The sequence below is a fragment of the Salmo salar genome, chromosome 20 (assembly GCF_965601325.2).
Source record: "Salmo salar chromosome 20, fSalSal1, whole genome shotgun sequence".
Taxonomy (NCBI): Eukaryota; Metazoa; Chordata; class Actinopteri; order Salmoniformes; family Salmonidae; genus Salmo; species Salmo salar.
In genome coordinates this window covers 81,653,401-81,725,489 of record NC_138310.1, presented here as the reverse complement: position 1 = coordinate 81,725,489, position 72,089 = coordinate 81,653,401, and the positions used below count along the sequence as shown (strand labels likewise).

At 44.7% G+C, this 72,089-nt stretch overlaps 2 protein-coding genes across 5 annotated transcripts in view; both read right to left on the bottom strand.

The window, feature by feature from the left end:
* The window catches only part of LOC106581405 (arf-GAP with Rho-GAP domain, ANK repeat and PH domain-containing protein 1), a 122,871-nt gene extending 110,908 nt beyond the window's left edge, over nt 1-11,963 (bottom strand). For 2 of the 4 annotated variants that reach the window (XM_082966762.1, XM_082966764.1), the window contains exon 1: nt 11,792-11,963. The gene's annotated coding sequence lies outside the window, so the exon portion shown is untranslated. The remainder of the gene's footprint in view (nt 1-11,791) is intronic. The other 2 variants (XM_082966763.1, XM_082966766.1) reach the window with 2 other exon arrangements.
* A 4,610-nt stretch (nt 11,964-16,573) lies between these two features.
* LOC106581404 (START domain-containing protein 10) lies at nt 16,574-42,623 on the bottom strand. Its single transcript, XM_082966761.1, has 6 exons — nt 41,885-42,623; nt 27,830-27,977; nt 27,582-27,685; nt 21,506-21,623; nt 20,709-20,761; nt 16,574-17,003 (listed from the first exon to the last, which is right to left on the bottom strand). The coding sequence occupies exons 1-6, from the start codon at nt 42,047-42,049 to the stop codon at nt 16,791-16,793; spliced, it is 801 nt and encodes a 266-aa protein (XP_082822887.1). The 5' UTR covers nt 42,050-42,623; the 3' UTR covers nt 16,574-16,790.
* Nucleotides 42,624-72,089: the final 29,466 nt, after the last annotated feature.

The window sequence follows — 72,089 nt, the reverse complement described above, 5'->3', positions numbered from 1 at the left end:
AATACAGATTAGAGGCGCCAGGGGGAATCATATGGACAAGATAGAGCCAGAGTTGTGATTTTAGACACCGATTAAGAGAGTTACCTGACATCTTTGACATGCTTTAAGGGAAGTAAGAGATTGTGTGTGGGTGTCAAGCTTCACATCCCCTTTCAGGTACACGTAAAAATACACGATGCCAGAGTTAAACTCAGTTCTTTATAAGCTGCCCTCTCAGATAGGACTATGACGTCACAAGGTGACATTTACATCACCTCAATATGAGCTACTGTTGAGTCTCCCCGCCTCGCCTCAATATGAGCTACTGTTGAGTCTCCCCGCCTCGTCTCAATATGAGCTACTGTTGAGTCTCCCCGCCTCGTCTCAATATGAGCTACTGTTGAGTCTCCCCGCCTCGTCTCAATATGAGCTACTGTTGAGTCTCCCCGCCTCGTCTCAATATGAGCTACTGTTGAGTCTCCCCGCCTCGTCTCAATATGAGCTACTGCTTTATCCTCAACTACCTTCTCTTTCACTCATACTGTCTCTTTCTCTGCATTTTAACACCTCTGTTTCACACCACAGGTTGCCCGTTTAGCAGACTAAATAAAAGAAACGTCTGACTCTTCACACACATCTCCAGTCACTCATCTCGGGGATTCACAGACAGACAGAGGTGTAAACATGCTGACTCAGCCAACGACCTCAAAGAGCCACTGAGATCACACAAACAATATCTAGGCTCTTTCTATCTCCCCTTCACTCTCCTCCATCCTCTCTGTCTCATGAAGAGATAAACATACAAAAATGGTACTACAGATATAGGGTCATCATCCAAAAGGTCCCCATCCCAATATGGTAAAATCAGACAAGCTAAATGTATCTCTGACCCATTGTGATTACTGAGTATGGCGGGGTACTTTGTTAGTCAGCAGCCACTAGCTGTGACTCCACTGCCAGTGAGCAAAAAAAGTTTTGATTTACACAAAAACACACACACACACACACACGCTCAGTGCTGGGATTAAAAGACTGTGTAAGGAAAGTACACGACACAGTCTGGACAGAGCTTTTAGAAGTCCAGAGAGGGATGGGGAGCAGCCAGGTTACTCGAGAAACAAGGTGATATTCAATAATGAAAAAAATTATCAATAGTTACATATATCGTATGGTTTTGACAATATCGCAATATTATTTTTCCACTAGTTGGCTGTACCTGCATCAAAATTCCAGTATTTTTCCCTCATATCTTGTTCTCCATCTTTTTAAATATGGAGACAATTTGTTTTCAGCACTTTTATTTCCATGACTGGCTCTCAAGGCTCTCTCTTGTCCCTCTGCTGCAGACATATGGTGAACAATATGTTGGAACATCGAATCGCAAAAAAAAAAAAATCACAGTATCTGTACTTATTATGGATCCCCATTAGCTGCTGCCAAGGCACCTGACCAAGGCACCTGACCACACAACTGAACAGTAGTCCAGGTGCGACAAACCTAGGGCCTGTAGGACCTGCCTTGTTGATAGTGCTGTTAAGAAGGTAGAGCAATGCTTTATTATGGACAGACTTCTCCCCATCTTAGCTACTGTTGTATCAATATGTTTTAACCATGACAGTTTACAATCCAGGGTTACTCCAAGCAGTTTAGTCAGGTCAACTTGCTCAATTTACACATTATTCATTGCAAGATTTAGTTGAGGTTTAGGGTTTAGTGAATGATTTGTCCCAAATACAATGCTTTTAGTTTTTGCAGTTATTTTAGTCACTGTAGTAGCTGACGTGTATAGTGTTGAGTCAGCCACATACATAGACACACTGGCTTTACTTAAAGCCAATGGCATGTCGTTAGTAAAGATTGAAAAAAGTAAGAGGCCTAGACAGCTGCCCTGGGGATTTCCTGATTGTACCTGGATTAGACAGGTAATTCTTTATCCACAATATAGCAACGGGGTGTAAAGCCATAACACATACGTTTTTCCAGCAGCAGACCATGATCGATAATGTCAAAAGCCGCACTGAAGTCTAACAGCCCCCCCCCCAATCTTTTTATAATCAATGTCTCAGCCAATCATCAGTCATTTGAGGAAGTGTTGTGCTTGTTGAATGTCCTTCCCTATAAGTGTGCTAAAAGTCTGTTGTCAATTTATTTACTGTAAATTAGATTTTTTTTATTTTATTTAACTAGTCAAGTCAGTTAAAAACAAATTCTTATTTACAATGACGGTCTACCAAAAGGCCTCCTGCAGGGATGGGGGCTGGGATTAAAAAATGCATTAAATAAAAATATAGGACAAAACACACATCACGACGAAACAACACTACATAAAGAGAGACCTAAGACAACAACACAAGACAACACATCATGGTAGCAACACCACATGACAACAACATGGTAGCAACATAACATGGAAGCAGCACAAAACATGGTACAAACATTATTGGGCATAGACAACAGCACAAAGGTAAGAAGGTAAAGGCAACAATAGATTAGGCAAAGCAGCCACCACTGTCAGTGAGTGTGTCCATGATTGAGTCTTTGAATGTAGAGATGGAGATAAAACTGTCCAGTTTGAGTGTTTGTTGCAGCTCGTTCCAGTTGCTAGCTGCAGTGAACTGAAAAGAGGAGCGACCCAGAGATGTGTGTGCTTTGGGGACCTTTTACAGAATGTGACTGGCAGAACGGGTGTTGTATGTGGAGGATGAGGGCTGCAGTAGATATCTCAGATAGGGGGGAGTGAGGCCTAAGAGGGTTTTATAAATAAGCATCAACCAGTGGGTCTTGCAACGGGTATACAGAGATGACCAGTTTACAGAGGAGTATAGAGTGCAGTGATGTGTCTTATAAGGATGGCAAATCTGATGGCCGATCGGTAAAGAACATCTAGCCGCTTGAGAGCACCCTTACCTGCCGATCTATAAATTATGTCTCCGTAATCTAGCATGGGTAGGATGGTCATCTGAATCAGGGTTAGTTTGGCAGCTGGGGTGAATGAGGAGCGATTACGATAGAGGAAACCAAGTCTAGATTTAACCTTAGCCTGCAGCTTTGATATGTGCTGAGAGAAAGACAGTGTACCGTCTAGCCATATTCCTGAGTACTTGTATGAGGCGACTACCTCAAGCTCTAAACCCTCAGAGGTAGTAATCACACCGGTGGGGAGAGGGGCATTCTTCTTACCAAACCACATGACCTTTGTTTTGGAGGTGTTCAGAACAAGGCTAAGGACAGAGAAAGCTTGTTGGACACTAAGAAAGCTTTGTTGTAGAGTATTTAACACAACATCCAGGGAGGGGCCAGCTGAGTATAAGACTGTATCATTTGCATATAAATGGCTGAGAGAGCATCCTACTGCCTGAGCTATGTTGTCAGTGTAAATTGAGAAGAGTGTGGGGCCTAGGATCAAGCCTTGGGGTATTTCCTTGGTGACAGGCAGTGGCTGAGTCAGCAGATGTTCTGACTTTATACACTGCACTCTTTGAGAGAGGTAGTTAGCAAACCAGGCCAAAGACCCCTCAGAGACACCAATAGTCCTTAGCCGGCCCACAAGAATGGAATGGTCTAGTCTCAAAAGCTTTGGCCAAGTCAATAAAAATAGCTTAGAATCAAAGGCAATGGTGACATCATTGAGGACCTTTAAGGTTGCAGTGACACATCTATAGCCTGAGCGGAAATCAGATTGCATACCAGAGAGAATATTATAGACGTCAAGAAAGCCAGTAAGTTGATTATTGACAGAGAGAGAACTGCTCCTTAAAGTTTTTCCAACACTTTTGATAAACAGGTAAAAATAGAAATTGTTAGGATCAGCTTGATCTCCTTAGAAATAAAGGACACACTGTGGCTGCCTTCCAACCAATGGGAACCTCCCCAGAGAGGAGACACAGGTTAAAAAGGTCAGAGATAGGCTTGGCGATGATAGGGGGTGCAACCTTCTGGATCTAAACCATCTGACCCAGATGTTTTTTTGGGGTCAAGTTTAAGGACCTCCTTTAGCACCTCAGACTCAGTGACCGCCTGCAAGGAGAAACTTTGTAGCGTGGCAGTGGAAAAAGAGGGAGGAGCATCGGGGCTAGTCGCATTAGAAGGGGTGGGAGTAGAGGAAATGTTGGATGGGCAATGAAGCATGGCTGAGTCAAATAGGAATCCTGACATAATGAAGTGGTGATTAAAGAGCTCAGCCACGTGCTTCTTGTCAGTAACAACCACATCAACTTTAAGGGACATGGGCAGCTGTGAGAAGGGTTTATCCTCGAGGTCTTTAACCGTTTCCCAGAACTTCTTGGGGTTAGACCCACAGAGAGAGAACTGCTCCTTAAAGTAACTAACATTGGCCTTCTGGATAGCCTGAGTGCACTTATTTCTCATTTGCCTGAACGAGAGCCAGTCAGCCTGAGTATGTGTGTGCCGAGCCTTTCGCCAAATGGTATTATTGAGGTGGGGTAACTCTGCCAGATCCCAGTCGAACCAGGGACTGAACCCGTTTTTAATTCTCATTTTCTTTGAGGTGTTTGTTTACAATACCACTGAAGATATAAAAATGAGGGGATCAAGCTGATTCTATACCAATTTCCAGAGGCCAGGTCAGGAATGAAGACTTGCTCATTCAAGTTTTTTAGCAAGCGTCTATGACAAATCAGGACAGGTTGTTTCACTGAGAAGCCAGTGCGAACACAGGCTGTCAAAGTGATCACTAAGGTCATTACAGAAAACACCTGACTGATACCCATCAAGATTATTTGTGAGGATAACATCAAGGAGAGTAGCCTTTTTTTGAGTGTTTGGAGTCATATTTTGTGGGATTGGTAATAACCTGAGAAAAATGTAGGCAGTCCCATTGCTTTAGGACTTGGTCAGGTGGTTTAAGCATGTCCCAGTTTAAGGCACCTAGCAGGACGAATTCAAACTTAATGTAAGGTGCCAGGAGAGAGCTTAGGGAAGGTAGGGTACAGGCCGGTGCTGATGGTGGAATTGTATCTGGTCAAACACAATTTTTTTCAAAAGTTTACTAAGGGTTGGTAACAGGCTGATTGGTCAGCTATTTGAGCCAGTATAGGGAGCTTTACTATTCTTAAGTAGGGGAATGACTTTCGCTTCCCTCCAGGCCGGAGGGTACACACTTTCTAGTAGGCTTAAATTGAAGATGTAGCAAATAGGAGTAGCAATATCGGCTGCTATTATCCTCAGTCATTTTCCATCCAAGTTGTCAGACCCCGCTGGCTTATCATTGTTGATAGACAAAACTTTTTACACCTCTTCCACACTCACTCTACGGAATTCAAAATTGCAATGCCTGTCTTTCATAATTTCTTCAGATATACTTGGATGTGTAGTGTCAGCGTTTGTTGCTGAAAAATTATGCCTAAATTTGCTAATCTCGGCAATTAAAAAATAATTCAAGTTGTGATGAATGAGCCATCTGATTCAGTGAATGATAGCGCGGAGTTTGGTTTTTTGCCCAAAATGTAATTTAAGGTGCTCCATTCTTTAAGGTACTATCATTCTTTATGTCATTTATCTTTGTTTCATAATGTAGTTTCTTGTTTTTATTCAGTTTATTCACATGATTTCATGTCAACTAGCATGTCAACTAGCATGGCCATCAGCTAGCATGTCAACTAGCATGGCCATCAGCTAGCATGTCAACTAGCATGGCCATCAGCTAGCATGTCAACTAGCATGGCCATCAGCTAGCATGTCAACTAGCATGGCCATCAGCTAGCATGTCCAACTAGCATGGCCAACAGCTAGCATGTCCAACTAGCATGGCCAACAGCTAGCATGTCCAACTAGCATGGCCAACAGCTAGCATGGCCAACTAGCATGGCCAACAGCTAGCATGTCAACTAGCATGGCCAACAGCTAGCATGTCAACTAGCATGGCCAACAGCTAGCATGTCAACCAGCATGGCCAACAGCTAGCATGTCAACCAGCATGGCCAACAGCTAGCATGGCCAACAGCTAGCATGGCCAACAGCTAGCATGGCCGCATGGCCAACAGCTAGCATGGCCGCATGGCCAACAGCTAGCATGGCCGCATGGCCAACAGCTAGCATGGCCGCATGGCCAACAGCTAGCATGGCCGCATGGCCAACAGCTAGCATGGCCGCATGGCCAACAGCTAGCATGTCAACCAGCATGGCCAACAGCTAGCATGTCAACCAGCATGGTCAACAGCTAGCATGTCAACCAGCATGGCCAACAGCTAGCATGTCAACCAGCATGGCCAACAGCTAGCATGTCAACCAGCATGGCCAACAGCTAGCATGTCAACCAGCATGGCCAACAGCTAGCATGTCAACCAGCATGGCCAACAGCTAGCATGTCAACCAGCATGGCTAACAGCTAGCATGTCAACCAGCATGGCCAACAGCTAGCATGTCAACCAGCATGGCCAACAGCTAGCATGTCAACCAGCATGGCCAACAGCTAGCATGTCAACCAGCATGGCCAACAGCTAGCATGTCAACCAGCATGGCCAACAGCTAGCATGTCAACCAGCATGGCCAACAGCTAGCATGTCAACCAGCATGGCCAACAGCTAGCATGTCAACCAGCATGGCCAACAGCTAGCATGTCAACCAGCATGGCCAACAGCTAGCATGTCAACCAGCATGGCCAACAGCTAGCATGTCAACCAGCATGGCCAACAGCTAGCATGTCAACCAGCATGGCCAACAGCTAGCATGTCAACCAGCATGGCCAACAGCTAGCATGTCAACCAGCATGGCCAACAGCTAGCATGTCAACCAGCATGGTCATCAGCAGTTGTAGAAAAAGTACCCAGCATGTCATACTTGAGTAAAAGTAAAGATAACTTAATAGAAAATTACTCAAGTAAAAGTCTCCCAGTAAAATACTACTTTAGTAAAAGTATTTGGTTTTAAATATACATAAGTATTAAAAGTATAAATCATTTCAAATTCCTTACATTAAGCAAACCAGGTGGAGCCATATTATTATAATACTTTTTTTAATTACGGAGAGCCAGGGGCACACTTCGACACTAAGACATTTGTGTATAGTGAGTCTGCCAGATCAGAGGCAATAGGATGAGGGATGTTTTCTTGTTAAGTGCATGGCCATTTTACAATTTTCCTGTCCTGCTACACATTCAAAATGTAACGAGTGCTTTTGGGTGTCAGGGAAAATGTATGAAGTAAAACGTACATCCTTTTGTAGTTAAGTAAAAGTACTGATACCCCCAAAACTACTTAAATAGTACAATAAAGTATTTTTACTTAAGGATCAACGTGTTGTTGCCTACTCTTACCACCTGGGGGCGGCCCGTCAGGAAGTCCATGATCCAGTTGCAGAGATAGGTGTTTCGTCCCAGAGTCTTAGCGTAGTGATGAGCTTCGTGGGCACTATGGTGTTGAATGCTGCGCTGTAGTCGATGAATAGCATTCTCACATAGGTGTTCCTTTTGTCAAGGTGAGGAAGGGCGGTGTGGAGTGCGATTGAGATTGCGTCATCTGTGGATCTGTTGGGGCGGTATGCAAATTGGAGTGGCTCTAGGGTTTCCTGGAGGATGCTGTTGATGTGAGCCATGACCAGCCTTTCAAAGCACTTCATTGCTACTGACGTGAGTGCCATGGGGCGGTAATCATCTGCGATTGATTTAAATTTCAGTCATGGGATTTGTTTTTGCTTTGACCCCAGTATGCTAGTTGTTGGCCATGCTTGCTGATGGCCAGTGGTGTTAAGTACTTTTAACACTGGGGCCCCTCAAGGGTGAGTACCATGTCCCCTCCTGTATTCCCTGTTCACCCACGACTGCGTAGCCAAGCACGACTCCAACACCATCATTAAGTTTGCTGACAACACAACAGTGGTAGGCCTGATCACAGACAACGATGAGACTCCCTATAGGGAGGTGGTCAGAGAACTGGCAGTGAGAAATACAAAGGAGATGATCGTGGACTACAGGAAAATGCGGGCAGAACAGGCCCCCATTAACATCGACAGGGTTTCAAGTTCCTTGGTGTCCACATCACCAACAAACTATCATGGTCCAACCATACCAAGACAGTCATGAAGAGGGCACAACAAAACCTTCTCCCCCTCAGGAGCCTGGAAAGATTTGGCATGGGCCCCCAGATCCTCAAAAGGTTCTACAGCTGCACCATCGAGAGCATCCTGACTATTTTCATCACCGCCTGGTAAGGCAACTGCTTGGCATCTGACCTTAAGGCGCTACAGAGGGTAGTGCGAACGGCCCAGTACGCAACTGGGGCCAAGCATCCTGCCATCCAGGACATACAGTTGAAGTCGGAAGTTTACATACACTTATGTTAGAGTCATTAAAACTAGTTTTTCAACCACTCCACAAATTTCTTGTTAACAAACAACAGTTTTGGCAAGTCAGTTAGGACATCTACTTTGTGCATGACACAATATTTTTTTTCAATAATTGTTTACAGACAGATTATTTCACTTATAGCTCACTGTTTCACAATTCCAGTGAGTCCAGTTGACTGTGCCTTTAAACAGCTTAGAAATGTCCAGAAAATGATGTCATGGCTTTAGAAGCTTCTGATAGGCTAATTGACATCATTTGAGTCAATTGGAGGTGTACCTGGGGATGTATTTCAAAGCCTACCTTCAAACTCAGTGCCACTTTGCTTGACATCATGGGAAAATCAAAAGAAATCAGCCAAGACCTCAGAAAAAAAATTGTAGCCCTCCACAAATCTGGTTCATCATTTGGGGAAAATTTCCAAACGCCTGAAGGTAACACGTTCATCTGTACAAACAATAGTACGCAAGTATAAACACCATGGGACCACGCCGCTGTCATACCGCTCAGGAAGGAGACGCGTTCTGTCTCCTAGAGATGAACTTACTTTGGTGCGAAAATTGCAAATCAACCCAGCACAACAGCAAAGGACCTTGTGAAGATGCTGGAGGAAACAGGTACAAAAGTATCTATATCCACAGTAAAACGAGTCCTATATCGACATAACCTCAAACGCCGCTCAGCAAGGAAGAAGCCACTGCTCCAAAACCGCCATAAAAAAGCCAGACTACGGTTTGCAAATGCAAATGGGGACAAAGATGGTACTTTTTGGACAAAATGTCCTCTGGTCTGATGAAACAAAAATATAACTATTTGGTCATAATTACCATCGTTATGTATAGAGGAAAAAGGGAGAGGCTTGCAAGCCGAAGAACACTATCCCAACCGTGAAGCACGGGGTGTGGCAGCATTATGTTGTGGGGGTGCTTTGCTGCAGGAGGTACTGGTGAACTTCACAAAATAGCTTGGCATCATAAGGGTGGAAAATGATGTGGATATATTGAAGCATCTCAAGACATCAGTCATGAAGTTAAAGCTTGGTCGCAAATGGGTCTTCCAAATGGACAATGACCCCAAGCCAAAATTCACCCAACTTATTGTGGGAAGCTTATGGACGGCTACCTGAAACGTTTGACCTGAGTTAAACAATTTAAAGGCAATGCTACCAAATACTAATTGAGTGTATGTAAACTTCTGACCCACTGGGAATGTGATGAAACAAATAAAAACTGAAATAAATCATTCTCACATTCTTAAAATAAAGTGGTGATCCTAACTGACCTAAAACAGGGAATTTTTACTAGGATTAGATGTCAGCAATTGTGAAAAACTGAGTTTAAATGTATTTGGCTAAGGAGTATGTAAACTTCTGACTTACAGGAGGTAGCTAAGAGAAAACATTCGATGTAGCCAAAGTCTATAGGGTCCCCTAGGAAACACTTATCAACAATTTGGTTACTAACCTGTCACAAAAACTCCTCCCTGGCATTTTAATTCGTTGTTATGTCAAAAAACACTGTTCAAAGTGCCCACTATTACATTCTAACAAAAAAAATTGAATAATTATATTTCCAACAGTTCACGCAAGTGTTTTGCGCTAAATCGCTAGTCAAATCGCATTTGCAACATTTGGTTATAAATAAGGCCTAGATTGTTTTCACATATCGTGCAGACCCTCATGGCAGTGTGGAAATGATCTCAAATGAGTGCAGGAAATGCAGAAATTGATGAAAATGCTGAAAATAATTTTGGGTTGAAGTTTAATTGATCAGAATGGAGAAAGACCCATTGAAATCACTTGTGTTTTGCCACCCTGGGTCACTCACTACTCATAAAGCAAATGTAGACTTGTATTATTCAAAAACATAAAATACCGACACATTGTTTTTTTATACTGTGATATATTTTGGCCATATCACCTAGCCCAACCACGACTTAGTTCTTAGCTTCTGATTCAGGATCTTCCTCTTAGATCTCAGGTCTGCTTTTGACACCGTAGGCCACAACATCCTCCTGCAGCGTCTCAGAGAGCACACTGCTATCTCTCTAACAGCTCTGAATTGATTCTCCTCCTAACTCTCCAATAGGAAGCAATACATCACTATTGGAGAGACCAGATCAGAGGATTCTACAGTCACATGCGGTGTCACTCATGGGTCACTGCTTGGGCCTATCCTGTTTTTAAATTACATTTCTATTTATTAGGGATCTTCCTGGGGTCCAATAACATTCAGGCACTAACATTACATATAAAACAAAAGATGAAACAGTACATCATATGACATTACTACACCACTACATATCTAAATGCAAAAGTTATAATACCACATACAACAATATTACAATGTACGTGTGTGTAGAGTGCGTGTGCAAGCGCTTGTGTGCGTATGTGTATGTCTGTACCTTTGTGTGTGTCTCTTCACAGTCCCTGCTGTTTCATAAGGTGTATTTTTGAGCCCAACCTACATCAGCAACCTCATCTCAATCAGCGAGCCACCTAGCAGTCCCCGCTCCAGCCACTCCCTACTGCTTCAAGTCCCCAAGACACGTCTCCGAACTACGGGGGACCAAGCCTTCCGCTGCCTTGCCCCTCGCCTATGGAATGCTTAAAGCCCTCTTTTATAGTCCTAGTCGCAATCTATAATGATTTTGGCACCTAGCCCACTACTGCCCTTTTACCTGCCTTGATTTTAAATGTATAGATTTTTTTTTCTCAGTAGAGCTTTGAGAACTGTAATGAAAAGCACTATACAAATTAAATGTATTATGATTTTTTGTATTATAATAATAATAATAATAATAATAATAATAACAGTGAGAGAATTTGTAATATTGTTCTAATTCTAGACATACAGTTACATAGTATTGTTTAAATATTCCCCATGTTAAATGGGGCGCTAAATACATGGATCTGCCAAGCACCTGTCAAATCTGCACCTGTAGTTTGGACGACGGCGGAACACCGACAGAGGTGCACATTAACTCAGTCTATTCCAGTAACACAACTCCCATTTCACGCACGGAAATAACTTGTTAATATTGTAAATCATTGATTTATTATCCTGTAAAATGAGCGGACGTGAGCCCTGAGATCCGATAAGAAAACAGAATCCCTCTGGGATAAACAACCGTGTCAGCGTTTTACAATAACGGAGACGGGGTCCTCGCTTCTCGGTCGTTTAAACTATAGCCTAAATCTACCACAAAAGAAAGAAAACGCTTCTAGGCGTTTATCATTTTATTTTATCCACGATGAAACGCTACAGGCGGTCATTTTAATACATGAACTAACAGTAACTGCCCGTTTACAATCCTACAGGTTGCTCTAAAAACGTAGCTAGACTGTTGACAATAACATCCGAGTCTAGGCTGTTATGCCTTCGCAACTATACTAGAAAGTGCAGAGGAATTCTTTACAAATTCACCTCATTACAAAATCTGTTTTGGTCCTTTCTTTCCTGACGTTTTTCAATTGTAAACTCTCCAGAAAATTAAAAATATATATGATTTACCTTCTCTGTGTTTTGAACAGTTTCCCTGCTGACTGGAGTTGAGGTTTTGTGGTATTTGGGGATATTTCAGGGCGAGTTCGCCAATATCCTTTTCTCACGCTTCGAAAGCAGCAAAGACACAAATCCACCGAAAACTTCCGCCGCGGTCACGTGACCGATTACAATTCAGAAGGAGCACAGTCCGGTTTTCAACCTTTGAAGAACACACAGACAGGGAACCAGTTCCACACAAATGTACGTTTTGGAGACGAATCGCAGGCTAACAAGTTATTTCTGGACATGCTAATCCTGGACATTAGTAGCAACATGGGGACAATTCGGTCAGGTGCTTTGCAACAATAGCCATTCTGTCTAAAATGATCGTTCCATTCTGCGTGGAAACATAAAATAACAACACTGGACATTGTATTCACATACATATTTCTGAGTGATTCTAGGACGTGTCGTGTCGTGTTCAACCACAGGAAGGCGACAAGTGACTGCTGTAGTGTTGAGGCTACAGTAACGAACTTCATGGGATGAGAGTTTCTTACACTGGCGCTGAAAAGTAGGCCTATGCCTGCAGTCAGAGTCGATCTGTCCTAACAACTCTCCCGGAGACCAATATATATAGGCCTACGTTATTTCTGTGAATACATATGGATTTCCTCATCTGCAGGCATCTTCTACTCAGACTAGTTCAGTAGGCCTAGATATCACATAAATCCAATCCCTTAGGACCAAGGCTATTGTGGTTTATGGGATTGTATTGCCCTGAACGTGGCATAGGTCTATTCGATTTTTTCCCACCAATTTTTTTTTGGCATGAGATGATTAGGCTACACAATAAAGACGTTGGATGCAGATTATAAATTAACTTTATTGTCCTAGGGGAAACATGGTCTATGTAAGACACAGTGCTGCAGAATAAAGACTACATTATAAACCTATGTCCCTCCTTTTCCATTGGCTTGCAGCTGTGTGGAGGAATAGGCATAGCCTGTAGAGGAGAGGAGGAGGGGAGAAGGAGAGGAAATGGGGAAGACAGGAAAGACAGTGACTCACCCCTGGTCTAGCATCCATGGTGGGGTCAATCCGTGGGTGGCAGGGAGACAGGCCTTCATGCGCATTGTGTAGCCTTCGAAACTGAGACAGTGGTACAGATACACATTTGGGTTCCAGGTCGTAGTTGCCTGATGACTCACCCTGAATTGAATTCCACTGCTCTATCAATCGCTACATACATTCAGTCTGAATCTGCCATCCTAGAAGACATTTCTGAGACTTCATTTCAAAAGGAGGGGCGTTGTATAAATCAAATGATTCAGCGATTGGATCGTCTCTAACAAATATACGTTGGTTATGTCATGGAGGCCGACTCTGGCCCAACCCATTGGTTTATGGGACCAATCAGAACAGTCAGAATGTTTATGCGTTCTATAAATTATAGGGGAGGGAGGCAAATCCAGACTCATCGTGGAGAAGAAACATCAGTTTGGTGATGTGGACAGGTAGCCAGGCAACTGGTCACAGTTTGCCTTATTTACAGTGCAGGACAAAACAAAACAAAAATTGACAAACTTAAAAAAATATGAGGCTTAAACTGGGTTTTAGACTAGGCCCATTTGTCATGGGCACTGAAAGGTTACATGCTGCCACATGAAAATGCTGTTATCTAGGTAATTTCCTTATTAGGTGACACCAGAGGACAGCATGTGGGAGCTCAGGATGACAGAGGAGTTTCCCACTAATAATTACCAGTTGGAGGGCCGTTTTAGTGGATTGTTCCCAGTCGTATGTGGTAATTTCCCACTTGGTTACGAATGCAGCATTCATGTATAGCCAAGACAGACAACAAACCCAATCAAAAAACTAAATATGTAAAATCACAATTAACATTCACCAAAACATAATGTAGCCTAACATTACAGAACGTAGTACTGCATGTTAATGAAAATAATTTTCAAATAGTAAAAAATAATACATTCCAAAATGTTCTGGTTATCAAATAGTGTACTTTACCAAACTTGTCTTGGCATGCACATAAAATTGTGCGAACGCCATAATACCATAGAAGAAGATAACAGGATTTGCAAACAAAAACACGTCCAACAGTGCCTTCTGAAAGTATTCAGACCCCTTGAATTTTTCCACATTACAGCCTTGTTCTAAAATGTATAAAATAAAAAAATGTACACACATTAGTCCATAATGACAAAGCGAATACAGGTTTTTAGATTTTTTTGCAAATGTGTAAAGAAATGACAGAAATACCTTATTTACATAAGTATTCAGACCCTTTGCTATGAGACTCGAAATTGAGCTCAGGTGCATCCTGTTTCCATTGATCATCCTTGAGATGTTCCTACAACTTGATTGGAGTCCACCTGTGGTCAATTCAATTGATTGGACATGATTTGGAAAGGCAAACGCCTGTCTGTATAAGGTCCTACAGTTGACAGTGCATGTCAGAGCAAAAACCAAGCCATGGGTTGGAAGGAATTGTCCGTTGAGCTCAGAGACAGGATTGTGTCGAGGCACAGATCTGGGGAAGGGTACCAAATCATTTCTGCAGCATTGAAGGTCCCCAAGAACAGTGGCCTCCATCATTCTTAAATGGAAGAAGTTTGGAACCAACAAGACTCTTCCTAGAGCTGGCCGCCCGGCTAAACTGAGCAATCGGGCGAGAAGGGCCTTGGTCAGGGGGGTGACCAAGAACCCGATGGTCACTCTGACAGAGCTCCAGAGGTCCTCTGTGGAGATGGGAGAACCTTCCGGAAGACAACCATCTCTGCTCCACCAATCAGGCCTTTATGGTAGAGTGGCCAGACGGAAGCCACTCCTCAGTAAAAGGCACGTAACATCCAGCTTGGAGTTTACCAAAAGACAGCTAAAGACTCTCAGACCATGAGAAACAAGATTCTTTGGTCTGATGAAACCAAGATTAACCTGAATGCCAAGGGTCACATCTGGAGGACATCTGGGACCATCCCTACGGGGAAGCACTGTGGTGGCAGCATCATGCTGTGGGGAAGTTTTTCAGCGGCAGGGACTGGGTGACCTGTCAGGATTGAGGAAAAGATGAACAGAGCAAAGTACAGAGAGATTACTGATGAAAACCTGCTCCAGAGCACTCAGGACCTCAGACTGGGACGAAGGTTCACCTTCCAACAGGACAACAACCCTAAGCACACAGCCAAGACAACACAGGACTGACTGGCTTCGGGACAAGTCTCATTGTCCTTGAGTGACCCAGCCAGAGCCCAGACTTCAAACTGATCGAACATCTCTGGAGAGACCTGAAAATAGCTGTGCAGCGACACTCCCCATCCAACCTGACAGAGCTTGAGAGGATCTGCAGAGGAGAATGGGAAAAACTCCCCAAATACAGGTCTGCCAAGCTTGTAGCATCATACCGAAGAAAATTTGAGGCTGTAATCGCTGCCAAAGGTGCTTCAACAAAGTACTGAGTAAAGTGTCAGAATAGTTCTGTAAATGTCACGTTTTTGCAAAACATGCAAAACATATAAAAACCTGTTTTTGCTATGTCATTATGGGGTATTGTGTGTAGATGAGGGTGGAAAAACTATTTAATTCAATTCTAGAGTAAGGCTGCAATGTAACAAAAAGTGGAAAAAGTCAAGGGGTCTGAATACTTTCTGAATGCACTGTAGGATAAGTTATGTACTAGGACGTGCTGACAGAAGGAATACGACCTGGTGGTCTTTTCCAGACTGCAAACTAATGTTACAGAAATCACCCTGGGTGGACACGTGAGCAGCGCTACAATACACTTGAGCAAGTTTATTTGATGTAACTGAGTTTACTGTATATGAATGAGAATTGTGTGTGTGTGTGTGTGTGTGTGTGTGTAGGTGCTTCACTAAGCCTACTTGTCTCTTACTAGAGGGCAGGATTTAGCCCTGTGACAGTTCAAAGAACAATCATGTCCCTTCAGAGTCGCCTGTCCCAGAAGTCCCATGGTAACCAAACGTAATTACATTGTAAACTACCAAACCATGTCTGTGTTTTGAGAAATAGGGCCTAAAAACAGAGGGAGTACTGCAATGATTTGGCCTGTTACCATTTCAGGCCCCAACTCCTCCTCAAACACTTCCCTTAGCAATAGCCCTACAGACTATCTGCAAAGACTGGATTGATGTGTGTGTGAGAGAGAGACAGTTTTAGTTACAATTAATGCTCTCAGATACTACCCCCCCCCCCCAATGAAGGGGAGGTCAACATCTGAGCTCTCACTTCCTCCACATCTCCACTCCCCCCCCCCCCCCCCCCCACTCTCTACTCTTCCCTCCCTCCCCCCATCTCCACTCTTCCCTCCCCCCACTCTCTTCCCTCCCCCCCACTCTCTTCCCTCCCCCCCACTCTCTTCCCTCCCCCCCACTCTCTTCCCTCCCCCCATCTCCACTCTTCCCTCCAACATCCCAGTCTTTCCCTGGTGTTAAGTTGAGTGGGGAGTTGCCATGCCAACCCAGAGTGGGGATCCCTGTTCCAAACTAGGCCACACAGCAGTAGTGACATTAAACAGTGTGTACGTGTGTGTGTGTGTGTGAGAGAGATGGATTCAGACCAGAACAATCTGTTAAATCAGGTCAATCATTCGTCAGACCTCATTTAGCGCACACACACACACACACACACACACACACACCACACACACACACACACACACACACACACACACACACACACACACACACACACACACACCACACACACACACACACACACACACACACCCCCCCCCCCCCCCCCCCCCCCTTTAAGAAAGACTCGGATCACAAATGAAATATGAAAACCTTTGTAGGAATCTGTTTTTAAGATTGAACTCTACATACATTCATACATCTGTAGTGTTGAGGAACAGAGAGCGGACTGGTGTGTGTTCAGGATCCTTTACAGGAGACAGCCAATGTGATCCAGAGACATGTTATAATGGACAATAGGGGCAGTGATTCAGGACACAAACTGACTGGAGAGGAAAAACAAAGTGTGTGTGATGTTAGTCGCTGTCTCTCTCCTCCCGCGTCTGCATCTCGCTGAGTGTACTCTCGTCAATGTTCTCCAGGCTGTCTGCGTGCTGGATGCTAAGCTCGGACACAGGGATTGTGGGAAGTGTAGTCTGCTCAGGGTAGAGCCAGGGCTTAAAGCCTGGGTTGTGTCTCTGCTTCCACTCTCCGTACTTTAGACACGCCTTACTGATCTTCTTCATCGCCTGCACACACACACAGAGAGATCTGCATTTAGCCAGGGATAAAAAGGAACACAAGCAGCAGAGAGCAGTTGTGTTGTCTGCTGTACCATGTAGTAACCTAGTAATGGAGAGAGAGATGTCTGCTGTACCATGTAGTAACCTAGTAATGGAGAGAGAGATGTCTGCTGTACCATGTAGTAACCTAGTGATGGAGAGAGAGAGAGAGATGTCTGCTGTACCATGTAGTAACCTAGTGATGGAGAGAGAGAGAGAGAGATGTCTGCTGTACCATGTAGTAACCTAGTGATGGAGAGAGAGAGAGAGAGATGTCTGCTGTACCATGTAGTAACCTAGTGATAGAGAGAGAGAGATGTCTGCTGTACCATGTAGTAACCTAGTGATGGAGAGAGAGAGAGAGAGAGATGTCTGCTGTACCATGTAGTAACCTAGTGATGGAGAGAGAGAGAGAGAGAGAGATGTCTGCTGTACCATGTAGTAACCTAGTGATGGAGAGAGAGAGATGTCTGCTGTACCATGTAGTAACCTAGTGATGGAGAGAGAGAGAGAGATGTCTGCTGTACCATGTAGTAACCTAGTGATGGAGAGAGAGAGAGAGAGAGTGTCTGCTGTACCATGTAGTAACCTAGTGATGGAGAGAGAGATGTCTGCTGTACCATGTAGTAACCTAGTGATGGAGAGAGAGAGAGAGGTCTGCTGTACCATGTAGTAACCTAGTGATGGAGAGAGAGATATCTGCTGTACCATGTAGTAACCTAGTGATGGAGAGAGAGAGAGAGAGAGATGTCTGCTGTACCATGTAGTAACCTAGTGATGGAGAGAGAGAGAGAGGTCTGCTGTACCATGTAGTAACCTAGTGATGGAGAGAGAGATATCTGCTGTACCATGTAGTAACCTAGTGATGGAGAGAGAGAGAGAGAGAGAGATGTCTGCTGTACCATGTAGTAACCTAGTGATGGAGAGAGAGAGATGTCTGCTGTACCATGTAGTAAGCTAGTGATGGAGAGAGAGAGAGAGATGTCTGCTGTACCATGTAGTAACCTAGTGATGGAGAGAGAGAGAGAGAGAGATGTCTGCTGTACCATGTAGTAACCTAGTGATGGAGAGAGAGAGAGAGAGATGTCTGCTGTACCATGTAGTAACCTAGTGATGGAGAGAGAGAGAGAGAGAGAGAGATGTCTGCTGTACCATGTAGTAACCTAGTGATGGAGAGAGAGAGAGAGATGTCTGCTGTACCATGTAGTAACCTAGTGATGGAGAGAGAGAGAGAGAGAGAGAGAGATGTCTGCTGTACCATGTAGTAACCTAGTGATGGAGAGAGAGAGAGAGATGTCTGCTGTACCATGTAGTAACCTAGTGATGGAGAGAGAGAGAGATGTCTGCTGTACCATGTAGTAACCTAGTGATGGAGAGAGAGAGAGAGATGTCTGCTGTACCATGTAGTAACCTAGTGATGGAGAGAGAGAGAGAGATGTCTGCTGTACCATGTAGTAACCTAGTGATGGAGAGAGAGAGAGAGAGAGAGAGAGAGTGTCTGCTGTACCATGTAGTAACCTAGTGATGGAGAGATGTCTGCTGTACCATGTAGTAACCTAGTGATGGAGAGAGAGAGAGAGAGATGTCTGCTGTACCATGTAGTAACCTAGTGATGGAGAGAGAGAGAGATGTCTGCTGTACCATGTAGTAACCTAGTGATGGAGAGAGAGAGAGAGAGATGTCTGCTGTACCATGTAGTAACCTAGTGATGGAGAGAGAGAGAGAGATGTCTGCTGTACCATGTAGTAACCTAGTGATGGAGAGAGAGAGAGATGTCTGCTGTACCATGTAGTAACCTAGTGATGGAGAGAGAGAGAGAGAGAGAGAGAGAGAGAGGTCTGCTGTACCATGTAGTAACCTAGTGATGGAGAGAGAGAGAGAGAGAGAGATGTCTGCTGTACCATGTAGTAACCTAGTGATGGAGAGAGAGAGAGAGAGAGATGTCTGCTGTACCATGTAGTAACCTAGTGATGGAGAGAGAGAGATGTCTGCTGTACCATGTAGTAACCTAGTGATGGAGAGAGAGAGAGAGAGATGTCTGCTGTACCATGTAGTAACCTAGTGATGGAGAGAGAGAGAGAGAGAGAGATGTCTGCTGTACCATGTAGTAACCTAGTGATGGAGAGAGAGAGAGAGATGTCTGCTGTACCATGTAGTAACCTAGTGATGGAGAGAGAGAGAGAGAGAGATGTCTGCTGTACCATGTAGTAACCTAGTGATGGAGAGAGAGAGAGAGAGAGAGAGATGTCTGCTGTACCATGTAGTAACCTAGTGATGGAGAGAGAGAGAGATGTCTGCTGTACCATGTAGTAACCTAGTGATGGAGAGAGAGAGAGATGTCTGCTGTACCATGTAGTAACCTAGTGATGGAGAGAGAGATGTCTGCTGTACCATGTAGTAACCTAGTGATGGAGAGAGAGAGAGAGAGAGAGATGTCTGCTGTACCATGTAGTAACCTAGTGATGGAGAGAGAGAGAGAGAGAGAGATGTCTGCTGTACCATGTAGTAACCTAGTGATGGAGAGAGAGAGAGAGAGAGATGTCTGCTGTACCATGTAGTAACCTAGTGATGGAGAGAGAGAGAGATGTCTGCTGTACCATGTAGTAACCTAGTGATGGAGAGAGAGAGAGATGTCTGCTGTACCATGTAGTAACCTAGTGATGGAGAGAGAGAGAGAGAGAGATGTCTGCTGTACCATGTAGTAACCTAGTGATGTAGAGAGAGAGAGAGAGATGTCTGCTGTACCATGTAGTAACCTAGTGATGGAGAGAGAGAGAGAGATGTCTGCTGTACCATGTAGTAACCTAGTGATGGAGAGAGAGAGAGAGAGAGAGAGATGTCTGCTGTACCATGTAGTAACCTAGTGATGGAGAGAGAGAGAGAGAGAGAGAGATGTCTGCTGTACCATGTAGTAACCTAGTGATGGAGAGAGAGAGAGAGAGAGAGAGAGAGAGAGAGATGTCTGCTGTACCATGTAGTAACCTAGTGATGGAGAGAGAGAGAGAGAGAGATGTCTGCTGTACCATGTAGTAACCTAGTGATGGAGAGAGAGAGAGATGTCTGCTGTACCATGTAGTAACCTAGTGATGGAGAGAGAGAGAGATGTCTGCTGTACCATGTAGTAACCTAGTGAGAGGTTTGCTGTACCATGTAGTAACCTCTGAGATCTATATATTTGTATTTAATTTATCAAGGCAAGTCAGTAAAGAACAAATCCTATTTACAATGACGGCCTACCCTGGCCAAACACTAACCCGGGTGGGACTCCCAATCACAGCCGGTTGTGATACAGCCTGGAATCGAACCAGGGCCTGTAGTGACGCCTCTAGCACTGAGATGCAGTGCCTTAGACTGGGGCTCTCCCCCATTTTTCCTCATTCCCTTGAGATCCCATGGCCTATTTCAGCACACACACGTTTCTAGCCCAGGGAAGAGCAGGAAGAATCATACATTATACACAGGTGTTCTCCCGTGTGCACCGGGTCCAGACAACCAGACTCTACTGAGAGAGAAGGTAACACATGCCTGCTTCCCATCTCCCCCCAACTCCCCCCAACTCCCCCCAACTCTCTCCTCGCTTCAGCATTATAATGTGGTGATGGGAGTGGGAGTGTGTACAGTGGGAGTGGAATGATGGGCAGTGTAGGCATAAGGAGTCTGGAATGTACTTACTTTGGGAGCCAGAAACTGGGAAGACTTGTTAACAACCCACTTGGGTAGTGAACCTGGGAGGGACAGAGATTGATGTTACACCATGTCGTGTCACCCACGGTCAAATCACCCACTGTTAACAGATGTCACACACACACTCATACCAGAACAGGTGATTTAGAGAGAATTAGATGGAGATATAATCAAGAGCTTTACCATCTTAAAAGAGAGGGAATAACAGAGAAAGAACAATACAAAGAGAGATGGAGAGATAGAGAGAGAGAGAGAGAGAGAGAAAGAGAGAGAGAGGGAGAAAGAGAGAGAGAGGGAGAAAGAGAGAGAGAGGGAGAAAGAGAGAGAGAGGGAGAAAGAGAGAGAGAGGGAGAAAGAGAGAGAGAGAGAGAGAGAGAGAGAGAGAGAGAGAGAGAGAAAGAGAGGTGGAGAAAGACAAAAAGAGGAGGAGAAGGAGAGAGAGAGGGAGGAAGAAAGAGACAAAAAGAGTATGAGAAGGAGAGAGAAATGAGAGGGACAGACCCTGTCCTCCAGATCCATAGTTACTATGGCGATAGCTGTAGAAAGAAGGTCCTGAGTATGAATCATTCAGTCTCTTCATTAAGTCTCCATTAACCACCTGGTGGCTGCTGAGGGGAGGACAGCTCATAATACATCCTGGAATGGAGTCAACGGAATGGTATCAAACATGTGGTTTCCATGGTTTCCATGTGGTTGATGCCATTCCATTGACTCCATTCCAGCCATTACTATGAGCTGTCCTCCCCTCAGCAGCCTCCACTGCTGTATGTGTGTGTGTGTATTACCTTTTGGATCCACATGTGCCAGGTAGGTAAGAGTGCAGTGGTTCGGTCCATGGCTCTGGATCAGGTAGCCAGTCTGGATGGACACTGCTCGTACCATGTCCTTCTTAGGGGGGTATTTCTACAGGAAAACACAGTGGAACAGCCCTAGTTAGCACAGAACCCTCCATCTGAGGAAATGGTCTCAACACTGACAGTTCAACTGCTTTACAGTTAAATCCAGTTATTTGGGTTTGTTCTGCATGAGTGCCAGAACATTCAACCAAAATGTATTTAAATAAAATGATACACTGCCCTGCACTTAAACAGAGTTTAAATTGAAAACACGACATTCACTGATCAGGAGTTTACTGCTGAAAGTAATATTGTGGAGGGGTAAAGTGACAGTACGGATTCTCACTCACAGTTACATCCTAGTTCTGTATCTCTGTCAGTTCCTGATGCTGGCCCGGCCTTGCCCAATAGCAGTCAACTCTTACACACTCCTCTCACTAAACTCAATGTGAGCAAAGTAGCTGTGTTTGTCTGGATCTAGGTTTGTGTCTTGCAGGTTTGTCTGAGTGTTTGCGTGTGGAAAGCAGAAGCTTACAGCAGCAGTAGTCACATGAGAGGTCAACTTAACATTGATCACTCAGAGAGAGAGAGAGGTCTGATTCCAAACCAAACCCTTATCTCCTTCCTTCCTGTCGTAGGTGACTAGCCTTGTAAGGTCTCATTGAACAGGAGAAGGCAGAGCAGTATTACAAAGGCTCCTCCAATAAGCTAAAGTCGAGGTTCTTCTCCACTTCTCAAAGATCCTCAAGGACGAATGGTGAAGGGCAGAGCCACTGTACTGTCTGAGTGTTGAGTGATCTAACCCTGAGCTACCACTGTCCTATCCAACACACAGGCTTTACTTTACTGTACTGTCTGAGTGTTGAGTGATCTAACCCTGAGCTACCACTGTCCTATCCAACACACAGGCTTTACTGTACTGTCTGAGTGTTGAGTGATCTAACCCTGAGCTACCACTGTCCTATCCAACACACAGGCTTTACTTTACTGTACTGTCTGAGTGTTGAGTGATCTAACCCTGAGCTACCACTGTCCTATCCAACACACAGGCTTTACTGTACTGTACTGTCTGAGTGTTAACCCTGAGCTACCACTGTCCTATCCAACACACAGGCTTTACTTTACTGTACTGTCTGAGTGTTGAGTGATCTAACCCTGAGCTACCACTGTCCTATCCAACACACAGGCTTTACTGTACTGTCTGAGTGTTGAGTGATCTAACCCTGAGCTACCACTGTCCTATCCAACACACAGGCTTTACTGTACTGTCTGAGTGTTGAGTGACCTAACCCTGAGCTACCACTGTCCTATCCAACACACAGGCTTTACTGTACTGTCTGAGTGTTGAGTGATCTAACCCTGAGCTACCACTGTCCTATCCAACACACAGGCTTTACTGTACTGTCTGAGTGTTGAGTGATCTAACCCTGAGCTACCACTGTCCTATCCAACACACAGGCTTTACTGTACTGTACTGTCTGAGTGTTAACCCTGAGCTACCACTGTCCTATCCAACACACAGGCTTTACTGTACTGTACTGTCTGAGTGTTAACCCTGAGCTACCACTGTCCTATCCAACACACAGGCTTTACTTTACTGTACTGTCTGAGTGTTGAGTGATCTAACCCTGAGCTACCACTGTCCTATCCAACACACAGGCTTTACTGTACTGTACTGTCTGAGTGTTAACCCTGAGCTACCACTGTCCTATCCAACACACAGGCTTTACTGTACTGTCTGAGTGTTAACCCTGAGCTACCACTGTCCTATCCAACACACAGGCTTTACTGTACTGTACTGTCTGAGTGTTGAGTGATCTAACCCTGAGCTACCACTGTCCTATCCAACACACAGGCTTTACTGTACTGTACTGTCTGAGTGTTAACCCTGAGCTACCACTGTCCTATCCAACACACAGGCTTTACTTTACTGTACTGTCTGAGTGTTGAGTGATCTAACCCTGAGCTACCACTGTCCTATCCAACACACAGGCTTTACTGTACTGTCTGAGTGTTGAGTGATCTAACCCTGAGCTACCACTGTCCTATCCAACACAGGCTTTACTGTACTGTCTGAGTGTTGAGTGATCTAACCCTGAGCTACCACTGTCCTATCCAACACACAGGCTTTACTTTACTGTACTGTCTGAGTGTTGAGTGACCTAACCCTGAGCTACCACTGTCCTATCCAACACACAGGCTTTACTGTACTGTACTGTCTGAGTGTTGAGTGACCTAACCCTGAGCTACCACTGTCCTATCCAACACAGGCTTTATCCAACGTTAGCAGTGGCACGGACCGATAAAGCTTTATTGAAATGCCAGGGGATTAAGTCAACTAATACACCCACAGTCTTACTGAAGTGAGCAAATACTCCACTTACTGTAAACACACGACCCACCTTTATCAAACTGTACTTATGTACACACACACACACACACACACACACACACACACACACACACACACACACACACACACATACAGTAAAGATACCCCAAGACATGTCCATCCACAGCATGTTCATTTAAATAGAGTGGACAGTCCTACCGTAGCATTTTTCCCCACTGAGGTCAAGGGAAACTATTCTGCAGGTCTGTTCTCTCTCTTCGGTTTCTACCTGCAGAGCGTTGTACAACCAGTTGGTTATCCCCTGAGCCCATCCCCTGAGCCCATCCCCTGAGCCTATCCCCTGAGCCCATCCCCTGAGCCCATCCCCTGAGCCCATCCCCTGAGCCCATCCCCTGAGCCCATCCCCTGAGCCCATCCCAGACTCCAACCTGGTTCCTGGAGACGTCGTCTAGGGCAACAGATTGTAATAATTAGCTGCTTGATAAGCTGAATCCGGTTGGTTGTAACTGGGGTTGAAGCGAGAACCCATAGAGGGGTAGTTCTCCAGGAACAGAGTTGGAGCGAGAACCCATAGAGGGGTAGTTCTCCAGGAACAGAGTTGGAGCGAGAACCCATAGAGGGGTAGTTCTCCAGGAACAGAGTTGGAGCGAGAACCCATAGAGGGGTAGTTCTCCAGGAACAGAGTTGGAGCGAGAACCCATAGAGGGGTAGTTCTCCAGGAACAGAGTTGGAGCGAGAACCCATAGAGGGGTAGTTCTCCAGGAACAGAGTTAGCGCGAGAACCCATAGAGGGGTAGTTCTCCAGGAACAGAGTTGAAGCGAGAACCCATAGAGGGGTAGTTCTCCAGGAACAGAGTTGGAGCGAGAACCCATAGAGGGGTAGTTCTCCAGGAACAGAGTTGGAGCGAGAACCCATAGAGGGGTAGTTCTCCAGGAACAGAGTTGGAGCGAGAACCCATAGAGGGGTAGTTCTCCAGGAACAGAGTTGGAGCGAGAACCCATAGAGGGGTAGTTCTCCAGGAACAGAGTTGGAGCGAGAACCCATAGAGGGGTAGTTCTCCAGGAACAGAGTTGGAGCGAGAACCCATAGAGGGGTAGTTCTCCAGGAACAGAGTTGGAGCGAGAACCCATAGAGGGGTAGTTCTCCAGGAACAGAGTTGGCGCGAGAACCCATAGAGGGGTAGTTCTCCAGGAACAGAGTTGGAGCGAGAACCCATAGAGGGGTAGTTCTCCAGGAACAGAGTTGGAGCGAGAACCCATAGAGGGGTAGTTCTCCAGGAACAGAGTTGGAGAGCCATGGGCCAGGGGGTATAGTACAGGGTTGGTGAGCCATGGGCCAGGGGGTATAGTACAGGGTTGGTGAGCCATGGGCCAGGGGGTATAGTACAGGGTTAGAGAGCCATGGGCCAGGGGGTATAGTACAGGGTTGGTGAGCCATGGGCCAGGGGGTATAGTACAGGGTTGGAGAGCCATGGGCCAGGGGGTATAGTACAGGGTTGGTGAGCCATGGGCCAGGGGGTATAGTACAGGGTTGGAGAGCCATGGGCCAGGGGGTATAGTACAGGGTTGGTGAGCCATGGGCCAGGGGGTATAGTACAGGGTTGGAGAGCCATGGGCCAGGGGGTATAGTACAGGGTTGGTGAGCCATGGGCCAGGGGGTATAGTACAGGGTTGGAGAGCCATGGGCCAGGGGGTATAGTACAGGGTTAGAGAGCCATGGGCCAGGGGGTATAGTACAGGGTTGGTGAGCCATGGGCCAGGGGGTATAGTACAGAGTTGGAGAGCCATGGGCCAGGGGGTATAGTACAGGGTTGGTGAGCCATGGGCCAGGGGGTATAGTACAGGGTTGGAGAGCCATGGGCCAGGGGGTATAGTACAGGGTTGGAGAGCCATGGGCCAGGGGGTATAGTACAGGGTTAGAGAGCCATGGGCCAGGGGGTATAGTACAGGGTTGGTGAGCCATGGGCCAGGGGGTATAGTACAGGGTTGGAGAGCCATGGGCCAGGGGGTATAGTACAGGGTTGGTGAGCCATGGGCCAGGGGGTATAGTACAGGGTTGGTGAGCCATGGGCCAGGGGGTATAGTACAGGGTTGGAGAGCCATGGGCCAGGGGGTATAGTACAGGGTTAGAGAGCCATGGGCCAGGGGGTATAGTACAGGGTTGGAGAGCCATGGGCCAGGGGGTATAGTACAGGGTTGGAGAGCCATGGGCCAGGGGGTATAGTACAGGGTTGGTGAGCCATGGGCCAGGGGGTATAGTACAGGGTTGGAGAGCCATGGGCCAGGGGGTATAGTACAGGGTTGGAGAGCCATGGGCCAGGGGGTATAGTACAGGGTTGGAGAGCCATGGGCCAGGGGGTATAGTACAGGGTTGGTGAGCCATGGGCCAGGGGGTATAGTACAGGGTTAGAGAGCCATGGGCCAGGGGGTATAGTACAGGGTTGGTGAGCCATGGGCCAGGGGGTATAGTACAGGGTTGGAGAGCCATGGGCCAGGGGGTATAGTACAGGGTTGGAGAGCCATGGGCCAGGGGGTATAGTACAGGGTTGGAGAGCCATGGGCCAGGGGGTATAGTACAGGGTTGGAGAGCCATGGGCCAGGGGGTATAGTACAGGGTTAGAGAGCCATGGGCCAGGGGGTATAGTACAGGGTTGGAGAGCCATGGGCCAGGGGGTATAGTACAGGGTTGGAGAGCCATGGGCCAGGGGGTATAGTACAGGGTTGGTGAGCCATGGGCCAGGGGGTATAGTACAGGGTTGGTGAGCCATGGGCCAGGGGGTATAGTACAGGGTTGGAGAGCCATGGGCCAGGGGGTATAGTACAGGGTTGGAGAGCCATGGGCCAGGGGGTATAGTACAGGGTTGGAGAGCCATGGGCCAGGGGGTATAGTACAGGGTTGGAGAGCCATGGGCCAGGGGGTATAGTACAGGGTTGGAGAGCCATGGGCCAGGGGGTATAGTACAGGGTTGGTGAGCCATGGGCCAGGGGGTATAGTACAGGGTTGGAGAGCCATGGGCCAGGGGGTATAGTACAGGGTTGGTGAGCCATGGGCCAGGGGGTATAGTACAGGGTTAGAGAGCCATGGGCCAGGGGGTATAGTACAGGGTTGGTGAGCCATGGGCCAGGGGGTATAGTACAGGGTTGGAGAGCCATGGGCCAGGGGGTATAGTACAGGGTTGGAGAGCCATGGGCCAGGGGGTATAGTACAGGGTTGGAGAGCCATGGGCCAGGGGGTATAGTACAGGGTTGGAGAGCCATGGGCCAGGGGGTATAGTACAGGGTTGGAGAGCCATGGGCCAGGGGGTATAGTACAGGGTTGGAGAGCCATGGGCCAGGGGGTATAGTACAGGGTTGGAGAGCCATGGGCCAGGGGGTATAGTACAGGGTTGGTGAGCCATGGGCCAGGGGGTATAGTACAGGGTTGGAGAGCCATGGGCCAGGGGGTATAGTACAGGGTTGGAGAGCCATGGGCCAGGGGGTATAGTACAGGGTTGGTGAGCCATGGGCCAGGGGGTATAGTACAGGGTTGGTGAGCCATGGGCCAGGGGGTATAGTACAGTGTTGGAGAGCCATGGGCCAGGGGGTATAGTACAGGGTTGGAGAGCCATGGGCCAGGGGGTATAGTACAGGGTCCTGGACCAGGATACACTGCCTGTACATGTTTATACTTACGGCATGTTTCACAGAGTAGTTCATGATGATGTAATCACTGCCCATGGGCAGCCAGGAGCGCAGTGTGATGACATCACGGTTCTTCAGCGGCTTGGGACACTTCCCTAGACACAGACGAGGAGGAGCCTCATTAACATACACACAGCGCCAAGAATGTGGGTGTGTGTGTGTGTGTGTGTGTGTGTGTGTGTGTGTGTGTGTGTGTGTGTGTGTGTGTGTGTGTGTGTGTGTGTGTGTGTGTGTCGTACAGGAGTAGTAGCCCACGTCTGCGTTAACAGTGAGTTTTCCGATGTCGAAGGTTTCGATGACGTTTGCGTCCCATTTTCTCCGGTACTCGATGTCATGGAGAACATCATACATGGTCTCAGCTGGCACGTCCTTACACACCATCCGGCACTGCAGGAGAAACACACACACACGCCAACCATTAGTCTACCATTAGTCTACCATTAGTCTACCATTAGTCTACCATTAGTCTACCATTAGTCTACCATTAGTCTACCATTAGTCTACCATTAGTCTACCATTAGTCAACCAAACACACACGCCAACCATTAGTCTACCATTAGTCAACCATTAGTCAACCATTAGTCTACCATTAGTCAACCATTAGTCAACCATTAGTCAACCATTAGTCAACCATTAGTCAACCATTAGTCAACCATTAGTCAACCATTAGTCAACCATTAGTCTACCAAACACACACGCCAACCATTAGTCAACCATTAGTCAACCATTAGTCAACCATTAGTCAACCAAACACACACACACAAACAAACTACACTTCCTAACTCCTGCTCACTTTAATACACAGCGGACACCACCCTGATGCCAAATCCTTTCCACTACTGTGTGTGTTTTTACATGAAGAGACGGGCCAGTGGATACAGATGTGGCCAGTGGATCCAGATGTGGCCAGTGGATACAGATGTGTCTCTAGCCTACAGCACCTAAACTGTAAATCACTAACACTATACAGAGGACAAACACACAGCTACATGAAGGACAGTGTTACAACCTTCCTTAATCAAGTGGCTTGGGAGGGCAGAGAGAAGAGAGGGTAGAGCAGCGGTTCCCAAACTAGGGGTTGCAACCCCATGTGGGGTAGCCTGTTATCAAAATGGGGTCGTGGTAGAATTACCAAAATCCTGATTTAAAAAAAATATATATATATATATATATATATATATATATATATATATATATATACAAAAATATAAATGCAACATGTAAAGTGTTGGTCCCATGTTTCATGAGCTGAAATAAAAGATCCCAGAAATGTTCCATACGCACAAAAAGCTTATTTCTCTCAAATTTTATGCACATATTTGTTTACATCCCTGTTAGTGACAGGTGTGCAATATCAAGAAGCTGATTAAACAGCATGATCATTACACAGGTGTACCTTGTGCTGGGGACAATAAAAGCCACTAAAATGTGCAGTTCTGTCACACAACACAATGCCACAGATGTCTCAAGTTGAGGGAGTGTGCAACTGGCATGCTGACTGCAGGAATGTCCACCAGAGCTGTTGCCAGAGAATTTAATGTTCATTTCTCTACCCTTAACCGCCTCCAACGTTGCTTTAGAGAATTTGGCAGTACGTCCAACCGGTCTCACATCCGCAGACCACATGTAACCACGCCAGCCCAGGACCTCCACATCCGGCTTCTTCACCTGCAGGATCATCTGAGACCAGCCACCAGCTGATGAAACTGAGGAGTATTTCTATCTGTAATAAAGACATTTTGTGGGGAAAAACGAATTCTGATTGGCTGGACATGGCTGCGCCCCTGCCTAGTCATGTGAAATCCATAGATTAGGGCCTAGTTTATTTATTTACATTGACTGATTTCCTTATATGAACTGGAACTCAGCAGAATTGTTGAAATTGTTGCATTTATATTTTTGTTCAGTTTATATACCAAAAAAATGTGATTATAATCGTCTTTGTCTCTCAAAATCCTTGTAATGTGGTTAACCTTAAAAATCTAAAAGAAAATCATTCAAATCTAAAAGATAGAATTCAACCAGAGAGAGCCCTTAGAACGTGGGAAAAGGCTGCACTTGACCGTTGCACTTGAATCATTCCCACAGTGAATGGCTAAGCCCGCATTCGCTCTGAAACCACACACGATTGAAGAGACTTTGATATTACCGGCCGCAATATGTTGAAAACAATGTGTGGGGAGGAAGAGGCACAGAAACTCACACCTGGGACGCCAGGTAGCCTAGTGGTTAGAGCGTTGGGCCAGTAACCGAAAGGTTTCTGGATCGAATCCCCGAGCTGACAAGGTAAAAATCTGTCGTTCTGTCCCTGAGCAAGGCAGTTAATGGCACCCGGGGAACGTTGGGTTAAGGAAGCCCCCAGCACCTCTCTGATTCAGAATGCGAAAGACACATTTCAGTTGAAGGCATTCAGTTGTACCTTTCCCCAATACCTTTGTCAGATAACACTGTTAAAGAATGTATGCCATTGCTAGCAATGGAGAGGAAACTGACTGAACGACTGAAACTCTTCAACTAATGCTCTCCAAGTGGACATAGGCTGCGAGAGCCGAGATGCTCATGAATTGACTTTTGTCCGGGGATGCTGTTCACGAGGACATATTGTTCCGTCTCATGATTCCCGAGCATGAAACAGCACAGGGGATGTTCAGTGTGCTGTGTGGCCATATTGATGAAAAACAGATTCCATATGGAAACGTATGGCGGGCTTTTGCACATATGGGGCTTCATCTATGGCGGGACGGCAGGCAGGCCTCTGCCCTCTAAATATGAATGTCTCTCCCTCTATATGTATGTATGTATGTATGTATGTATGTATGTATGTATGTATGTATGCAATGTATGATACACAGAGCAACTGGTGGCAAAAGAGCTGAGCACAGAACTCAGATATACTGCAGCAGGCAACTTCCATTGTAAACTACATCAAACCACATCTACCGCAGCACACCTGATCTCAAAACTATGTGGAGATATGGGATCAGAGCATGACAATGTTCCATTTCACACAGAGGCTGGGTGGTTATCGAGGGGGAGTGTTGGAAAGATCTTTCTAATTGAGAGAGGAAACGCTGTCATTCACAATGGGTGTATCATTTTTTATTAAGACTTGACTTTCTGTGTAATGAAAAGAAAATGTGTCTCCTTGCCTATGTAACAGACATATTTGGGAAACTGAACAAACTGAAAAAAAATAAAACATTCTATAGAGTGGCTGAGTCAGTGGATTCAGAGGAAACCATTCTTATGGGAGAGTTTCAAAAGTGAACCACGCCCCCTTCCTCAGCTTTGCATATTTCTAACAGGAAACGGCATCAGTAATGTCCCACACCACTGATGACTGCTCACCTCCAAAGCTTGGAGAGCACTTTGGGACCTACCTCCCAATCCGTTTGACTGTGATCCTGGCTCAGTTGACGTGCTGGTAAGTGGAATCCAACAGCTGATCGAGCTGTGATCGAATGCTGCAGACAATGCATTCACCGGTCATTACGGAGGAGTTTTGGTTCCTGACTCATAGGGAATAACCTGCGGTCTCCCTCCGAGCATTAGTGACACGTTCAAAACAACTCGGAACTTGGAAATCTCTGACTTCCGACTTCAGTGCGTTCAAGACAACTGGGAATTCTGGGGGAAAAACGAGCTCTGACTGGAGAGAAAAAATTGGAACGGTCATCCAACTCAGAATTCCAACTCAGGAATTTGAGCCTCTTTCTAGAGATCCGTTTCTGACCTGAAGATCACTGACGTCATGATTTGACCTCGTATTTTTCAGAAATCCCAGTTGTCTTGAAAGCAGCATAAAACTCATGGAACCCTTAGCCAGGTCATATCTGTGTGAAGCTGGATTCAGTGCTCTGGTCTACATTAAAACCAAATAATGATCCAGGTTGGATGTGACAGCAGAGACGAGGTGCGCACTGTGGACCACGCCCCCTGACTTTGACGCGACATGCATCAAGCACATCCATCTCATTAGTGGTGGTGAGATAAGATACATTATGTCAGACTAATTTAGAATTGACTCCACACAGACCCATATTAAAAGTATGTGATGGTGAGTTGAGAAGACAATCAGAAATACTGTTAGAATATTTTTCAATTGACTGCCATAGCCCCAATTAAAAGAGTAAACATTGGCTGTTAATTACAAAATGGTTGGGGTCATAACAATTTTCAGATATCAAAATGGAAAGGAGAGAAGGGCGGGGGTGAGAGAGGAGAAAGAAGAGCAGAGAAGAGAGAGGGGAGGGGGGAGAGAGGAGAAAGAAGAGCAGAGAAGAGAGAGGGGAGGGGGGGAGAGAGGAGAAAGAAGAGCAGAGAAGAGAGAGGGGAGGGGGGAGAGAGAAGGGAGAGCGAGTAGAGTGGAGAGAGAAGGGAGGGGAGAGAGAGAAGAGAGAGCGAGTAGAGTGGAGAGAGAAGGGAGGGGAGAGAGAGAAGAGAGCGAGTAGAGTGGAGAGAGAAGGGAGGGGAGAGAGAGAAGAGAGAGAGAGTAGAGTGGAGAGAGAAGGGAGGGGAGAGAGAGAAGGGAGAGAGAGTAGAGTGGAGAGAGAAGGGAGGGGAGAGAGAGAAGGGAGAGAGAGTAGAGTGGAGAGAGAAGGGAGGGGAGAGAGAGAAGAGAGCGAGTAGAGTGGAGAGAGAAGGGAGGGGAGAGAGAGAAGGGAGAGAGAGTAGAGTGGAGAGAGAAGGGAGGGGAGAGAGAGAAGGGAGAGAGAGTAGAGTGGAGAGAGAAGGGAGGGGAGAGAGAGAAGAGAGAGAGAGTAGAGTGGAGAGAGAAGGGAGGGGAGAGAGAGAAGAGAGAGAGAGTAGAGTGGAGAGAGAAGGGAGGGGAGAGAGAGAAGGGAGAGAGAGTAGAGTGGAGAGAGAAGGGAGGGGAGAGAGAGTAGAGTGGAGAGAGAAGGGAGGGGAGAGAGAGAAGGGAGAGAGAGTAGAGTGGAGAGAGAAGGGAGGGGAGAGAGAGAAGGGAGAGAGAGTAGAGTGGAGAGAGAAGGGAGGGGAGAGAGAGAAGGGAGAGAGAGTAGAGTGGAGAGAGAAGGGAGGGGAGAGAGAGAAGGGAGAGAGAGTAGAGTGGAGAGAGAAGGGAGGGGAGAGAGAGAAGAGAGCGAGTAGAGTGGAGAGAGAAGGGAGGGGAGAGAGAGAAGGGAGAGAGAGTAGAGTGGAGAGAGAAGGGAGGGGAGAGAGAGTAGAGTGGAGAGAGAAGGGAGGGGAGAGAGAGAAGGGAGAGAGAGTAGAGTGGAGAGAGAAGGGAGGGGAGAGAGAGAAGGGAGAGAGAGTAGAGTGGAGAGAGAAGGGAGGGGAGAGAGAGAAGGGAGAGAGAGTAGAGTGGAGAGAGAAGGGAGGGGAGAGAGAGAAGGGAGAGAGAGTAGAGTGGAGAGAGAAGGGAGGGGAGAGAGAGAAGGGAGAGAGAGTAGAGTGGAGAGAGAAGGGAGGGGAGAGAGAGAAGGGAGAGAGAGTAGAGTGGAGAGAGAAGGGAGGGGAGAGAGAGAAGGGAGAGAGAGTAGAGTGGAGAGAGAAGGGAGGGGAGAGAGAGAAGGGAGAGAGAGTAGAGTGGAGAGAGAAGGGATGGGAGAGAGTAGAGAGCTTGTTTGTGTGTGGGGGTGACAGTTTAATAGTAAAACCATTGGCACAGAATTATGCCAATGTCAGGCTCTTAAAAAATGAGAACGTGCGCGCGCCCACACACACCAGAGTTCGGCAAAACGACCCTACAGTAACGCCATCTCCATGGTTACCTCAGCCAAGGGAAGACTCCACACCACAACAACACAGACAGAAGATGGGGGGGAGGGGAGAAACTTGAGGTCGACCGATTAAAATCGGCATGGGCGATTAATTAGGGCCGATTTCAAGTTTTCATAACAATCGGTAATTATGGCCGATTACATTGCACTCCACGAGGAGACTGCGTGGCAGGCTGACCACCTGTTACACGAGTGCAGCAATGAGCCAAGGCAAGGTGCTAGCTAGCATTAAACTTATCTTATAAAAAACAATCCATCTTAACATAATCACTAGTTAACTACACATGGTTGATGATATTACTAGTTTAACTAGCTTGTCCTGCGTTGCATATAATCGATGCGGTGCCTGTTAATTTATCATCGAATCACAGTCTGCTTCGCCAAACGGGTGATGATTTAACAAGCACATTCACCAAAAAAGCACTGTCGTTGCACCAATGTACCTAACCATAAACATCAATGCCTTTCTTAAAATCAATACACAAGTAGATATTTTTAAATCTGCATATTAAGTTAAAAGAAATTCATGTTAGCAGGCAATATTAACCAGGGAAGTTGTGTCACTTCTCTTGCGTTCTGTGCAAGCAGAGTCAGGGTATATGCAGCAGTTTGGGCCGCCTGGCTCGTTGCTAACTGTGTGAAGACTATTTCTTCCTAATAAAGACCGTAATTAGCTTTCCAGAATATTACATAATTATGACATAACATTGAAGGTTGTACAATGTAACAGCAATATTTAGACTTATGGATGCCACCCGTTAGATAAAATACGGAACGGTTCCGTATTTCACTGAAAGAGTAAACGTTTTGTTTTCGAGATGATAGTTTCCGGATTTGACCATATTAATGACCAAAGGCTCGTATTTCTGTGTGTTTATTATATTATAATTAAATCTATGATTTGATATTTGATAGAGCAGTCTGACTGAGCGGTGGTAGGCAGCAGCAGGCTCGTAAGCATTCATTCAAACAGCACTTTCCTGCATTTGCCAGCAGCTCTTCGCAATGCTTGAAGCACAGGGCTGTTTATGACTTCAAGCCTATCAACTCCCGAGATTAGGCTGGAAATACTAAAGTACCTATTAGAACATCCAATAGTCAAAGGTATATGAAATACAAATGGTATAGAGAGAAATAGTACTATAATTCCTATAATAACTACAACCTAAAACTTCTTAACTGGGAATATTGAAGACTCATGTTAAAAGGAGCCACCAGCTTTCATATGTTCTCATGTTCTGAGCAAGGAACTTAAACGTTAGCTTTCTTACATGGCACATATTGCACTTTTACTTTCTTCTCCAACACTGTTTTTGCATTATTTAAACCAAATTGAACATGTTTCATTATTTGAGACTAAATAGATTTTTATTTATGTATTATATTAAGTTAAAATAAAAGTGCTCATTCAGTATTGTTGTAATTGTCGTTTTATATATAAATAAATAAAAACGGCCAATTAATCGGTATGGGCTTTTTTTTGGTCCTCCAATAATCGCTATCGGCGTCGAAAAATCAGAATTGGTCAACATCTAGGAGAAACCCATAGAGCACTACTTTCAATCACAGCCACATGGGGACAACCCTGAACACTATGAGGAACCCCATCTTTCAACAGACAAATCTACACTCTAACTATGGATCAGTACTTCAAACTATGTTTCTCAGAGAGACTCAGAGTACCTCACCACATACAGTAGTAGTATATATCCTACTATCTGTGGTCATGAGGAACTATGTTATCAGTTACTACTGCAGCTTCACTAGTGATTCAGTAACCCAACTCTCTCTGTGTGTGTGTGTGTGTATGTTGGACTAAGGACTTAAAAGTCACAATGGAGTTGAGAGAATAATGAAGCGATTGTGTCTGCAGGGCAGACTGAAACAAGAGAGGGGGAGAGGGAAGACTATCAATGTAATTCTATTAAACTAATTCAGTACAATCCTCTACTGATGAGGGCAGGAGAGAGCAAAAACCAGACGGAGAGAGACGGAGACTAAACTGTGGTGCGTGTGTGTGTGTGTGAAACGTAAAACTGAAATCCCATGTGTGAGTGGTCAATGTTGGCAGTACATGTGTGTATGTATTAACAAAGTCCTGTGGACCAGACACTAGATGCTCACAGTCACATGATACACAACCTCTAACATTATTCACACACCCTTCCCCCTGCATCAGACTGCACTAGAGTCAGCTGCTGTGTTTAATCAAACATCCCTCCTTCTCCCCCTCCCCTCTCTCCCCCTCCCCTCTCTCTCCCAGGCCTGTCAAAGCTCATATGTTCTGCTGGACACAGGTAGACAGATGTGGAAGAGAAGGATGAGAGGGGATGAGTGAGTCCTCAGGGGGCGTGTGTGGGCTGGAGAAAGTCCAAACAGCAGTCTGACAGCTTGTTAACCCAGCCACATACAGTACATTCAGAAGGTATTCACAATCATTGACTTTTACCACATTATGTTACGTTACAGCCTTATTCTAAAATAGATTAAATAAAAACATTTCCTCATCAATCTACACACAATACCCCATAACGACAAAGTGAAAACAGGTTTTTAGAAGTTTTACTAATTTATTTAACTTAAAAAACAGAAACCCCTTATTGATTGGACATGAATTGGAAAGGCACACGCCTTTAATAAAATAAGGTCCCACAGTTGACAGTGCATGTCAGAGAAAAACCAAGCCATGAGGTGGAAGGAGTTGTCTGTAGTGCTCCGAGACAGGATTGTGTAGAGACACAGAATTGGGGAAGGGTACCAAAGGGGTCCGTGAACACAGTGGCCTCCATCATTCTTAAATGGAAGAAGTTTGGAACCACCAAGACTCTTCTTTGAGCTGGCCGCCCGGCTAAACTGAGTAATCAGGGGAGAAGGACCTTGGTCAGGGAGGTGACCAAGAACCCGATGGTCACTCTGACAGAGCTCCAGAGTTCCTCTACTTTATGGTAGTGGCCAGACGGAAGCCACTCCTCAGTAAAAGGCACGTCAGCTCACTTGGAGTTTGCCAAAAGGCACCTAAAGGACTCTCAGACCATGAGAAACAAGATTCTCTGGTCTGATGAAACCAAGACTGAACTCTTTGGCCTCAATGCCAAGCGTCTCGTCTGGAGGAAACCTGGCACCATCCCTACAGTGAAGCATGGTGGTGGCAGCATCATGCTGTGGGGATGTTTTTCAGCGGCAGGGACTGGGAGACTAGTCAGGATTGAGGGAAAGATGAACGGAGCAAAGTACAGAGAGATCCTTGATGAAAACCTGCTCCAAGGCTCTCAGGACCTCAGACTGGGGTGAAGGTTCACCTTCCAACAGGACAACAACCCTAACCACACAGCCAAGACAACGCAGGACTGACTGGCTTCGGAACAAGTCTCATTGTCCTTGAGTGACCCAGCCAGAGCCCAGACTTGAACCGATCGAACATCTCTGGAGAGACCTGAGAATAGCTGTGCAGCGACACTCCCCATCCAACCTGACAGAGCTTGAGAGGATCTGCAGAGAAGAATGAGAAAAACTCCCCAAATACAGGTCTGCCAAGCTTGTAGCGTCATACCGAAGAAAATTTGAGGCTGTAATCGCTGCCAAAGGTGCTTCAACAAAGTACTGAGTAAAGAGTCTGAATACTTACTGTATGTAAATGTAACATATTATTTTTTTATTTTTTTATATACCTTTGCAAAAATTATTCTTATTATTTTTTAATGTTTTTGCTTTGTTATTATGTGGTATTGTGTGCAGATTGGTGAGTGGAAAAAACAAAGTCAAGGGGTCTGAATACTTACCGAATGCACTGTACATACAGAAGCATTGCTCAGCCTGCCTTTGTGTGTCAGTATAATGATGATGGGAGTTTAATAGAGATGCTGATGATATTGCTGACTAATGGTTACAGGCTGATATATTGTTGATGATAATGATGATGATAATTATTCTGCTAATGATGATGAGGATGATGAAGACCTTTCCCCCAACCTCCCCCTCCCTCTTGGGGTTTCAAGGCCTCTGCCCTTTACATGTCCCTGTTCTTCACTGCTGTGGGCATTCTGTGAGAGGAGAACATTACAACAACCTGGATATCTCTCTCTCACACTTTCTAAGTTGATCAGCTGGGAGAGCATCCATGCTTTTATTTCAGTCTATAAATAGAAGAGCAGGATCATAGCATCACTGCCTCCTGAGCACAGACACACACAACACATACGAGTTTAGAGAGAGACACACAACACACAACACATACGAGTTTAGAGAGAGACACACAACACACAACACATACGAGTTTAGAGAGAGACACACAACACACAACACATACGAGTTTAGAGAGAGACACACAACACACAACACATACGAGTTTAGAGAGAGACACACAACACACAACACATACGAGTTTAGAGAGAGACACACAACACACAACACATACGAGTTTAGAGACAGACACACAACACACAACACATACGAGTTTAGAGAGAGACACACACACACAACACATACGAGTTTAGAGAGAGACACACAACACACAACACATACGAGTTTAGAGAGAGACACACACAACACATACGAGTTTAGAGAGAGACACACAACACACAACACATACGAGTTTAGAGAGAGACACACAACACACAACACATACGAGTTTAGAGAGAGACACACAACACACAACACATACGAGTTTAGAGAGAGACACACAACACACAACACATACGAGTTTAGAGAGAGACACACACACACAACACATACGAGTTTAGAGAGAGACACACAACACACAACACATACGAGTTTAGAGAGAGACACACACACAACACATACGAGTTTAGAGAGAGACACACACACACAACACATACGAGTTTAGAGAGAGAGACACACAACACATACGAGTTTAGAGAGAGACAACACATACGAGTTTAGAGAGAGACACAACACATACGAGTTTAGAGAGAGACACACACACACAACACATACGAGTTTAGAGAGAGACACACAACACATACGAGTTTAGAGAGAGACACACACACACAACACATACGAGTTTAGAGAGAGACACACAACACACAACACATACGAGTTTAGAGAGAGACACACAACACATACATACGAGTTTAGAGAGAGACACACAACACATACATACGAGTTTAGAGAGAGACACACACACAACACATACGAGTTTAGAGAGAGACACACAACACATACGAGTTTAGAGAGAGACACACACACAACACATACGAGTTTAGAGAGAGACACACACACACAACACATACGAGTTTAGAGAGAGACACACACACACAACACATACGAGTTTAGAGAGAGACACACACACAACACATACGAGTTTAGAGAGAGACACACAACACATACGAGTTTAGAGAGACACACAACACACAACACATACGAGTTTAGAGAGAGACACACACACAACACATACGAGTTTAGAGAGAGACACACACACAACACATACGAGTTTAGAGAGAGACACACACACAACACATACGAGTTTAGAGAGAGACACACACACAACACATACGAGTTTAGAGAGAGACACACACACAACACATACGAGTTTAGAAACACACAACACATACATACGAGTTTAGAGAGAGACACACAACACACAACACATACGAGTTTAGAGAGAGACACACAACACACAACACATACGAGTTTAGAGAGAGACACACAACACATACGAGTTTAGAGAGAGACACACAACACATACGAGTTTAGAGAGAGACACACAACACACAACACATACGAGTTTAGAGAGAGACACACAACACACAACACATACGAGTTTAGAGAGAGACACACAACACATACATACGAGTTTAGAGAGAGACACACAACACACAACACATACGAGTTTAGAGAGAGACACACAACACACAACACATACGAGTTTAGAGAGAGACACACAACACACAACACATACGAGTTTAGAGAGAGACACACAACACATACGAGTTTAGAGAGAGACACACAACACATACGAGTTTAGAGAGAGACACACAACACATACGAGTTTAGAGAGAGACACACAACACATACGAGTTTAGAGAGACACACACACACACAACACATACGAGTTTAGAGAGACACACAACACATACGAGTTTAGAGAGACACACACACACACACACACAACACATACGAGTTTAGAGAGACACACACAACACATACATACGAGTTTCGAGAGAAACACAAGGATGTAACGGTTTGAGGGCTACTGCCAAGCAGTGTGTGTATCCTGCTATGTGTGGTAACCAGACTGCTGTCCTCCCCCTCTGTGTGTGGTAACCAGACTGCTGTCCTCCCTCTCTGTGTGTGGTAACCAGACTGCTGTCCTCCCTCTCTGTGTGTGGTAACCAGACTGCTGTCCTCCCTCTCTGTGTGTGGTAACCAGACTGCTGTCCTCCCCCTCTGTGTGTGGTAACCAGACTGCTGTCCTCCCCCTCTGTGTGTGGTAACCAGACTGCTGTCCTCCCTCTCTGTGTGTGGTAACCAGACTGCTGTCCTCCCTCTCTGTGTGTGGTAACCAGACTGCTGTCCTCCCCCTCTGTGTGTGGTAACCAGACTGCTGTCCTCCCCCTCTGTGTGTGGTAACCAGACTGCTGTCCTCCCTCTCTGTGTGTGGTAACCAGACTGCTGTCCTCCCTCTCTGTGTGTGGTAACCAGACTGCTGTCCTCCCTCTCTGTGTGTGGTAACCAGACTGCTGTCCTCCCTCTCTGTGTGTGGTAACCAGACTGCTGTCCTCCCTCTCTGTGTGTGGTAACCAGACTGCTGTCCTCCCTCTCTGTGTGTGGTAACCAGACTGCTGTCCTCCCTCTCTGTGTGTGGTAACCAGACTGCTGTCCTCCCTCTCTGTGTGTGGTAACCAGACTGCTGTCCTCCCTCTCTGTGTGTGGTAACCAGACTGCTGTCCTCCCTCTCTGTGTGTGGTAACCAGACTGCTGTCCTCCCCCTCTGTGTGTGGTAACCAGACTGCTGTCCTCCCTCTCTGTGTGTGGTAACCAGACTGCTGTCCTCCCTCTCTGTGTGTGGTAACCAGACTGCTGTCCTCCCTCTCTGTGTGTGGTAACCAGACTGCTGTCCTCCCTCTCTGTGTGTGGTAACCAGACTGCTGTCCTCCCTCTCTGTGTGTGGTAACCAGACTGCTGTCCTCCCTCTCTGTGTGTGGTAACCAGACTGCTGTCCTCCCTCTCTGTGTGTGGTAACCAGACTGCTGTCCTCCCTCTCTGTGTGTGGTAACCAGACTGCTGTCCTCCCTCTCTGTGTGTGGTAACCAGACTGCTGTCCTCCCTCTCTGTGTGTGGTAACCAGACTGCTGTCCTCCCTCTCTGTGTGTGGTAACCAGACTCCTGTCCTCCCTCTCTGTGTGTGGTAACCAGACTGCTGTCCTCCCCCTCTGTGTGTGGTAACCAGACTGCTGTCCTCCCCCTCTGTGTGTGGTAACCAGACTGCTGTCCTCCCTCTCTGTGTGTGGTAACCAGACTGCTGTCCTCCCCCTCTGTGTGTGGTAACCAGACTGCTGTCCTCCCCCTCTGTGTGTGGTAACCAGACTGCTGTCCTCCCTCTCTGTGTGTGGTAACCAGACTGCTGTCCTCCCCCTCTGTGTGTGGTAACCAGACTGCTGTCCTCCCCCTCTGTGTGTGGTAACCAGACTGCTGTCCTCCCCCTCTGTGTGTGTGTGTTTGTGGAGCTATTATGAGAAGGTCCACCTGTCCTGTATGAATACACAGAGAGATTACCTCTGCATACAAACTGAGCAACACACACACACACACACAAGTGCAGAGAGAGACAAGGCCTCTCCTTAAGCACACATTAAACACTCTGTGGCATTATGCAAATCAGGCCAACAGACACTTCAGGAACAGATAAATGACAGCTAATATAACAGGTTTACTGCCTACCTACCAGACCCATCATAGGATACCTTCTCTGACCGTCATGTCTGTCAAAACTGTGTGTGCCAGTTAAGATACCTGCCATTCAGTAGCCCACACTCACAGGTAGCAGAACAGACTACCTGCAGCTTCTCCATCTCTCTCACACACACACACACACACACACACACACACACACACACACACACACACACACACACACACACACACACACACACACACACACACACACACACACACACACACACACACACACACACACACACACACACACACCTGTTTGAGTCCACAGTAGCCTGCTCCTACAGTGTGATGTCAGAGATGATTAATCACGTACACAGTCCACACACATCCTGTTTGACCTTCTGTTTCTCTCTCCCCCTCCTCCCTTCATCAAACAACTGTATGTGAACACCTGTTTGCCGGCTATCCTGCCACAGACCCGGATACACACACCTGACCCAGGCCCTGATCTCATTCTGTCCTTTCTTCCTGTAAATAACACTTCCGTGCCCTCCTTTCAGTTATATTACGTAAGGGTTTGAATTTAGGCAATTCTATACTTCCTACTATGGGACTGTGTGACCGAGGTAGCCCGTATGGTGCCCTCTGCTTTACACACATTCTATTCAGCTGTTTACCGGCCTACCCGGTTCTCACCTTAATCTTGTGGAGGGACTTCTCCTCGTCTCCTCCTATAGTCTGGGTCCACACGGTCATGCCCGTCTTATTGTAGGTCTGACTCCAGCCCTCCTCGCTCCAGCACTCCTCCTTGAAGTTGCTGAATGCCCGGTCGTCCGGGATCAACACCGACTCCGCCGACATGATCTGTTACCGAGGAGTGCGAGCTCGCTCTTCTGCAGGTCACCGGGAAGAACAACGACGAGACCGAGCCGAGGTAGGGGAACTCCCGGTGGCGAAGAAACCCAATCCCGAGGCAAACTGGGACGAACGGGCGCCGGTGAAGAGTGACTGAGCTAAACGACGCACTCCTCTATCCTCGGAGTGAATTATTCATCCAATTTAATTTATCGCCGAGCAAGCAACCCGCTAAACCGAGTCGTGTTATGATGGGTGTTAGAAAAGGGAGCTGCGCGGGATCACCGAAAGCGTACAAAAACACCGGTATAAAAATAACATATATTTCATATAAACTATAGTCACAAGTGGAAGCTTTCCGGCTTTTATCTTACAACACTACTGACCCTCTGGCGTGAATCAATTGCAGTTCAATATGGTCCGCAGCAGCTATTTCAGGGAGCCATATGTTTCTGCTGTCTCACGGCGACTCGGCTGGAAATGAAAGGCTGACAAGTCCGAGGGTTATGATCAATCGTTGCACGTTTACATTTCAGTTCCCTTGCGTCGCTGTGTGCCCCCCTATGGTTCCTCGACGTCGTTGGTGGTGCAGTGTGGAGAAGAGAGGAAAGCTTTGGTGACACACAGAGAGGCGATAAAAGATTGACAATCGAAGAGAAACCGCCCACTCGGCTACGTGCACACACATCCTTCTGTCAGGGACCAGAAATCAGCTGCGCGCCTGGTGCTCTCCTCCCTTCCTCCACCCTTTTTCCCTGTTGTTGTTTATTTTCTCACTATTTCAACAACAGAACCATTACTGTGGGAGATGGCTTAGGGAAAATGCCTTTAGGAAGTGACGTTTCTAGGATTTGAAGACAATTGGAGGCATAGCCCAAAGCCAGTAGGTGGTCTGGGGGCATTCTCCCCCGGCAAAAAAGTAATTTAAACAGCTAAAGGCTGAATTTGGTGCACTTTGAGATGCACATTGAGAGATTAGAATATTGAGAGACCAACCGCCGACCATGTGTAACCACACCAGCCCAGGACCTCCACATCAGGCTTCTTCACTTGCGTGATCGTCTAAGACCAGCCACCCGGACAGCTGATGAAACTGTCAGAAACCATCTCAGGGAAGCTCATCTGCGTGCTCGTCGTCCTCACCAGGGTCTTGACCTGACTGCAGTTTGGCGTCGTAACCGACTTCAGTTGGCAAATGCTTACCTTCGTTGGCCACTGGCACGCTGGATAAGTGTGCTCTTCACAGATGAATCCTGGTTTCAACTGTACCGGACAGATGGCAGACACTGTGGGGCCCATGGTGGCGGTGGGGTTATGGTATGGACAGGCATAAACTACGGACAATGAACACAATTGCATTTTATCAATGGCAATTTGAATGCACAGAGATGCTGTGACAAGATTCTGAGGCCCATTGTCGTGCCATTCATCCACATAACACTTTTTGGTTCCACGTAGAACCCTTCTTGGTTCCAGGTAGAACTCTTTTCGATTCCATGTAGAACCCTCTGAACACCTCATACAAAGATTAAATGACAGCAGAGAGAAGAACACGCACAGAGAGTGGGACTGTTCAGACTCAACTCCCTGCCACTCACTCACACTCTCTCCCTTCCCTTCCTTTTCCATCACTCATCATAACGGAATCCTTCTGCTTGACTAGGACTTTATGTACAGTTGAAGTCGGAAGTTCGCATACACAGGTTGGAGTCAATAAAATACATTTTTCAACCACTCCACAAATTTCTTGTTAATAAACTATAGTTTTGGCAAGTCGGTTAGGACATCTAGTTTGTGCATGACACAAGTAATTTTTCCAACAATTGTTTACAGACAGATTATTTCACGTATAATTCACTGTATCACAATTCCAGTGGGTCAGAAGTTTACATACACAAAGTTGACTGCGCCTTTAAACAGCTTGGAAAATTCCAGAAAATGATGTCATGGCTTTAGAAGATTCTAGTAGGCTAATTGACATCATTTGAGTCAATTGGAGGTGTACCTGTGGATGTATTTCAAGGCCTACCTTCACACTCAGTGCCTCTTTGTTTGATATCATGGAAAAATTAAAAAAATCAGCCAAGACCTCAGAAAAAAAATTGTAGACCTCCACAAGTCTGGTTCAGCCTTGGGAGCAATTTCCAAATGCCTGAAGGTACCACGTTCATCTGTACAAACAATAGAATGAAAGTATAAACACCATGGGACCACGCAGCCGTCATACCGCTCAGGAAGGAAATGCGTTCTGTCTCCTAGAGATGAACGTACTTTGGTGCGAAAAGTGCAAATCAATCCCAGAACAACAGCAAAGGACCCTGTGAAGATGCTGGAGGAAACAGGTACAAATGTATCTACATCCACAGTATTGGATGGCATCATGAAGCAGGAACATTATGTGGATATATTGAAGCAACATTTCAAGACATCAGTCAGGAAGTTAAAGCTTGGTCGCAAATGGGTCTTCAAAATGGACAATGACCCCAAGCATGCTTCCAAAGTTGTGGCAAAATGGCTTAAGGACAACAAAGTCAAGGTAGTGGCCATCAGAATCCCTGACCTCAAGCCTGTCGAAAATTTGTGGGCAGAACTGAAAAAGCGTGTGCGAGCAAGGAGGCCTACAAACCTGACTCAGTTACACCAGCTTTGTCAGGAGAACTGGGCCAAAATTCACCCAACTTATTGTGGGAAGCTTTGGAAGCCTACCCAAAATGTTTGACCCAAGTTAAACAATTTAAAGGCAATGTTACCAAATACTAATTGAGTGTATGTGAACTTCTGACCCACTGGGAATGTGATGAAAGATATAAAAGCTGAAATAAATCATTTTCTCTACTATTATTCTGACATTTCACATTCTTTAAACAAAGTGGTGATCCTAACTGACCTAAGACAGGGAATTTTTACTAGGATTAAATGTCAGGAATTGTGAAAAACTGAGTTTAAATGTATTTGGCTAAGGTGTATGTAAACTTCCGACTTCAACTGTATGTACGCTGGAGTGTTGTGACTGGGAGGTATACAGCCTGGTACTCTGTAATTAGGCTACTTTGTGTTGAGACACAGGGGAAAAGTGTCCCCGCTTGTGAACACACACTGCACTGAACACACACTGCACTGGGAACACACACTGCACGCTACTTGTCAAGTCCTGTTGAACACAGAACGAGGAAAACCTCGGGGAAAACACTTTTTTGAGGTGTATTAAAAATTTGCTTAGTAGCTAGCTCACTTTTTAGTTTGGATCCCGTGACGCATTTGGCATCAGTTGCTGGGACTGCTACTCTCTGTCCAGTGATCCTGACGACCAAGGCCGGGTCTGAGGAGTTATTTGGCGTAACCTATCAAGCTAGCAGGGTTTCTTGAGGAATTGAACACAGCCCGCAACGCGGTTAGCCATTGTGGCTGGGACAGCAGATTGTCCTGGGTTTGTGGCTCTCTAGATCCCTGCTGTTTGTTGTTTTCCATCTTCCCTGTGACCTGCCCTGTCTGGAACTGCGAGGAGTAACAGTGTAACGTTGCTAGCTACCATGACAAAGACCAAAGCTGGCGGGAATACCATTGAGGACAGTGTTGTGTCTCTATCACAGATGAAGGATCTTTTACACAAACAAAAATAATTCCACAAGCAGTTGTTATAACAAGAAAACAGCGTCAAGTGTTTTGTCCAAATACTGGTGGAGTCAACTAATAAAAGAATGGACTACCTGACCAGAGAGGTCCAGGACCTGAATAACAGTTTGCAGTTCTCCCAGGGTCAGCTATATGAGTTGAAACAGGAGAACGGCAAGATGACAGAAATCTGTAAGTCATTGAGAGAGGACATCAGTTCTGTGTGTAAATCCATGAATCCATGATAACAATGAGGGACAATGAAGGCAAAACGACATGGTTGTGGACGGAATTGCAGAATCTCCACATGAGACCTGGATGGAGTCAGAGGACAAAGTGAGGGAAATGATCTCTGAGAAATTGAAGATGGACCACAGGAAGATTGAGGTGGAGTGCGCCCACAGGACTGGAAAACCCACCACCGGCCCAGGTTGACAGGCCCATACCGATAGTGGTCAAGTTCCTGAGGTTCAAGGACAAGGTTGCTCTTCTGGAAAGAGCCAACAACTTGAGAGGAACGTATGTCTTTCTCAACGAGGACTATCCTGAAGCTGTGCGCCAGAATAGTAAAGAACTTGCCATGAAAGCTGCCAAAGCGTTTGGGGACATTGCTTACATCCGCTATGACAGGCAAATTGTCCATCCTCCCTCCCAGAAGCCTGGAAGGGATGAGAGAGCCAAGCCTATGGGTTCGTAGCTTCAACCCTGCAGCACACACACACCAACTGATTAATGGATTGCTGGATGTATATTTCCTTCTCTTGTTTTGTTTGTCTTTTCCATATTATGTCTATCTCAGATAAGCTACCCAGGAAAGGGCTGAAAGTAGCCCATATTAATATATGTAGCCTTAGGAATAAGATTCATGAAGTCAATAACTTGCTAACATCAGATAATATTCATATATTAGCCATTTCTGAGACTCACTTAGATAATTCATTTGATGATACAGCAGTAGCAATACAGGGATATAACATCTATAGAAGAGACAGAGATGCTTATGGGGGAGGTGTTGCTGTATATATATACTGTAATGCTTAGAGAAGATCTTATGTCAACTGTTATTGAAGTGTTGTGGTTGCAGGTTCACTTAGGCACATCTAAAGTTTTTTCTTTAGGGGTGTTGCTATAGGCCACCAAGTGCTAACAGTCAGTATCAAAATAATATGTGTGAAATGCTTGATAGTGTATGTGATGTAAACAGAGAGGTCTACTTTGTTGGGGACCTGAATATTGACTGGTTTTCATCAAGCTGTCCGCTCAAGATGAAGCTTCTCACTGTAACCAATGCCTGTAATCTGGTTCAGGTTATTAATCAACCTACCAGGGTGTTTACAAACACCACAGGAACAAGATCATCCACATGTATTGATCACATTTTTACTAATACAGTAGAACTTTGTTCTAAAGCTGTATCCGTACCCATTGGATGCAGTGATCACAATATAGTGACTATATCCAGGAAAGTCAAAGTTCCAAAAGCTGGGGCTAAATTAGTGTGTAAGAGATCATACAAAATATTTTGCTGTGACTCTTATGTGGATGATGTTAAAAATATTTGTTGATGAATTTATGAAATTGCTTATTCCAATTATTGATAAACATGCACCTGTTAACCTAACTGTTAAGGCTCCATGGATTGATGAGGAATTGAAAAACGGTATGGTTGAAAGAGATGGGGCAAAAGGAGTGGCTAATAAGTCTGGCTGTACATCTGACTGGCTGACTTACTGCAAATTGAGAAATCATGTGACCAAATTCAACAAAAAGAAGAAGAAACTGTATTATGATGCCAAGTTCAATGATATAAAGAATGATGGGAAAAGTATTTTAAGTGAAATTATGGGCAGAAAGACAAATTCAACTACATATTTCATAGAATCAGATGGCTTATTCATCACAAAACCATTTGATGTTACCATTTATTTTAATGATTACTTCATTGGCAAAGTGAGCAAACTTAGGCAGGAAATCCCAACAACATTTACAAAAATCTAAACTTGCAATGCTTTTTTTCATTATTTGTTTTTTATGCATGAACACGAGCCATCGTATCCATGCATAAAAAAAACACTAATAATGAAAGAAAAGCATTGCAAGTTTAGATTTTTGTAAAGTTAGTGTGGGAGAGGTGGGAAAATTATTGTTATCGATCAATAATGACAAACCTCCTGTCATTGACAACTTAGATGGAAAGCTACTGAGGATGGTAGCTGGAAAGTCTTTGTCCTCAGGCCTGGAGGGAAGCCAAAGTAATTCCGCTACCCAAGAGTGGTAAAGGGGCCTTTACTGGTTCTAACAGCAGACCATTAAGGTTGCTACCAGCTCTTAGAAAACTGTTGCAAAAAAGTTGTGTTTGACCAAATACAATGCTATTTCTCTGTAAACAAATTAACAACAGACTTTCAGCATGCTTATAGAGAAGGGCACTCAACATGTACTGCACTGACACAAATGACTGATGATTGGTTGAAATAAATTGATAATAAGAAGATTGCAGGAGCTGTACTGTTAGATTATTTTTTACCATAAGCTGTTGAAAAAATGTGTGTTATGGCTTTTCAACCTCTGCCATATTGTGGATTCAGAGCTATCTATCTAATAGAACTCAAAGGGTTTTCCTTAATGGAAGCTTCTCTAATGTCAAACATGTAAAGTGTGGTGTTACTGCAGGGCAGCTCTCTAGGCCCTCTACTCTTTTCTATTTTTTACCAATGACCTGCCACTGGCATTAAACAAAGCATGTGTGTCCACGTATGCTGATGATTCAACCATATACACATCAGCAACCACAGCTAATGAAGTCACTGAAACACTTAACCAAGAGTTGCAGTCTGTTTTGGAATGGGTGGAGTTGCAATCTGTTTTGGAATGTTCAGGACCACTGGTCCTGAACATCTCTAAAACTAAGAGCATTGTATTTGGTACAAATCATTCCCTAAATTCTAGACCTCAGCTGAATCTGGTAATGAATGGTGTGGCTGTGGAACAAGTTGAGGAGAATAAATGACTTGGCGTTACTTTAAATTGTAAACTGTCATGGTCAGAACATATAGATTCAATGGTTGTAAAAGGTGGGGAGAGAGGTCTGTCCGTAATAAAGATATGCGCTGCTTTCTTGACACAACACTCCAAAAAGCAAGTCCTGCAGGCTCTATTTTTGTCTTATCTTGATTATTGTCCATTCACATGGTTCAGTGTTGCAAGGAATTCCAGCATTTACAAGCATTTCGCCACACCCGCAATAACATCAGCTAAATATGTCTATGTGACCAGAAATATTTGATTTGATTTAGATTTAGGAAGGACCTAGTTAAGCTGCAGCTGTCCCAGAACAGAGAAGCACGTCTTACTCTTCATTGTAATCAGAGGTCCGATATAAATACTATGCAAGTCTCTCTTGGCTAAGAGTTGGGGAGAGACTGACTGAATCACTTTTTCTTTTTATAAGAAACATTAATGTGTTGAAAATCCTAAATTGTTTGCATAGTCAACTTACACACAGCTCTGACACACACACTTACCCCACCAGACATGCCACCATGGGTCTTTTCACAGTCCCCAAATCCAGAACAAATTCAAGAAAGCGTACAGTATTATATAGAGCCATTACTGCATGGAACCTCCTTCCATCTCATATTGCTCAAATATACAGCAAACCTGGTTTCAAAAAACAGATAAAGCAACACCTCGCAGCACAACGCCTATATTTGACCTAGATAGTTTGTGTGTTTGTATTGATATGTAGTCTACGTGTGCCTTTTGTAAAAATATATATATTTTGTAGTTCTGTCCTTGAGCTGTTCTTGTCTTTTAATGTTCGGTCTTATGTCATGTTCTGTGTGGACTCCAGGAAGAGTAGCTGCTGCTTTTGCAACAGCTAATAGGGATCCTAATAAAATACCAAATACCAAAAGGATGGCACGTTTATTCTAAAAGTGTAGGTGAAAGGCAGGCAATGTGTGACACTTCTGCATGTAAATAGCTCATTTATATTTGCAGGCAAGTGATCATACTCTTCAGGCAACCCAAAAATAGTCTTGACTTGCCGGATGGGCAAGTGCCTTTAAGACTTATGTCAATTCCTGACAAGAAATAAATATAAAATATATTGGGATGATACCCCACCTGTCTCTAATACTATAAGCCTGAATAAGTCCCTTATTCTGGTATCTGATATATCAGGCCTGGGTAGGCTACAGCTTTAATGACTGTATATTTATTATGACTGTATATTTATTAGTCTGGGAACAAAACACAGTTCAATGTGGAGACGCAATAAAGTAATAGTGACACATTTCCTCTTGGCTTTGAGCTATGGCTGTGGGGGCTCTGGGTTTGGATGAATGCCAACGGTGCTTTTTCTCCTCAGGTGGAGAAAATCTCTAAACATTTTAAACTCTGAAAAGGAAAACCATTTCCCTCTCTTGGAAATGCCATGTTCTCTCATCCACTCCTGGCAGTGACTCACTCAGGTATTTATCCAGACGCAAGCACACAGAGCAAACTATATAAGTTAAAATGATTCTTCATTTTTCAAACATTGGCCAGAACAGTCTTCATCAATACTTTCTCAAGGGACCAGCAAATTAACGTTACATTCTGCATATGATTTCTCCTTTAAGGATTAGGCTATAGGGCCGCCCTGACATTAAAATTTTATGTTGTTACTACAAACAGCAACTTCTTTGGAATTTTGGTTTCACAGCAATACTTTCTTTTTTTTACTGTAAGGTGAGGTCATGTGGTCAGGGTTTTAGGCTGGGTTTCTGTACAGCACTTTGAGATATCAGCTGATGTACGAAGGGCTATATAAAAATAAATTTGAAATTTGATTTATAGAGCAGCTATTCTGCAAAATACCAAAAGCAAAGAAAATATATTTTACAATGTGATCAACTGTGAAGGGTCTTGTGATATGTAGCCAATATGAAAGGCCGGCCTGGAAAGTTACATTTGAATGTGGTACATGATCAAATGTGATCAAAATGTTGACTCTAGGTTATAGATGTCTCTACTTTTCCACCTTGCCTACAGTACAGAATAGCAAACATGTTGTTTTCCTATTGAATGTACATGGTACATTTCCTAAGCTCCCACATTGTGTCGAACTGGTGACCAGAACCAGCCTCTGTAGGCTATTGGACGGTGCATGTATTAGGCCTAGTGAGTGGCGTGTAGTGACTGCTGACTGCTGCAACACAACTCCTGTTTGTTATGTTATCCAGCCTCCGCAATGCCACAGAATCTGGACGCCATCTGGTGGTGAATCATAGCCAAGAAGAAAGTTGTTTTGTTTGCTATAAAGTAGAATAAACATACATTTTTTTTCATGTGGAAGTTGATTTAGATGAACTTGTATGTGGAACATTTTAAGACTATGAATAAATCCTGAGTAAACCTTCATAAGCTGTGCTGGAGTAGCCTTCTGTGATACCGGGAAGTGGAGCCAGTTAGTTTCTGTTGGAAAAAACTACTATTCCCATGATGCAGTTCATGTTCCATTGACATCCATGCTGCTGTTGTTTTTGTCCTGTCGCTGCAGTCAACCATCACAGGGTAAATAACGGTCTGTAGGAGGAATAGTGGCAGTAGACTTCAATTAAAGGACTATTATCAGGCTCAACGTTTAACGGTTCGCATCTTTTCCCGCCATATTGTCGTCGGTTCCGCCACGGATCTTCATGCGAAGGTCGAGCAGCCTTTCCCCGTGCCGTGTGTTCCAGACAAGCACCAAGGACAACGTGAAGAAACACACCGTCCTCGAGAAAGCGGACACCAACCGGAACCCCATTGTTTCCACCTCCCGTGTCTCCCGTAGAGGAATTCTGAGCAAGGAAGCAAAAGCCCAGAGTGTGAGCCCGGTCGTGCAGTACTACCATATGGTCCGCAGGTGGCTCTCTGACCTCCAGGGTCGCAGGAGTTCCTGGGCTTCTCTGGCTTCCAGGGGGCGCAACAACAACCAGTACTGGGAGCAGAGCGGCAGAAGGACCGGGGGAGAGAGTGAGAGGCAGCCACCCCTATGGACTGGCATCTGCTGTCCGCTGCAGCCATGGCCTTCTGCCTCAAGAAAGACTCTGATAGTAAAGGTGTGTTGTGTGCACGTGCGTGTGCGCTCTACCTGCTAAAGATACCTAAAGGATGTGTTTTTCCCTCCAGGCGATGCATTTCTGGAGGCTGCAAGGACCAACAACTCCCAAGATGTGGCAAGGTACATTAGAAACAAACACACACTCTCCTGAGTTCCTCAGGAATTCCCCAGGGCAGCTGTCTAGGCCCCTTTCTTTTTTCAACTTTACTAACGACAGTGTGTAAAGCCAGTGTGTCTATGTACAGTTGAAGTCGGAAGTTTAAATACACCTTAGCCAATACATTTGAACTCAGTTTTTCATAATTCCTGACATTTAATCCTAGTAAACATTTCCTGTCTTAGGTCAGATTGGATCACCACTTTATTTTAAGAATGTGAAATGTCAGAATAATAGTAGAGAGAATGATTTATTTAAGCTTTTATTTCTTTCATCACATTCCTAGTGGGTCAGAAGTTTACATACAGTTGAAGTTCAAAGTTTACATAGACTTAGGTTGGAGTCATTAAAACTTGTTTTGCCACCACTCCACAAATTTTTTTTTAACAAACGATAGTTTGGCAAGTCGGTTAGGACATCTACTTTGTGCATGACACAAGTCATTTTTCCAACAATTTTTTACAGACAGATTATTTCACGTATAATTCACTGTATCACAATTCCAGTGGGTCAGAAGTTCACATACACTAAGTTGACTGTGCCTTTAAACAGCTTAGAAAATTGCAGAAAATTATGTCATGGCTTTAGAAGCTTCTAATAGGCTAATCGACATCATTTGTGTCAATTAGAGGTGTACCTGTGGATGTATTTCAAGGCCTACCTTCAAACTCAGTGCCTCTGTTTGACATCATGGGAAAATCAAAAGAAATCAGCCAAGAACTCAGAAAAAAATTGTAGACCTCCACAAGTCTGGTTCATCCTTGGAAGCAATTTCCAAACACCTGGAGGTACCACGTTCATCTTTACAAACAATAGTATGCAAATATAAACACCATGGGACCATGCAGCTGTCATACCGCTCTGTCTCCTAGAGATGAACTTACTTTGGTGTGAAAAGTGCAAATCAATCCCAGAACAACAGCAAAGGACCTTGTGAAGATGCTGGAGGAAACAGGTACAAAAGTATCTATATCCACAGTAAAATGAGTCCTGTGTCGACATAACCTGAAAGGCCGCTCAGCAAGGAAGAAGCCACTGCTCCATAGAAAAAGCCAGACTATGGTTTGCAACTGCACATGGGGACAAATATCGTACTTTTTGGAGAAATGTCCTCTGGTCTGATGAAACAAAAATAGAACTATTTGGCCATAATGACCATTGTTGTGTTTGGAGGATAAAGGGGGAGGCTTGCAAGCCGAAGAACACCATCCCAACCGTGAAGCACAGGGGTGGCAGCATCATGTTGTGGGGGTGCTTTGCTGCAGGAGGGACTGGTGCACTTCACAAAATAGATGGCATCATGAGGATGGAAAATGATGTGGATATATTGAAGCAACATCTCAAGACAACAGTCAGGAAGTTAAAGCTTAGTCGCAAATGGGTCTTCCAAATGGATAATGACACCAAGCATACTTCCAAAGCTATGGCAAAATGGCTTAAGGACAAGAAAGTCAAGGTATTGGAGTGGCCATCACAAAGCCCTGACCTCAATCCTATAGAAAATGTGTTGGCAGAACCGCTAAAAGTGTGTGCAAGCAAGGAGGCCTACAAACCTGACTCAGTTACACGTGCTATGTCAGGAAGAATGGGCCAAAATTCACCCAACCTATTGTGGGAAGCTTGTGGAAGGCTACCCGAAACAATTTAAAGGCAATGCTACCAAATACTAATTGAGTTTATGTAAACTTCTGACCCACTGGGAATGTGATGAAAGAAATAAAAGCTGACATAAATCAATCTCTCTACTATTATTCTGACATTTCACATTCTTAAAATGAAGTGGTGATCCTAACTGACCTAAGACAGGTTATTTTTACTAGGATTAAATGTCAGGAATTGTGAAAAAATTAGTTTAAATGTTTTTGGCTAAGGTGTATGTAAACTTCCGACTTCAACTGTAGATGTCCTAACTGACTTGCCACAACTATAGTTTGTTAACAAGACACTTGTGGCGTGGTTGAAAAACGGGTTTTAATGACTCCAACCTAAGTGTATGTAAACTTCCGACTTCAAATGTATGCGGATGACTTATCACTATACACGTCTGCTACTACAGCGAGTTAAATGACTGCAACACTAACAAAGAGCTGCAGTTAGTTTCAGAATGGGTGGCAAGGAATAAGTTAGACCTAAGTATTTGAAAAACTAACTGCATTATATTTTGGACAAATCATTCACTAAACCCTAAACCTCAACTAAATCTTGCAATAAATAATGTGGAAATTGAGCAAGTTGAGGTGACTAAACTGCTTGGAGTAACCCTGGATTGTAAACTGTCATGGTTAAAACATATTGATACCGCAGTAGGTAAGATGGGGAGAAGTCTGTCCATAATAAAGCATTGCTCTACCTTCTTAACAGCACTATCAACAAGGCAGGTCCTACAGGCCCTAGGTTTGTCTTACCTGGACTACTGTTCAGTTTTATGGTCAGGATACACAAAGAGGGACTTAGGAAAATTGCAATTGGCTCAGAACAGGGCAGCAAGGCTGGCCCTTGGATGTACACAGAGAGCAAATTAATAAGATGGATGTCAATCTCTTCTGGCTCAAAGTAGAGGTGAGATTAACTTCATCACTACTTGTATTTATGAGAGGTATTGACAAGTTGAATGCACTGAGCTGTCTGAACTACTGGCGCACAGCTCGGACACCCATACATACCCCACAAGACATGCCACCAGAGGTCTCTTCACAGTCCCCAAGTCCAGAACAGACTATGGGAGGCGCACAGTACTACATAGAGCCATTAATACATGGAACTATTCCACATCAGGTAACTGATGCACGCAGTAGAATCAGATTTAAAACAGATAAAAATACATGTCATGTTGTGTATAGTTCACACTGCAGCTCTTTGCCCAAACTTGAAAAAGGCCTCTTTAAGGACTGAAGGACGCAAGGGACAACTCAATTTTCTTCTGACTTTTATTTAGTCAGTTAGTCAGTTAGTCAGTTAGATTGATAACCTTTAAAGGCAAAACACAAAAAGAAATATACATTACTTCAAGTAAGGTCATTTCAAATTAAATATAGAATATCACTGTAGTCATTATCTAAATTAGACAATTGGTCTCAATTCTCAACACAAATAAACACCTAAACTGGCACCACTTTTACACAACAATGTCCATGTGCCTACCGGTTGAGTCTCCAGAATCCTAAATGAGCTGAATGAGAGTCTCCTCTTCCATGAAAGACTTCCAGTGAAATGCTTTTTCACCAAACATTTCACCACCTGCTATCACAAAGGTGCACCAGTATATGTTCCACAATGCATACACAAGCTAATGATGGGTTCCACAATGCATACACTAGCTAATGATGGGTTCCACAATGCATACACAAGCTAATGATGGGTTCCACAATGCATACACAAGCTAATGATGGGTTCCACAATGCATACACTAGCTAATGATGGGTTCCACAATGCATACACTAGCTAATGAGGGTTTCCACAATGCATTCACTAGCTAATGATGGGTTCCACAATGCATACACTAGCTAATGATGGGTTCCACAATGCATACACAAGCTAATGATGGGTTCCACAATGCATACACTAGCTAATGATGGGTTCCACAATGCATACACTAGCTAATGATGGGTACCACAATGCATACACTAGCTAATGATGGGTTCCACAATGCATACACTAGCTAATGATGGGTTCCACAATGCATACACTAGCTAATGATGGGTTCCACAATGCATACACAAGCTAATGATGGGTTCCACAATGCATACACTAGCTAATGATGGGTTCCACAATGCATACACAAGCTAATGACGGGTTCCACAATGCATACACAAGCTAATGATGGGTTCCACAATGCATACACTAGCTAATGATGGGTTCCACAATGCATACACTAGCTAATGAGGGTTTCCACAATGCATACACTAGCTAATGATGGGTTCCACAATGCATACACTAGCTAATGATGGGTTCCACAATGCATACACAAGCTAATGATGGGTTCCACAATGCATACACTAGCTAATGATGGGTTCCACAATGCATACACTAGCTAATGATGGGTTCCACAATGCATACACTAGCTAATGATGGGTTCCACGATGCATACACAAGCTAATGATGGGTTCCACAATGCATACACTAGCTAATGATGGGTTCCACGATGCATACACTAGCTAATGATGGGTTCCACAATGCATACACAAGCTAATGATGGGTTCCACGATGCATACACTAGCTAATGATGGGTTCCACAATGCATACACTAGCTAATGATGGGTTCCACGATGCATACACAAGCTAATGATGGGATCCACAATGCATACACTAGCCAATGATGGGTTCCACAATGCATACACTAGCTAATGATGGGTTCCACGATGCATACACAAGCTAATGATGGGTTCCACAATGCATACACTAGCTAATGATGGGTTCCACAATGCATACACTAGCTAATGATGAGTTCCACGATGCATACACAAGCTAATGATGGGTTCCACGATGCATACACTAGCTAATGATGGGTTCCACGATGCATACACTAGCTAATGATGGGTTCCACGATGCATACACTAGCTAATGATGGGTTCCACAATGCATACACTAGCTAATGATGGGTTCCACAATGCATACACTAGCTAATGATGGGTTCCACAATGCATACACTAGCTAATGATGGGTTCCACAATGCATACACTAGCTAATGATGGGTTCCACGATGCATACACTAGCTAATGATGGGTTCCACGATGCATACACTAGCTAATGATGGGTTCCACAATGCATACACTAGCTAATGATGGGTTCCACAATGCATACACTAGCTAATGATGGGTTCCACAATGCATACACTAGCTAATGATGGGTTCCACAATGCATACACTAGCTAATGATGGGTTCCACAATGCATACACTAGCTAATGATGGGTTCCACGATGCATACACTAGCTAATGATGGGTTCCACGATGCATACACTAGCTAATGATGGGTTCCACGATGCATACACTAGCTAATGATGGGTTCCACAATGCATACACTAGCTAATGATGGGTTCCACAATGCATACACTAGCTAATGATGGGTTCCACAATGCATACACTAGCTAATGATGGGTTCCACAATGCATACACTAGCTAATGATGGGTTCCACAATGCATACACTAGCTAATGATGGGTTCCACAATGAATACACAAGCTAATGATGGGTTCCACGATGCATACACTAGCTAATGATGGGTTCCACAATGCATACACTAGCTAATGATGGGTTCCACAATGCATACACTAGCTAATGATGGGTTCCACAATGCATACACTAGCTAATGATGGGTTCCACAATGCATACACTAGCTAATGATGGGTTCCACAATGCATACACTAGCTAATGATGGGTTCCACAATGCATACACTAGCTAATGATGGGTTCCACGATGCATACACTAGCTAATGATGGGTTCCACAATGCATACACTAGCTAATGATGGGTTCCACAATGCATACACTAGCTAATGATGGGTTCCACGATGCATACACTAGCTAATGATGGGTTCCACAATGCATACACTAGCTAATGATGGGTTCCACAATGCATACACAAGCTAATGATGGGTTCCACGATGCATACACTAGCTAATGATGGGTTCCACAATGCATACACTAGCTAATGATGGGTTCCACAATGCATACACTAGCTAATGATGGGTTCCACAATGCATACACTAGCTAATGATGGGTTCCACAATGCATACACAAGCTAATGATGGGTTCCACAATGCATACACTAGCTAATGATGGGTTCCACAATGCATACACTAGCTAATGATGGGTTCCACGATGCATACACTAGCTAATGATGGGTTCCACAATGCATACACTAGCTAATGATGGGTTCCACAATGCATACACTAGCTAATGATGGGTTCCACGATGCATACACTAGCTAATGATGGGTTCCACGATGCATACACTAGCTAATGATGGGTTCCACAATGCATACACTAGCTAATGATGGGTTCCACGATGCATACACTAGCTAATGATGGGTTCCACGATGCATACACAAGCTAATGATGGGTTCCACAATGCATACACAAGCTAATGATGGGTTCCACGATGCATACACTAGCTAATGATGGGTTCCACGATGCATACACTAGCTAATGATGGGTTCCACAATGCATACACAAGCTAATGATGGGTTCCACAATGCATACACAAGCTAATGATGGGTTCCACAATGCATACACAAGCTAATGATGGGTTCCACGATGCATACACTAGCTAATGATGGGTTCCACGATGCATACACTAGCTAATGATGGGTTCCACGATGCATACACTAGCTAATGATGGGTTCCACAATGCATACACTAGCTAATGATGGGTTCCACAATGCATACACTAGCTAATGATGGGTTCCACAATGCATACACTAGCTAATGATGGGTTCCACAATGCATACACTAGCTAATGATGGGTTCCACAATGCATACACTAGCTAATGATGGGTTCCACAATGCATACACTAGCTAATGATGGGTTCCACGATGCATACACTAGCTAATGATGGGTTCCACGATGCATACAGTAGCTAATGATGGGTTCCACGATGCATACACTAGCTAATGATGGGTTCCACGATGCATACACTAGCTAATGATGGGTTCCACAATGCATACACTAGCTAATGATGGGTTCCACAATGCATACACTAGCTAATGATGGGTTCCACAATGCATACACTAGCTAATGATGGGTTCCACAATGCATACACTAGCTAATGATGGGTTCCACAATGCATACACTAGCTAATGATGGGTTCCACAATGCATACACTAGCTAATGATGGGTTCCACAATGCATACACTAGCTAATGATGGGTTCCACAATGCATACACTAGCTAATGATGGGTTCCACAATGCATACACAAGCTAATGATGGGTTCCACAATGCATACACTAGCTAATGATGGGTTCCACAATGCATACACTAGATAATGATGGGTTCCACAATGCATACACTAGCTAATGATGGGTTCCACAATGCATACACTAGCTAATGATGGGTTCCACAATGCATACACTTGCTAATGATGGGTTCCACAATGCATACACTAGCTAATGATGGGTTCCACGATGCATACACAAGCTAATGATGGGTTCCACAATGCATACACTAGCTAATGATGGGTTCCACAATGCATACACTAGCTAATGATGGGTTCCACAATGCATACACTAGCTAATGATGGGTTCCACAATGCATACACTAGCTAATGATGGGTTCCACAATGCATACACTAGCTAATGATGGGTTCCACAATGCATACACTAGCTAATGATGGGTTCCACGATGCATACACTAGCTAATGATGGGTTCCACGATGCATACACTAGCTAATGATGGGTTCCACGATGCATACACTAGCTAATGATGGGTTCCACGATGCATACACTAGCTAATGATGGGTTCCACGATGCATACACTAGCTAATGATGGGTTCCACAATGCATACACTAGCTAATGATGGGTTCCACAATGCATACACTAGCTAATGATGGGTTCCACGATGCATACACTAGCTAATGATGGGTTCCACAATGCATACACTAGCTAATGATGGGTTCCACAATGCATCCACTAGCTAATGATGGGTTCCACAATGCATACACTAGCTAATGATGGGTTCCACAATGCATACACTAGCTAATGATGGGTTCCACAATGCATACACTAGCTAATGATGGGTTCCACAATGCATACACAAGCTAATGATGGGTTCCACAATGCATACACTAGCTAATGATGGGTTCCACAATGCATACACTAGCTAATGATGGGTTCCACAATGCATACACTAGCTAATGATGGGTTCCACAATGCATACACTAGCTAATGATGGGTTCCACAATGCATACACTTGCTAATGATGGGTTCCACAATGCATACACTAGCTAATGATGGGTTCCACGATGCATACACAAGCTAATGATGGGTTCCACAATGCATACACTAGCTAATGATGGGTTCCACAATGCATACACTAGCTAATGATGGGTTCCACAATGCATACACTAGCTAATGATGGGTTCCACAATGCATACACTAGCTAATGATGGGTTCCACAATGCATACACTAGCTAATGATGGGTTCCACAATGCATACACTCTTTCGCCCCCTTCTGGTGTTTTATCTTTGAAATCAGTTGAAAATGTGAACGCCTTGAATATGAATACCTGTCTTTTGACGCAACACCTCCCACTTGATCTCCTGGTTCTTGAACAAGGCAGGTCCTGCAACAATACACTTTATGGAACAGCAGGGACTGTGAAGCAACACAAACAGGCACAGACACATGCATAGAAACACATGATAACATACGCACTATACACACATGTACACATGGATTTTGTGTTGTAGATATGTGGTAGTGGAGTATGGGCCTGAGGGCGCACACTTAGTGTGTTGTGAGTTTGTTACATTGTTACGCCTTGGCAGCAGCTAATGGGGATCCATAATAAATACAAATACACATACTGACTGTCTACACACAGGGGAAATACGTTTACATTTAGACAAAAGGCTTCTACGTGACAGAGATGTCCAGAGCCTCTGAATTGTCATGCTGTTGTGTTCTCTCTGATAGGCTACAGTAATTACCCAGTAGAAATACAGGCACCAAACATTACATCGAGTTATGATCTGTCTCTGAAATTCTCAGAAGCGATGATGATTTGTGATTATTGTAATCACTGCTCGTCTCCTGGAATAGATTCATTCACGCCTTGTAATTGTTTATGTACTGCTCTACTCTACTATACTGCTGGAGGAAATGAAAAAGACAAAAAGTCTGTGCGATCTAAATCATTATCTGGACTCATCATTTACAGTAGTTGTGGAAGGGTCCAGTTAAGCCACAGCACATCATTCTTTGTATTGACAGTTGTTTCCACTAGAGGGAGATAGAGGTCCATGTCTGTTTAGTTTATTTGGTTCCCCATTAGCTACTTCACATGTAGCAGCTACTCTTTCTGGGGTCCACATAAATGTACAAATACATGAAAAAGTACAGAACAGTTATAGACAAGGACATTCAATTAAATACAAAAATATTTCGATATTATACTAAACAAAAATGTAAACGCAACATGCAACAATTTCAAAGATTTTTCCTGAGTTACAGTTCAGATATCGAAATCAGTCAATTTAAATAAATTCATTAGGCCCTAATCTATGGATTTCACATGACTGGACAGGGGTGCAGCCATGGGTGGGCCTGGGAGGGCATAGGACCACTCACTTGGGAGCCAGGCGCACCCACAGGGGAGCCAGGACAGCCAATCAGAATTCGTTTTTCCCCACAAAAGGACTTTATTACAGATAGAAATACTCCTCAGTTTCATCAGCTGGTGGCTGGTCTCAGATGATCCTGCAGGTGAAGAAGCCAGATGTGGAGGTCCTGGGCTGGCGTGGTTACACGTGGTCTGCGGATGTGAGACCGGTTGGACGTACTGCCAAATTCTCTAAAACGACGTTGGAGGCGGCTTACATTTCATTACATTCTCTGACAACAGCTCTAGTGGACATCCCTGCAGTCAGCATGCCAATTACACGCTCTCTCAAAACTTGAGACATCTGTGGCATTGTGTTGTGTGACAACTGCACATCTTAAAGTGGCCTTTTATTGTCCCCAGCACAAGGTGCACCTGTGTAATGATTATGCTGTATAATCAGCTTCTTGATATGCCATACCTGTCAGGTGGATGGATTATCTTGGCAATTGAGAAATGCTCACTAACAGGGATGTAAACAAATTTCTGAACAGAATTTGAGAGAAATAAGCTTTTTGTGTGTATGCAACATTTCTGGGAACTTTTTTCAGTTCATGAAACATTAAAACATTTTATTCAGTATGTACAGTGCATTCAGAAAGTATTCATACCTCTTGACTTTTTCCACATTTTGTTTTACATTACAGCCTTATTCTAAAATGGATTAAATAGTTTTTTCCCTCATCAATACCCCATAATGACAAAGCAAAAACAGTTTATAAAACAACTGATCAGATTTACATAAGTAGTCAGACCCTTTATTTAGTACTTTGTTGAAGCACCTTTGGCAGTGATTACAGCTTAGAGTCTTCTTGGGTATGATGCTACAAGCTTGGCACACCTGTATTTGGGGAGTTCCTCACATTCTTCTCTACAGATCCTCTCAAGCTCTGTTAGGTTGGAAGGGGAGTGTTGCTGCAAAGCTATTTTCAGGTTGGATGGGTCTCTCCTCTTTTCAGGTCTCTTCAGAGATGTTCGATCGGGTTAAAGTCCGGGCTCTGGCTTGGCTACTCAATGACATTCAGAGACTTTGCCCGAAGCCACTCCTGTGTTACCTTGGCTGTGTGCTTAGGGTTGTTGTCCTTTTGGAAGGTGAACCTTCACCCCAATCTGTGGTCCTGAGCGCTCTGGAGCAGGTTTTCATCAATGGTCTCTCTCTACTTCGCTCTGTTCAGCTTTCTCTCAATCCTGACTGGTCTCCCAGTCCCTGCCGCTGAAAAACATCCCCACAGCATAATGCTGCCACCACCATGCTTCACTGTAGGGGTGGTGCCAGGTTTCCTTCAGATGTGACGCTTGGCACTCAGGCCAAAGAGTTCAGTCTTGGTTTCATCAGACCAGAGAATCTTGTTTCTCATGGTCTGAGAGTCCTTTAAGTGCCTTTTGGCAAACTCCAAGCGAGGTGTCATGTGCCTTTTACTGAGGAGTGGCTTCCGTCTGGCCACTACCATAAAGTAGAGGAACTCTGGAGCTCTGTCAGAGGGACCATCGGGTTCTTGGTCACCTCCCTGACCAAGGCCCTTCTCCCCTGATTACTCAGTTAAGCCGGGCGGCCAGCTCTAGGAAAAGTCTTGGTGGTACCAAACTTTTTCCATTTAAGAATGATGGAGACCATTGTGTTCTTGGGAATCTTCAATGCTACAGACATTTTTGGGTACCCTTCCCCACATCTGTGCCTCAACACAATCCTGTCTCGGAGCTCTACGGACAATTCCTTCCACATTATGGCTTGGTTTTTGCTCTGATATGCACTGTCAACTGTGGGACCTTATATAGACAGGTGTGTGCCTTTCCAAATCATATCCAATCAATTGAATTTACAACAGGTGGACTCCAATCAAGTTGTAGAAATATCTCAAGGATGATAAATGGAAACAGGATGCACCTGAGCTCAATTTCTAGTCTCACAGCAAAGGATCTGAATACTTATGTTTTATTTTTAATAACTCTGCAAAAAAGTCTAAAAACCTCTTTTCACTTTGTCATTTTGGGTATTGTGTGTAGATTGATAAGGAAAATGTTTGATTTAATACATTTTAGAATAAGGCGTATACGTGAGACGTAAGAAAATGTGGAAAAAGGTCTGTATACTTTCTGAATTTACTGTATATAAACTATATATACAAAAGTATGTGGACACCCCTTCAAGTGAGTGGATTCGTATATTTCAGCCACAGCCATGCATTCTCCATAGACAAACATTGGCAGTAGAATGGCCTTACTGAAGAGCTCAGTGACCGTCATAGGATGTCACCTTTCCAACAAGTCAGCTAGAGCTGCCCCGGTCAACTGTAAGTGCTGTTATTGTGAAGTGGAAACGTCTAGGAGCAACAACGGCTCAGCCTTGAAGTGGTCACAGAACGGGACCGTGGAGTGCTGAAGCACGTAAAAATCCTCTGTCCTCTGTTGCAACACACACTACCGAGTTCCAAACTGCCTCAGGAAGAAACGTCAGCACAATAACTGTTCGCCGGGAGCTTCGTGAAATGGGTTTCCTTGGCCGAGCAGCCGCACACAAACCTAAGATCACCATGCTCAATGCCAAGCGTTGGCTGAAGTGGTGTAAAGCTCACCGCCATTGGACTCTGAAGCAGTGGAAACATGTTCTCTGGAGTGATGAATCACGTTTCACCATCTGGCAGTCCAACAGAAGAATCTGGGTTTGGTGGATGCCAGGAGAACGCTACCTGCCCGAATGCATATGTGCAAACTGTAAGGTTTGGTGGAGGAGGAATAATGGTCTGGGGCTGTTTTTCATGGTTCGGGCTAGGCCCCTTAGATCCATTGAAGGGAAATCTTAACGCTACAGCATACAATGACATTCTAGACAATTCTGTGTTTCCAACTTTGTGGCAGCAGTTTGGGGGAGGCTCTTTCCTGCTTCAGCATGACAATGCCCCCTGTGCAGGAAGTGAGGTCCATACAGAAATGGTTTGTCTAGATTGGTGTGAAAGAACTTGACTGGCTTGCACAGAGCCCTGACCTCAACCCAATCGAACACCTTTGGGATGAATTGGAACGCCAACTGCGGGCCTAATCGCCCAACATCTGTGACCTACCTCACTAATCCACTTGTGGCTGAATGGAATCAAGTCCCAACAGAAAAATGTCAACATCTAGTGGAAAACCTTCTCAGAAGAGTGGAGGCTGTTATAGCAGAAAAGGGGGGACCAACTCCATATTAATGCCTCATGATTTTGGAAAGAGATGTTCGTCGACCAGGATTCCACATACTTTTGGTCATGTAGTGTATATACAGATGGCGCCAAAGAACATGGCTGACGTTTTTCATTCTTCCAACCAATTGTGCTTCTCTTCTTGAACTGCACTGTTGGTTAAGGTCTTGTACAGTGGGGCAAAAAAGTATTTAGTCAGCCACCAATTGTGCAAGTTCTCCCACTTAAAAAGATGAGAGAGGCCTGTAATTTTCATCATAGGTACACTTCAACTATGACAGACAAAATGAAAAAAAATCCTGAAAATCACATTGTAGGATTTTTTATAAATGTATTTGCAAATTATGGTGGAAAATAAGTATGCTTGGAAGGTGATTTTAAGAGTGATGGAGGCCACTGTGTTCTTGGGGACCTTCAATGCTACAGAAATGTTTTGGTACCCTTCCCCAGATCTGTGCCTCAACACAATCCTGACTCAGAGCTCTACGGAAAATTCCTTCCACCTCATGGCTTGGTTTTTGCTTTGACATGCACTGTCAACTGTGGGACCTTATACAGACAGGTGTTTGCCTTTCCAAATCATGTCCAATCAAATGAATTTACCACAAGTGGACTCCAATCAAGTTGTAGAAACATCTCAAGGATGATCAATGGAAACAGGATGCACCTGAGCTCAATTTCGAGTCTCATAGCAAAGGGTCTGAATAGTTATGTAAATAGGCTAAGTTTTTTATTTGTAATAAATTTGAAAACGTTTCTAAAAACCTTTTTTCGCTTTGTCATTATGGGGTATTGTGTGTAGATTGATGAGGGGAAAAAAATATTTAATCAACTTTAGAATAAGGCTGTAACTTAAGAAACTGTGGAACGATTAAAAAAATGAAGGTGTCTGAATACTTTCCGAAGGCACAGTGTGTGTGTGTGTGGTGTGTGTGTGTGTGTGTGTGTGTGTGTGTGTGTGTGTGTGTGTGTGTGTGTGTGTGTGTGTGTGTGTGTGTGTGTGTGTGTGTGTGTGTGTGTGTGTGTGTGTGTGTGTGTGTGTGTGTCTGTGTGTCTGTGTGTGTGTGTGTATATACAGTTGAAGTCAGAAGTTTACATACACTTAGGTTGGAGTCATTAAAACTTGTTCTTCAACCTCTCCACACATTTTTGTTAACATACTATAGTTTTTAGAAGCTCATGATAGGCTAATTGACATAATTTGAGTCAATTGGAGGTGTACCTGTGGATGTATTTCAATGCCTACCTTCAAACTCAGTGCCTCTTTGCTTGACATCATGGGAAAATCTAAATAAATCAGACAAGAAAACAAATTGTAGACCTCCACAAGTCTGGTTCATCCTTGGGAGAAATTTCCAAACGCCTGAAGGTACCACGTTCATCTGTACAAACAATAGTACGCTAGTATAAACACCATGGGACCACGCAGCCGTCCTACCGCTCAGGAAGGAGACGCGTTCTGTCTCCTAGAGATGAACGTACTTTGGTGCAAAAAGTGCAAATCAATCCCAGAACAACAGCAAAGGACCTTGTGAAGATGCTGGAGGAAACAGGTACAAAAGTATCTGTATCCACAGTAAAACGAGTCCTATATCGACATAACCTGAAAGGCCGCTCAGCAAGGAAGAAGCCACTGCTCCAAAACCGCCATAAAAAAGCCAGACTACAGTTTACAACTGCACAGGACAACAAAGTCAAGGTACTGGAGTGGCCATCACAAAGCCCTGACCTCAATCCTATAGAAAATTTGTGGGCAGAACTGAAAAAGCGTGTGCAAGCAAGGAGGCCTACAAACCTGACTCTTTCTGGGAAGCTTGTGGAATGCTACCCAAAACGTTTGACCCAAGTTAAACAATTTAAAGGCAATGCTACCAAATACTTATTGAGTGTATGTAAACTTCTGACCCACTGGGAATGTGATGAAAGATATAAAAACTGAAATAAATCAGTATCTCTACTATCATTCTGACATTTCACATTCTTAAAATAAAGTGGGGATCCTAACTGACCTAAAACAGGGAATTTTTACTAGGATTAGATGTCAGGAATTGTGAAAAACTGAGTTTAAATGTATTTGGCTACAGTGTATGTAAACTTCTGACTTCAGCTGTATATATATATATATATATATATATATATATATATATATATATATATATATATTCTATTTTTGTAATATTTTATTTTTGTCACAAAAGTGTTCAGTGTGACAGGCAGCAGAAGAGTGGTAGAGGTCAGTCAGACTGCATCACAGAGATTCTTTCTATTTTATTTAACCTTTATTTAACCAGGTAGGTCAGTTGAGGACAAGTTCTCATTTACAACTGCGACCTGGCCAAGATAAAGCAAAGCAGTGCGACAAAAACAACAACACAGAGTTACACATAAACAAACGTACAGTCAATAATAGAAAAATATTTTAAAAAAATGAAAAATTGAAAAATCTATGAGACAAAATCCATGTACAGTGTGTGCAAATGTAGAAGAGTAGGGAGGTAGGCCATAAATAGGCCATAGAGGTGAAATAATTACAATTTAGCATTAACACTGGAATGATAGATGTGCAGATGATGATGTGCAAGTAGAGATACTGGGGTGCAAAAGAGCAAGAGGGTAAGTAATAATATGGGGATGAGGTAGTTGGGTGGGCTATTTACAGATTGGCTGTGTACAGGTACAGTGATCAGTAAGCAGCTCAGACAGCTGATGCTTAAAGTTAGAGAGGGAGATATAAGTCTCCAGCTTCAGAGATTTTTGAAATTCGTTCCAGTCATTAGCAGCAGAGAACTGGAAGGCAAGGCAGCCAAAGGAAGTGTTGGCTTTGGTGATGACCAGTGCAAAATACCTGCTGGAGCGCGTGCTACAGGTGTGTGTTGCTATGGTGACCAGTGAGCTGAGATAAGTCGGGGCTTTACCTAGCAGAGACTAATAGATTACCTGGAGCCAGTGGGTTTGGCGACGGATATGTAGTGAGGGCCAGCCAACGAGAGCATACAGGTCGCAGTGGTGGGTAGCATATGGGGCTTTGGTGATAAAACGGATGGCACTGTGATAGACTACATCCAGTTTGCTGAGTGGAGTGTTGGGGGCTATTTTGTAAATGACATCGCCAAAGTCAAGGATCAGTAAGATAGTCAGTTTTACGAGGGTATGTTTGGCACCATGATTGAAGGAGGCTTTGTTGTGAAATAGGAAGCCGATTCTAGGTTTAATTTTGGATTGAAGATGTTTAATGTGAGTCTGGAAGGAGAGTTTACAGTCTAACCAGACACCTAGGTATTTGTAGTTGTCCACATATTCTAGGTCAGAACCGTCCAGAGTAGTGATGCTAGTCGGCAGGGAGGGTGCGGGCAGCAATCGGTTGAAGAGCATGCACTTAGTTTTACTAGCATTTAAAAGCAGTTGGAGACCATGGAAGGAGTGTTGTAAGGCATTGAAGCTCATTTGGATCTTTGTTAGCACAGTGGCCAAAGAAGGGCCAGATGTATACAGAATGGTGTCGTCTGCGTAGAGGTGGATCAGAGAATCACCAGCAGCAAGAGCGATATATACAGAGAAAAGTGTCGGCCCGAGAATTGAACCCTGTGGCATCCCCATAGAGACTGCCAGAGGACCAGGCCCTCCGATTTGACACACTGAACTCTATCTGAGAAATAGTTGGTGAACCAGGCGAGGCAGTCATTTGAGAAACCAAGGCAATTGAATCTGCCAATAAGAATGCGGTGATTGACAGAATCGAAAGCCTTGGCCAGGTCGATGAAGACACAATACTGTCTTTTATCGATGGCTGTTATGATATCGTTTAAGACCTTGAGCGTGGCTGAGGTGCACCCATGACCAGCTCGGAAACCAGATTGCATAGTGGAGAAGGTACAGTGGGATTCGAAATGGTCGGTGATCTGTTTATTATCTCGGCATTCGAAGATTTTAGAAAGGTTGGGCAGGATGGATATAGGTCTATAACAGTTTGGGTTTAGAGTGTCACCCCCTTTGAAGAGGGGGATGACCGCGGCCGCTTTCCAATCTTTGGGGATCTCAGACAATACGAAAAAGAGGTTGAATAGGCTGGTAATAGGGGTTGCAACAATTTCGGCTGATCATTTTAGAAAGAGATGGTCCAGATTGTCTAGCCCAGCTGATTTGTAGGGATCCAGATTTTGCAGTTCTTTCAGAACATCAGCTGTCTGGGTTTGGGTGAAGGAGAAGCGGGGGAGGGTTTGGGCAAGTTGCTGCAGGGGGTGCAGAGCTGTTGGCCGGGGTAGGGGTAGCCAGGTGGAAAGCATGGCCAGCTGTGGAAAAATGCTTCTTGAAATTGTAGATTATTGTAGATTTATCGGTGGTGACAGTGTTTCCTATCCTCAGTGCAGTGAGCAGCTGGGAGGAGGTGCCCTTATTCTCCATGAACTTTACAGTGTCCCAAAACTTTTTGGAATTAGTGCTACAGGAAGCAAATAGATATAGGCCTACTCACAGACATAACCCTCTTTTGTGCACACACCCTTTCAATCTTTCTCTGTCCATTTCATTCCTTTTATCTCTTTTTTGCTCTCTCTCTCTCTCTTTCTGTCTCTGTCTGTCTGTCTCCTTCTCTCTCTCTCTACAATTGATGTGTCATCTACACTGGCTCAGGATAAGCAGAAACAAAAAAAAACACCCACTTCTGGTTTCCCAGCGCCCCCAAACCCAGTCACCCAGAACCATGTGCAGGAGGGCCACGGGGTGTAGAGGGCCACGGGGTGTAGAGGAGGAGGGCATCTCCATCTGTCCTAGAAATAAAGTATGTGAAAGTCCATGAAATGATGGTGTAAATATAATTTTGGGGTTAGAAATGGGAAAAGGGCACCTGCCGTGTTTTGTAGCAGAAGTATGTCGTCTGTCCCCTTATCTCACATTACGCACGTAAGTGTGTGTAGGTTTAATCGTGTGTGTGTGTGTGTGTGTGTGTGTGTGTGTGTGTGTGTGTGTGTGTGTGTGTGTGTGTGTGTGTGTGTGTGTGTGTGTGTGTGTGTGTGTGTGTGTGTGTGTGTGTGTGTGTGTGTGTGTGAGTGCGTGGATACCAGCCTCTATATGTGAATGAGTTTTGATTACCTGACACTCTGTTCTACAGGGGTGCGGCAGATGGTGTAGGCTAGATGAGACTGCACAGATGTGTTAAGTGTTTTAGTTAGAGATCAGGGGTATAGAGGGAAGTGTGTGTGTGGGGGGGCAGGTTAGAGTGAGGCACAGTGTGTTTACAGTCAACACAGACACCGTCCCCCAGCGGAACACAGACGGGTTACCCCGACACACACACTAACACACCACTCCCTCTCAGATAACACAGCCCGATGTCGTCCCCCCAGGCACAGAACTCAACCTGCACACACACACACACACACACACACACACACACACACACACACACACACACACACACACACACACACACACACACACACACACACACACACACACACAGACGCATTCACGCACGAACACAAACACACACACACACACACTCACACACACACACATCTTACGTTGGTCCTGTCGGGGTCTGTTGGTAGCACCGATGAGGGCTGTAGTTAAACCCATAGTAACCCTAGCAACAGAACAGCTGTCTTAACCTCTTCTTGTTCCTATTTCCTGTCAGGTTGCTGGGCGAGGGGGTGGAGTCTAACCACCAGGATGGTCTGGGCTGGACCTCTCTCATGGTGGCAGCTGTTAAATGCCAGCACAGGTCAGAGAGACAGCAGTGTGTGTGTCCCTGTCCGTGTCATGCTCTTCCTGTGTTAACCCTGTCCCATACAGACATATTGCCACAGTAGAAGTGAAGAATTCTCCTGTCACACCAGACGGTTACTAATGCCCCCTCAACCCTCCCTCCCCCTGGCCTGCACCCCTGGCCTGCACCCCTGGCCTGCACCCCGTAAATTCAATTAGCCCCTCTGTATCCCTGTATACACAGAGAGGGGTAGAGGCTCAGGGGGTGGAGGGTTAAGGCGGGGTGAATCTAATTTGGGGATGGTTGGCCAATGGGCCATGTCTCTGTGAGACGAAGGGTCCTCCTCAGCAGTTACAGACACCAGTTCACTGAACCCCCCCCCCCAGTCTCTGAATACACACACACACACACATACACAAGTAAGGGACCTATACACAATCAGCTAACACATGGGTAACACACTCTGCATCAAAAATAGTACCCCTTCACCCCTACACCCTTTTCTCTATGCCATTTATATCACACTTTAACCCTCCCTTCCCCTCCATGCTTTCTGTCCCTCCCCCAACTCACTGTCTCCGTTTAATGCCGGAGTTATGTAGCCTGGTGTGTTGACTTATGAAGTGTGGATGTTTGTGTTGATGGATGCATTGTGTTCCATGTTGATGTATGTGTTCTTGTCTTGTGCACACTAGCACTGTGATACACTGTACTCTTTGTTGTGTGTGTGTGTGTGTGTGTGTGTGTGTGTGTGTGTGTGTGTGTGTGTGTGTGTGTGTGTGTGTGTGTGTGTGTGTGTGTGTGTGTGTGTGTGTGTGTGTGTGTGTGTGTGTGTGGTGTGGTACACTGTATGGGTGTGTGTTATGAGTGCTATAATTCAGTGTGTTGGCGACACTCGTCTGTTTATTTCTGTCCTCTAAACCCTCAGTGAGCTCTCACTGCTGCAGGGAAGACAGAGAAAACACACACACACACACTACAGAATTTTTCAGACTTTAGCATGGAGACCACTGTCTCTATACACAGAAGTACAGATGTAGAATTCACACACACAGCCACTAGATAGTGACTGACCACTGTGGGTCTGCATATTATTCACATACTATCCAGTGGTGTGTGTTCATGGATGCAAAGGGAAGCCAGGCTTCACAAAAAAATTTACCACAAAAAGCCTAAAATAATGTATCTTTCATCTCTCTGTGTTTTATCATTTTCCTTCAATTCGCAAGAGGCTGAATGTATCTCACAGGAGAAAGCATCCGAGTGAGCAAAACAGCGCCCCTCTGTCTCTCTTCATGTAGGTCATCTATCTGATGCTGTCTGGTCCAAACGAGCATGACATTTTTGCCGCACACAGCATTTAAGGCAAGGGAAGCCAGCGAGCATTTGGCCTCCTTTGATAAAAAGAAGTATAAAAAAATGTGCCAATCAGTGTTGAGCTAAACCAGTTGTTCCCAAACACCAGCGTCAGCGCACTCTCAAATGTTGTTTTTTGCCATCATTGTAAGCCTGCCACACACACACTATGCGATACATTTATTAAACATAAGAATGAGTGTGAGTTTTAGTCACAGCCCAGCTTGTGGGAAGTGACAAAGAGCTCTTATAGGACCAGGGCACAAATAATACTGTAATAATAATCAATTATTTTGCTCTTCATTAAACCATCTTACATATAAAACATTATATGTTCATCGAACATTGTGAATAACTCACCACAGGTTAATGAGAAGGGTGTGCTTGAAAGGATGCACATAACTCTGCAATGTTGGGTTGTATTGGAGAGAGTCTCAGTCTTAAATCATTTCCCACACACAGTCTGTGCCTGTATTTAGTTTTCATGTTAGTGAGGGCCGAGAATCAACTCTCACATAGGTATGTGGTTGCAAAGGGCATCAGTGTCTTAACAGCGCAATATTCCAATGCAGGATACTCTGAGCGCAGCCCAATCCAGATATCTGGGAGTGGCTTCTGATTAAATTACATTTTCAC

Coding starts and splice junctions, on each gene's coding strand:
- LOC106581404 (XM_082966761.1), bottom strand. CDS start 42,049: ATGTCGGCGGAGTCGGTGTTGATCCCGGACGACCGGGCATTCAGCAAC. Junction 27,978..41,884: donor AGTCCCTCCACAAGATTAAG/GTGAGAACCGGG, acceptor TTTCTCCTGCAG/TGCCGGATGGTGTGTAAGGA. Junction 21,624..27,581: donor ACTACTCTGTGAAACATGCC/GTAAGTATAAAC, acceptor GTTTTCCTGTAG/AAATACCCCCCTAAGAAGGA.